This window comes from Vigna unguiculata, chromosome 9, assembly GCF_037176805.1.
Source record: "Vigna unguiculata cultivar grain cowpea cultivar isolate G323 ecotype 2 chromosome 9, ASM3717680v1, whole genome shotgun sequence".
NCBI lineage: Eukaryota > Viridiplantae > Streptophyta > Magnoliopsida > Fabales > Fabaceae > Vigna > Vigna unguiculata.
In genome coordinates this window covers 25,966,528-26,038,616 of record NC_140800.1, presented here as the reverse complement: position 1 = coordinate 26,038,616, position 72,089 = coordinate 25,966,528, and the positions used below count along the sequence as shown (strand labels likewise).

General features: G+C 33.9%; 5 protein-coding genes and 1 long non-coding RNA gene across 17 annotated transcripts in view; 3 read left to right on the top strand and 3 right to left on the bottom strand.

The window, feature by feature from the left end:
- Positions 1-373, bottom strand: part of LOC146883817 (uncharacterized) — a 10,091-nt gene extending 9,718 nt beyond the window's left edge. Inside the window, exon 1 of one of the 2 annotated variants that reach the window (XR_014984380.1) lies at positions 1-373. This exon is cut by the window's left edge and continues 518 nt beyond it. The gene's annotated coding sequence lies outside the window, so the exon portion shown is untranslated. The other variant, XM_085666165.1, reaches the window with a different exon arrangement.
- A 968-nt stretch (positions 374-1,341) lies between these two features.
- Positions 1,342-1,902, top strand: LOC114172959 (uncharacterized). Its single transcript, XM_028057131.1, has one exon. It carries the CDS (start codon positions 1,342-1,344, stop codon positions 1,900-1,902), a length of 561 nt encoding a protein of 186 aa, XP_027912932.1.
- Positions 1,903-5,171: 3,269 nt separating this feature from the next.
- LOC114164587 (Histone superfamily protein) lies at positions 5,172-6,310 on the bottom strand. The gene is made up of 4 exons (XM_028057132.2): positions 6,174-6,310; positions 6,003-6,074; positions 5,668-5,748; positions 5,172-5,582 (listed from the first exon to the last, which is right to left on the bottom strand). The coding sequence occupies exons 1-4, from the start codon at positions 6,274-6,276 to the stop codon at positions 5,467-5,469; spliced, it is 372 nt and encodes a 123-aa protein (XP_027912933.1). The 5' UTR covers positions 6,277-6,310; the 3' UTR covers positions 5,172-5,466.
- Positions 6,311-9,626: 3,316 nt separating this feature from the next.
- On the bottom strand, positions 9,627-14,460 carry LOC114162536 (uncharacterized). Of its 11 annotated transcripts, none has more exons than XR_003599234.2 (13): positions 14,345-14,460; positions 13,852-14,237; positions 13,276-13,394; positions 13,132-13,191; positions 12,714-12,782; positions 12,188-12,344; positions 11,641-11,695; positions 11,461-11,553; positions 11,311-11,384; positions 11,174-11,224; positions 10,497-10,621; positions 10,253-10,330; positions 9,627-10,155 (listed from the first exon to the last, which is right to left on the bottom strand). It is a non-coding gene; the product is annotated as an uncharacterized LOC114162536 (long non-coding RNA). The 11 variants fall into 11 exon arrangements; XR_003599235.2 differs by having other exon boundaries at positions 12,714-12,776; XR_014984446.1 differs by lacking the exon at positions 12,714-12,782 and having other exon boundaries at positions 9,627-10,042; positions 10,129-10,155.
- Positions 14,461-44,337: 29,877 nt separating this feature from the next.
- LOC114195933 (putative alpha-mannosidase At5g13980) lies at positions 44,338-52,466 on the top strand. The gene is made up of 29 exons (XM_085667024.1): positions 44,338-44,701; positions 44,794-44,877; positions 44,978-45,066; positions 45,290-45,464; positions 45,581-45,700; positions 45,853-45,936; positions 46,025-46,096; positions 46,295-46,408; positions 46,581-46,681; positions 46,803-46,896; positions 47,072-47,239; positions 47,324-47,413; positions 47,706-47,771; positions 47,858-47,914; positions 48,125-48,344; positions 48,474-48,610; positions 48,701-48,775; positions 48,864-48,929; positions 49,025-49,096; positions 50,453-50,500; positions 50,598-50,717; positions 50,816-50,881; positions 50,991-51,103; positions 51,200-51,284; positions 51,352-51,459; positions 51,563-51,658; positions 51,759-51,806; positions 51,922-51,990; positions 52,091-52,466. The coding sequence occupies exons 1-29, from the start codon at positions 44,492-44,494 to the stop codon at positions 52,286-52,288; spliced, it is 3,045 nt and encodes a 1,014-aa protein (XP_085523150.1). The 5' UTR covers positions 44,338-44,491; the 3' UTR covers positions 52,289-52,466.
- Positions 52,467-62,065: 9,599 nt separating this feature from the next.
- On the top strand, positions 62,066-68,143 carry LOC114195924 (ADP-ribosylation factor GTPase-activating protein AGD1-like). Its single transcript, XM_085667146.1, has 20 exons — positions 62,066-62,231; positions 62,503-62,579; positions 62,979-63,079; positions 63,335-63,405; positions 63,708-63,770; positions 64,115-64,159; positions 64,387-64,452; positions 64,560-64,607; positions 64,695-64,790; positions 64,858-64,899; positions 64,991-65,212; positions 65,322-65,453; positions 65,532-65,753; positions 65,828-65,908; positions 66,074-66,370; positions 66,466-66,611; positions 66,685-66,772; positions 66,918-67,068; positions 67,149-67,401; positions 67,743-68,143. The coding sequence occupies exons 1-20, from the start codon at positions 62,187-62,189 to the stop codon at positions 67,876-67,878; spliced, it is 2,382 nt and encodes a 793-aa protein (XP_085523272.1). The 5' UTR covers positions 62,066-62,186; the 3' UTR covers positions 67,879-68,143.
- Positions 68,144-72,089: the final 3,946 nt, after the last annotated feature.

Sequence of the window (72,089 nt, the reverse complement as noted above, 5' to 3'; positions counted from 1 at the left end):
ATTTTTTTTAATCCATTTTTTTCTTTTTTTTTCTTTCTTTTTTTTTTAAAAAAAAAGGTAATAAAATAAAATAAAATATAAATATGAAGAAAATTGAAAACAAAGAAAAAGAAAAAGAAGAAGAAGAAAAGAAAAGAAAAGATAAAATAAAAGAAATAAATAAAAATAAAATAAGATAAAAGCACATAATAAAGTCAAAGTAAAATAAGATAATAATAATAATAAATAAATGAATAAAAGAAAATACAATCCGGACGAAATTGGGTGTTGACAATGCTAAGTCGATTCAAGTCCTAAACCTTTGATTGAGTTAGGTGAAACCTAACTCTAGTCGAGAAGGACCGACACAACTACGGTTGAGTTTAACTAGGCATCCCAACTCGGGTTAGGCTTTGCCAAGTCAAGCAAGGCCCAACTCATGCTAAGTCAAGTCAAGTCCACCTCGGACCGAGTCGAGTCATTTCAAATTCTTTGACCTTGACAATAAGTCCAACTATGGTCAAGTTGAACTGAACCCAATTATAGCCAAGATAGATCAGATCCAGTTTTGGTCAAGTAGAATCATCCTCACCTAGGATCGAATCAAGTTAAGACAATGTTAGGTTTGGCTGAACTTAATTTGGTTTCGTTTAGCCTAATCTGACATGTTAGGTTGGGAATCTATGTAAAACATTTAGAAATCAATGTGTAATTTAAAATATTTTAAAGATTCATACTATTATGAAAATATTTAAAATTTAATTAAAATTCTATAGTAGGATCAAATCCATTCTAACCCTAATCATAATCCACTTTAAGGGGAGTTTTGGTACTTTGACTTTTTCAACCACAGACTTAAAGACAAATTGACATCTCTAATAAAAGGGTAATGTAATCAACTTGTCAAAATATATTAAATGTGTAAAATATTAAAATTGATTTATTAAAATAAAAGTAAAAGAGACTAAAATTTAAGACTAAAATTATATTAATTTAAAGATACAATAATCTGATTATAATTTATATATTTACAAATTAAACTTTTTTAACTGAGTAATTTAATACTATAAATAATAATTTTCTCGATTCATCCAATAAGAGACATTAATAATCTCTTTAAGGCCTAAAATAATTTTGAATTATGTAGGAAGGTGTGATGGTTTTTTATGAGGAACACTTCTTTCAATACAAAATCTTAAAAAATGAGTTTATAAGTATTTTTACTTATATCTTAATCATTTTACTCATGTCTATCTAAGGTGAGACTTCCAACTCACCTCGAACTTTTAACAAAAGTCAAAAATAGTTTTCATATTATATTTTTGTCCTTAAAAAACACATTTGGATTTAAAAAGTTAAAAGATGGGGGAAGTAGTGCTAGTTGGACCAGAGTTATTGGAACAAACTACAAAGAAGGTGAAAATGGTGAGAGATAGGATGCAGGCCTCTCAAAGTAGGCAGAAGGCCTATGCAGACCGAAGGAGGAGACTTTTGGAATTCACGGCTGAAGATCACGTGTTCTTGAGGGTGACCCGAACCACGGGTGTGGGAAGGTCTCTTCGCTCAAGGAAGCTTTCTCCTAAGTTTCTTGGTCCGTACCAAATCTCGAGGAGGATTGGGCATGTGGCTAATGAGATTGCTCTACCTCCTCAGTTAGCCAATCTTTATCCAGTATTCCATGTGTCACAATTGAGGAAGTATGTGTTTGACCCTTCTCATGTGTTAGAAGCCGAGGACGTACAGATCAGAGAGGATCTTACGGTGGAAGTACCATTCGTTGCTTTGGAGGATAATCGAGTTGAGGAACGTCGAGAAAAACCAGTCAGTCTTTTCAAAGTCATTTGGGACCGAAGGACATGTGACTCTACTTGGGAGCTAGAGGAGGATATGCGAGAGTCACATCCACATCTATTTTCTTGGTAAGTCTTAATTTTCAAGAACAAAAATTTTTGTTGTTGAGGAGATTGTAAGGCCCCTTTTTCTTTCTGCCTTATAAGTTTAGGGCTTGGTCTTTTAGTAGGCCTAAGGCCAGCCCACTTGGTGTCTTCAAGACCCTAACTGCCCTTTCAGTTTCCATTCTACATCCTAACCCCAAAAACAGTTCACTCATTCTCTCATTTCTCCTCCAACAGAGCTCTGTTAGGGTTTGGCTCTGACCCTTTTCAAGCTAGCTCAACCCCATTTCTACTCCACGTAAGTTGGTCTTCAACCCATATCCTCTCCTCTTTAGTCTTATTTTTGTGATTTTGACGGAGGTTCATCTTGGTAACCTCGTTTCCTATCTGTGCTAGTATTTTCCAACTCACGAATCTGCTCCTAGAGCTACTGTGCTCAACTGTTTGGGTGTCTGAGTCTTTTGCTAACTTTTTCCAGGTAAGGGAAGGTAGGGATTTTCACATTTTGTAATTTACTAATGTTTAGCTGCTGTTTATTGATTTAAAAAGCTTGATTGATGTTTATGCTTGCATGAGATTGAACTGGTTGTGGCCTAGTGTTGTTTTCTTGGTATTTTCTTGGCTGGTATATGCGAACAGTGGAGGAACCTGAGATTCTCGCCCAAGCGAGCAAGTCTTGCCTAAGCGAGAGTACCAAGAACCTTCGTTGGTTTTGGTTCACGTTGTCGCTCAGGCGAAGAGTTCACGTTTTGAGCGAGAAGCCATCTCGCTCAGGCGATGAGGTCTCGACTAAGCGAGAACACGCGAAAACCTCATTGTTCCACTGCTCGAGTTCTCGCCTAGGCGAAGGCAGCTCGCCTGAGTGAGAGGACCTCTCTCACTTGAGCGAGGGCTTATAGCCTGAGCGAGAACTGGGCAGAGACGTGTTTAGGTACTGGTTTCTCCTATGTTTTTGGTTGAGGGTCACATGTTTGTTTGAGATACTCTGTTAAAACACGAATTGGGTGAATATGAATGTGTTAAATGGTTTATGGGCTAGAATTAATGAGTTTGGTATGAAATATGATTGAATGGTCAATTATATATATATATATTGGCATGAGAGTGGTATGCATGAGAACTCTATGGTTGGTTGGTGAAACATGGATAAGGTATGGGTAGGACGTAATTTCATTACCCTCTTGGTGGGAGCTCATGATGGTGTCTCATCTAATGGATGTAATTCCATGAACCTCGTGGTGAAAGTTCATGGTGGTGCATTATCTAATGGACGTAATTTCATGAACCTCGTGGTGAGAGTTCATGGTGGTGCCTAATCTAATGGACGTAATTCCATGAACCTTGTGGTGAGAGTTCATGGTGGTGCCTAATCTAATGGACGTAATTCCATGAACCTCTTGGTGAGAGTTCATGGTGGTACCTCATGTAAGGACGTAATTCCATGACCTTCTTAGTGAGCACTCATGGTGATGCCTCATGTAATATAAGTAATTCCACGAACCTCTTAGTAAGGTTTCATGATGGTGCCTCAGTATATCATTAAGTAAGGATTCAAGTAAGGATTGCATCCTGAAGCTCTAAAGAGTTAGTTAGTCTCACGTAGAACGTACTGACTCAAGTGGTGAGAGTAGTAGGAGGCCTTAGTCTTTGGCAGGATAATGGCCTTAGATGTTTGAAGGCTAACCTTGTGCGTGGTAGGGTGAAACCCATTGGCAATGGCTCTACAGAGTAGTAGAGGCTACCACAAGTGCAAGCATCCAATGAATCTGATTGATTATATGTATCCGGATAATTGAGTCTTAGAGTATTGCATCGTCTGTTATCACATGTTTGTTTGATTTATGTATCTTTGTCTTTTAAATTGTATGCAATTGTATGATAAAACTTTTTTCACTCTAGCTTACCCATTTTGTTTGTTTGCGTGTCTTGTGTGTGGTTTTCCCATTTTGCGATGATCATCAATTTATTGATGTGAGCAGATGTGAGAACTCCTTGTAGTCCTCAGGGTGATGGAAACTTCGTTGGGTAGCTTATCTTGGATCCCCTTGCTCCAAGTTTTCTTTTAACGCACTGTGGCCTATGTACCATCTTGCTCCTTGAGCATGTATTTTGAATACTGTTAAACTTTTATCTCTTTTTGTTAATGGCATCGTGGCACGCCTTAGTTTTCTTCTAAGTATTATGGACAATTGTAGGAAGTGATATTTCTATTCCATGATAATGCCTTTTTCATTAGTTTGTGTGATGTTTCATTTAAATAAGTTTCTTTATTAAATGGGACGATACACTTTCAAATTATATTAAATTATATTAAGTCAAAGATTATACAATCTCATTTATTAACTTCCGAATTACATAATCTAAAAAGAATAATAGTGGACATTTTTTTTATATGGGAGTGCAGGGAGAGTTTGTGGAGGTGGAAAAAGAAGCTTCCTTGTTTTAACATGTTCAAAAATTTCACATTAGTAAAGATTCCAAACGAAGCATAATTTATCAAATGCACTCCTCTTTTAACCTAAAAAGTCATCAAACTCTAAAGCATATGTAGAATATGATAATTGACTCTAGTTTGAAACAACCATTTATTAATTTTTTATTTAACTCTTTTTTCTAGGATAAAATTATGCAACCTAATTTGAGGGTAAAATAGTGGAATTTGAGATTCATAAAAACTCATGTTTTGCTCATTGATCATTTTCACTAAATTGTCTCCAATTAATATCAATTTAAAGTGCCATATGGTGCTATTAAATAGTAATGATTGGATAATGGAAAATCTATACGAAAACATATGAAATTTAAAATTGCTCATATTTGGATAAACTTTTGGGATGTAGAAAATGAGAAGTTGAGAATTTGGATTTGAGAGGTTGAAAATTGACATAAATTAAAATAAAGATTCATATTGAATTTATTGTGATTTGGTTCTATTCTAACTAAAGTCTATAAAATGATTTTCAAAAACCTAAGAAAGAATATTCAGTTTTTCAATGGTTTGTTCTTGACATATTGCCTACTTAAAAGTGTAGAATTTATTATGAACAACCACTCCTCTAAGATGAGATATTTACACGGTGCCCTAGCTTTTTAAGTTTCAGCCATGACACCCTGTTTACCCGGAACTACCCCTAGTTACCCTTATTATTAAAAAATCAGTTCTAAATTCTCTGGCCACATGTTTGCATGTACCTTCAGTAAATACCACTTTTACAAAATAACCAACCATTAGATAGTATCATCATTATGCCGAACCATTAGATAGTATCATCACTAATCAGGCGAAATCTGCTGCAGTAAACGGAAATCTCTCAACAAATTCTTTTGCATATTTCGTAAAATAATATTATAGGAGAAACTGTATATAAAATTTGCCCTAAAATTAATTAATTCAATTATACACTTCATAGTGTCTGGTATTAAGTTTCAGGGCACGCATAAATGGTAAAGGTGGACCAACAGTTTCCAGCTCTAGTTAACTAAGTCCAGAAACATAGATAGGAAAGAAAACATGCATAAATTTTTCCAACCGTACCAAGTTATGTTTACAGGACGGACCATATATGTGCATCAGGCATTAGCGCTAAGCGGTTCATTTGTCGTTCTTTTTTATCTCTTTCTTTCGCTTCCTTTCAGATTGAGGATCTTTGGCTTTTAAATCATTGGAGAACGTCCTCAACAAGCCAGATAGATGTTCATTCCTATGTGCTTAAACCAAAATACACAAAATAAAACACATAAACAAAACTCATTTTCGTTCTCTTGAAAAACATTCAAAGCTTATGAAACTAACCACAGAGTATCACGTCTTCCATATTTACAGATTTACGATTCGCATGCTGGGCAAACAGATGAAGATCCTTAGCCACACGCTCTGTTCACATAACAGTTTCTTCAATTTCATTATTTAAACTCAACACTCGCACATAATAAAACCTAAAATAATCTGTGGCGACCGATAAATATAAACAAAAGATATGTGCACTGCTATATTGATACACTCGTAAGGGACATTATGTCATACACGTTGCAATCACACCATTATAATATACGATGCCATTTAAGTTCACTCTAACAAGGTGCCGGCAGAAAGGGAATGTGCAATGAAACGACAATGATATTTGTTACCTGTATACTTGAAGGCTAAGTCCGCGATGCAAGTGACTACGACTTTTGAAACTGTCATGCCGTTTTGTTTTGCTGCATAATTGAATTGTCGTGCACGATAATTAGGAACTCGAATCTCAAACGAATAAAAAGTTGAAATACAAAGTAGAAGAAGAAGAAGAAGCATTGAACCTTGAGATTCAGTGATGGCAATTGCAGAGAGCCTGAATTTGTCTCTCAAGAGCTTCATTTCTGCGTCATTTTCCCCTTCGCTGTTCGTGTCCGCGTTCTCCATCGTCGATTTTGTTTTCGATGGAGGGAAACCGAATGGAGGGAATATGTTAATATTAATGGGCTCCTCTGAGACATGGGCCTCACTCCAAACGAGTTGGGCCTTACCAAAGTGACCCGATCCAACTAAGCTTTTAATTTTTTCTTGAGCGTTGAGTTGAAGCTTGAGTGACACTAACGTGAAGATCAATTATCGGTTCCAACTTCACATTGAACAAGTTGATCTCTTTCTAAGTTTTGATAGGCTTTGGTTTAAATATAATAATTTAGTAGCATGTACTTTGTTCAATTCAAGTAACAAGTTCTTCGCTAAGTGAATATTTTTCATTTGAGTGAACTCATGACCAAGAGAAAATGAAGTTTTATTGGAAAATATCACTTAAACAAGTAGACGTCACTCAAGTTATATACTCTTATCTTTATATACGTTTTAATTTTTTTAAATTGATTCATGCTTTAAACATTATTTAATCATAACATAAGGTTGCACTTTATATTTCAAATGTTGTACTTCATGAAGTATGATTATGTTTGAATAAATGTTATTGGATGAGATAAAATCAATGACATGATGATATGAGATGGTAATTAAAGAAGTAATATTATCCTGAGTATGTTGATAAATAAAATATTGTATGACTATAAATAAATAAATAAATATATATATATATATATATATATATATATATATATATATATATATTACAATAACATGCAAAAGCCCTGTGGGTTAGGGTAAATCCATGGGCTTTCATCTTCAACATGCAAAATATATTATTATCTATGGGACAAGCCCAACAATCCCAATGGGTCCGACGACCAATAGGTCTGACAACCTGGACAAGCTTGAAGACCCGAACAAGCCCGAAGACCTGGATAGGCCTAACGACTCGAACGAGGAAGACTATTCGGACGAGCCCAATGATCCGGACGGGCCCGACGATCTAGACATGTCCGACGACCCAAACGATCCCGACGATCTAGACGGGCCCGATGACCCGGACGAGCCCGACGACCCGGACGAGCCCGACGACCCGGACGGGCCCTTCCAAACCGTCGGACCCGACGATCCAGACGTCCCCGACGATCATGATGACTTGGACGATCTCGACGACTCGGACAGGTCTGATGACCCGAACGTGCAAGACAACGCGGACGGGCCCGATGACCTAGACGACCCCGACGATCCGAACTAGCCCGATGAACCAGACGGGTTGACGACCCGAACAGACCCAACGACACGAACGGGCCCGATGACACAGATGGACCCGACAGTTTCAAAGGGCCCGTCCGGGTTGTCGGGCCTGTCCTTGTCGTCCAGCTCGTCTAGGTCGTTGGGCTTGTCCGGGTCATCCAACGTGTCCAAGTTGTGAGGCATGTCCGGGTCCTCGGGGCTTCTAGGTCCTCTGGCTCGTCTGGTCATCGGGCCCATCCGAGTCGTCGGACCCGTCCGGGTCGTCGGGCCCGTCTGGGTCATCGGACCCGTCCCAGTATTTAGACCCGTTCAAGTATTCGGCCCTGTCCGGGTATTCGACCCAGCCTGTCTGGGTTTCCCAGTCGGTGCAGCTCGGGTGGGTCGTCAGGTCTAACCAATCTGGTTGGTAGTTGGGTTAGTCCGACCCATCTGGATTGTCGAGCATGTTTCCAAATTTATCATGAATCCAAAACATAATTAAACCTAAAATAAATATCGTTAAAATTAAATTTTACCTCACAATAAATTAATTTTTTTTCAAACAAGAAATTGAAATGTAAGGTATTTTAATTTCCTTATCCAAACAAGTTATTTAAAAATGAATGAAATTTAATTACAAGCAATTCAAATACAAAGCATTTCAATTTCTAAGCATTGTTGAAATGCTCCATCCAAACACAAGGTTAAGGTAATTGAATTACCTTAAGATAACAAATTTTAGAAATATATATGATAGATCTTAAATCTCATTCATCATCATCGTGAGCGTGGGATGGTGGAACGAAGATAGTGATATGCGAGAAAGAATGAATTGCGAGAAGTAAGAAAACATGAAAAAGTGTTTAGGATAAAGGAATATTAAGAACTGAAATAGACTTTTTATTTAATTTCATAATAGAATAAAAGGGTACAAAGATATTTATAGGAAAAGGAATAAAACAAAAGCGAATGGTAAAAGTAGAGAAAAACAAACACGTGGTGCTAGGCAAGAGAAAGAACCAGTGGATGAGATTCTAGATAGATTGAGGGTCTTTTAGGTTCTGAGACCCCCCCTCAAGCCGAATATAGATGTATGGCTGTCGAGCTTGGCATTAAGTTTAGAGAAAAGGCCCGGTGGTAGAGCGTTCGTCAAATGTCCGCAAGTTTGTGATTCGTAGGGACATGATGTAATTTAACTAATCCTTGCTATATATTCTCACGTACAGTGTGACAATCTATATCCACATGCTTTGTTCATTCATGGAAAACGGGATTTGTAGCAATTTTGATGGCAGACGCATTATCACAATAGATGACAGCGGGTGAATTGCTTTTGATTTGAATGGCTTGTAAGAGGTGACTTAACCATTGAATTTCATAGACATTATGAGCAAGGACCTTATATTCTGCCTCTAAGGAGCTTCTTGAAATGGTGGCTTGCTTTTTAGACTTCCATCTTATAGGAGATTCTCTAAGATATATGATGTACCATGTAACAGATCTCCGTGAATCCACACAGCTTGCCCAAACCGAGTCGTTGTATCCACGTAGTTGAATGTCGCTATCAGCAGAAAGAAAAATCCATTGCCCAATTGATATGAATCGTGATTCACATCACTAATGGTTTGTTTTAAATACCTCAACACACGAAAAGTTGCTTGAAGGTGGTCTTTAGTGGGAGCTGCAACGTACTGACCAAGATGACTAACAACATATGTGATATTAGGTGTTGTATTGGTTAAATACACAAGCTTCCCTATTAGTCTTCAATAGGATGTTGGATCATCAAGGAGATCCCATTCTGCCTGCATCTTGATAGAAAAGTTAATAGGTGTACCAATACACTACAAAAAAATGGATGATTAATGGAGGTTTTTTTTTTTCAATTTGCGGAGGTTTTTACCCTCTACAAATTAATTTGCGGGGGTTTTCTAAACCTCCACAGTTAGAATTGCCACAACTTATTTATAGAGGTTTTTGTTAACCCCTGGTATCATAGTTATACTGCGGAAGTTTTTTAATAGGGGGTTTTAACCTCTTCTATTAGTGATATTATTTTGTGGAGGTTTGAAACCTCCTTTATTTAATCACCCACTGCATTTATAATTTCTTAATTTAATGGAATCTGTTTTTCTAATAAGAAATAAATAAAATATATAAATTTATAAAATACACAAAAATTTAACCAAAATTAATTTTATTGATGATTTAAGATAAAGTTTATTCATTGTCAATTACAATATAAATATAAAAAATATATATAATGTTGAAAAATGAATTCCCTAGCTGGACTCTTGAATCTTCTTGCAGACAAAAGGGATTTTTTTCAACATGCAACCCCAACTTTATGAGCAACCCTTCCCAGTAAAATATCCTTGATGCATTGAGTAACTAAGATGGCTTAGCAAGTGAGGTTATCACCAGGAGCAACACCAAGCTTTGAACAGTATTGTGTGTAGTAATCAACACGAGCTTGAACAATATCAGGGTTTCCTCCATCACATTCAACTTGCCCTTTCATATCAAAACTAATGCTTTCCTCTGCTGCTCCAAAGTTGTAGTTCCATCTCAGTTAAATCGGTTCACGCCCATAGTACTCCAATGATTTAATAGAGAAAATTAAAAGATAAATCTTCTTCAGATTTTCACATAAAGATATGCATAAGTTGCAAGATCTCTAACCTCTTTATCATTATGTACTCTTCATAACTGCAAAAATAAGACATGCATAAAGATTAAAATAAGAAATGATCATTAAAATAAGAAACTGCAAAAAGATTTAATATTTGTTAAGGAGCTGCCTTACTTCGTCATTGGTAACATTCTCGTCAAAAACAACATCAAAACAGAACTTATGCTTCTCCACATAAGCTGTCAAATCCACCTTTTACATGACAAGAACAAACAATTAGATCTTTAAACAGTTAGTAAGAACAAGAATAGCAAACTAAAGTAAAGTTAATAATTAGTAATAAATAATTTGACCTTTGAACTGATATAATAATAAATGGTAAAATAATAACTAGTGTTTCAATTCGACATAAACAAACCTTTTAGTTTCGGTTCATGGACTGTCAAATATGCATTGTCATATGCAGTTACAATGTCATCCTCTTAGCAAGCTCCTTACTTAAAAGTCTTTTGCATACCTAGGACATGCATTGGAAGGAAATTCCTAAAATAAAAAACAATGAAAATTACAAATTTCCCTTAAATGTTATTGAATCCATAATTAAAATCACGTTAACTTAAGGATGAAAAGTTCAAAATGCTTTTGGGAGCTAATATGAAGCAATTAATAATGAAACATGCATTTTACTCATAAGTTTCTTTTCCAAATGATGGTTTTTAGTGTGTTGTTCAAATAGTTTGGAAAAAATGGTGATAACAGAGAGAAGTGGTAGTCATGTTATTAGGTGTGATACTAAAATATCAAAAGAACAAAAAATCTAATTCAAAAGTCATTGCTCACTTATTACAATGGCAACATAAGAAAACGATAACTTTACATGTTTTAAAGTGCAGAGAAGAAGCTACTGATAAATGTATTAGTGATCCCATGATGGCTAATATCTCAAAAGCTACAATGCATCACCCCTCTAAGTCCATCATGTTGGTGGTGCTTGTGCAATAATGAAAAGTGGATTTAACCTATTTAGCCTACTTAACCACCATGTTTAATCTTTGTAATGCATAAAAAAAAAGTGGTAGAGAAACAACATTGCACCTTGTCACTCCTCTGTACATTGATGCACCCCTTGAAAACCCAGTACTCTTTCTGCAAAGCAATCACCAACATCATCATTAAACAATAAAAATTATTGATAACTTTTATCATAATAATATTGATACTAATGTGTTCACCTTCTCAAGTGGGCCACATACTCATGCCTGCTCATATTCTTCATTTCCTCAAGTTTAGTTTGGTAATTTTCTAGCTGCCAAATATAAAAGAAAATGAGACTCCTAGGAGTACAAGATTATGAGCCAGAAATGCCATCTTTTGTAACATACTGGGAAGTTTGTGTGTGTTGAAGGTCCCCAATAAATACTTAAGAGCTACAAGATCATATGCTCTTGCAGCTTTCTCTTCTATATCATAACCACCTTCAGTTCACAAAGAAAATTCACCACTCATCAAATTAGCATTTAGAAAAAAAAACAAGAACATTAAAAAAATAGAAGTAAACCAACCTTGTGACACCTCTATACTAAGAAGTTCTCTGGCCTAATGTGTCAATCACTAAACCTGCGCCAACATTATTATAGAAATTAATGTTACAATTCACAATATAGAAACATTGGAGCTCTGTAGTGGAAACTATATTACTAGAATGACTATCTGTTGAACAAAGACTATAATGTTTATTGACTGTGTGCCGACTACATTATTCATAGTTGCTGTTGTACTGAAAATTACAGTTATATTACTGGAATGGATAGTTGTTATTTGAGAAAGACTAGAAAGTTTGGACTAAAGTTCTATCCCCCATCCTACCATTCATAAATACTTCAGTATCCCAATCATAACACAAAACTAGTGCTTTTATATTTTGCATACTACATATGAACTCTTGTCCTGGTTTTAAATCAGAAATTCAGCAACACAATAAGTATGACAAAATATAACAGGAAAACGGGCCCCTTTAAAATTTGATCCATTATGACAAGGATCATCTTTCAAATAAAAGAATAATTTAAAAACAAGTAGATAATTAAAAAGACAGAAAAAAGAGATTACTTTATCCAACAAACGTGCAGTTGTCTCAGGAGGTGGACATTTGATCTCATACTTCACGCATGCATCCTTCAAATATTGATTAGCTTCCTCACTCGACAAGTCTTTGGGAATACTGAGGCTTGCCATCTTCTCTAATTCTTCAATCATTTCAATTCTTCTGTAACAATTAAAAACAAAACCTATCATCCAAAAGTAGATCTGGTCCTAATGTAAGAAATGATTTTAGATTTGGTCTTAAAGATTTCTTGGACCTCTGGATTAAGCATCAAATCCAATTTTAATTGCAATTTACTGAGTAAATTGTACAATCATGGACGAGGCTCTTCTAACTTGAGAAGCAATTTTAATTATTGAATAGATTAATTGTTTAGATTAATACACATTATTGTTATTTTTTATTCAAAGTTCAAGAATGAAGGAGGAACAATTGCTCTCCCTCAAGTATGTAAAAGGAGTCTCGTCATAGACAAGGATCCTCTTTGGTAAAAAATTATTTTCATCTTTGCAAATATAGTTAGAAAACTACCTGCAAATCAATTTCCCACAAAAATCAAGAAAATCAATCCATTTGTGACCAAGGGCCTTTAAGCTGCAACTACGTTAGTTCATAAGGAGGATCATAAAAATGAGAAATGGAATAAATAAATAGATAAAGACATACATAGAATGTACTTAACAAAAACTATACATTTCAAAATGAAAAGATAAAAACACACTGAATAATAATGACAATCCTCTAACTCATTTCTATTCCTAAGCTTAACCCTAATCACCAAAGGGTAAGGTAAATCATGTTTCAATATTTTTTTCACTTTGACAAGTGCATCCACGCTCTTACTGTTGTCACAAATTGGTTCCAACATGAGAGTAGACGCTACAAATGTTTTAAGAGACTAAAAACATTGAAAATATTTATAAAAGTAAACATTTCATGCCAATGATACCTGATCCTTCAAAATATATATCTCAAGATTCCTGGTACTTCCTGGTACCCATGGATTTCTCTGTAGATCATTAAAGATGTAACAATGTCATTGCATATGGTCATCAAACGACATTAAAAATAATATAAAAGAAAGGTTCCTGACCTTCAAATTTGCATTATCAGCAGCAGCAGCAGACTTTTACCTGGGCATCATATGCAAACAATGAGACAGCACCACAAAAGTCTTTGGAAAAATACTAAGTTCACCCTTCTTACTTTTTCCTGGATAATTAAAAAATGGAAAACTAAGAAAGTTGCTGATTATAGAGTTGAAAAATATACAATTCACAATATAATAGTAATGTAGAATGCATCCTAATTATGGAGAATCAGAATAGAAACATTTATGCTTTTGATCAGTAAGAGTGAGCCCTTTATAATGAATAAAGAGTGCAAGTGTGCAACATTCTAAATTTTGCCAATTATCTAATATTTACAGAGTTACTCTTGGGCTTAAAATTATCTAATACAATCAAATAAGGATCAAGCAAACCCTAGGAATGCCCCATAGAAATTAAAATTTGACTTTCATTATTCTCGTAGGATTATCGATTACTCAAACCATTAATATGTTCGAGAAAACAATAATCATTTCACAAATGATTTCTCAAATCCATTAGAAAAACCATATACAAGAGCTGACAACCAAAGAACAGAAAAAAAGTTCAAAAAAACTAACAATTAAGCAACCCTTCTTCCTTCAAGAAGCATCACTCGTCGCCTCTGCCGCAGCAGCAAGTCTACCAACCCTTATGCCTTCTGTCGGAACCCCTCCCATCACAATACAGCTACCTCGACATCACTGGTCGCATCAAAATCCTCTCCAACCGCCTCGACCCTTAGTACCAATACGTGCCCCTCATAACCAGTGATTTTTTACCGTTAGATAACACTCAGAATACGAAGTAAATTCATAACCAAGAAAACTGTAAAAGCGAAAACCTAGAATTGAAAACCATTCGAAAACCCGCTATCACATTCCATTCGAAAACCTAGAATAAAAATGGATCGTACCTACTTCGTCTTCTCCAATCGCCAGTGAGCAACACGCGGTGGTTTTGCGAGCTACACCCAATCATCATAGAAAGTCATCCGATTCAAAAAGAAAACAAATGTGAGAGAATATCCTATAAGGAGCTAGAGAGATGAAGAACAGGCGCGAGAGAACTCACCACAAACGAAACTCCATAAGAAATTGAAAAAAAAAATGGTAAGAAGGAATAACATACAAGGAAAAACGAAGAGGTAACGAAGAAGGACCAAGAAAAAATGAGAGGGAAGAAAATACGAAAAGTTGAAAAATGTATTTTAATTGTGGAGGTTATTAACCTCTTTAAAAAATAATTAAAACTCCCGTCATTATTTTCATTTTAGACCATTTTCAAAATCATCCTAAATCATTTTAATTTGTAGAGATTTATACAACCTCCTCAAAATAACCTCTACTAAAAAGTAATTTTTTTGTACTGATAGAGGAACAATTCATCATGCCAGTATCTTTTAACAAATCAAGAGTATATTTTTTTTTAGGATAAATTTATACATTGTTTTCTTCTGGCAATTTCAAATCCAAGAAAATACATAAGAGGGCCTAAGTTTTTGATTTTAAAACATGCATCCAATTATGAAGTGATATTATCTATAGAATTTTGGTCATTACTAGTAAGGATGATATCATCCACACAGACGAGCAAAATAGTAATATAACCATATACAAGTTTTATAAAGAGAGAATGGTCAACAAGGGTTTGAGAAAAATCACGTTCTAAAAGGAATGTGGATAATTTGGCATAGCATTGTCTGCTGGTCTATCGAAGACCATATAATGATTTGCAGAAGACAAACATGTCCTTTTGGAGTGGATAGTCCCGGAAGTGCTTCCATGTAGATAGTTTCCTCCAAATCCCCGTGAAGGAATGCATTGTTCACATCTAATTGTGTGAGTTTCCAACCTTTTGAGGCTGCAATGGCAATGATAAGACGTATGGTAGAAAGTTTATCCATTATAGCCTATGTGTCATGGAAATCCATGCCTTCAAGTTGTGTGAAGCCTTTTGCGACTAGGCACTTTGTGTCGCTCAATGGTTCCATCTACTTTATATTTAACTTTGTAAACCTATTTACAACCCACGGTGTTGCAGTTTGGTGGGAGATTTGTAAGTGTCCATGTTTTGTTATGTTCCAAGGTTGTGAGTTTTGTATCCATTGCTTTTTGCCAAGCGGGATATTTGACAACTTCATTATAGCTTTTTGGTTCCATATTATTATCGATATTCATGATAATACCCTGAAAAGAATGAGACAAACGAGGTATAAAAAGACAAGATTGTATAGGATACTTAGTTTTCTTATGAACATCAGTGTTATTCACATAGTAATCCTGAAGATATGAAGGCAACTTGGTGACCCTCAAGGATTTTCTTACATTATCAGCATTGACATTCTGATCTTGTGTTATATTATCAGTGTTGATATTATGATCTTGTGTATCATTATTGCATGAACTATCAATAACACTATTGGAATTGTCATCATGTGTGAGAGAATTTTCACAAGTCATAGTTTAAGTCATGTTGATGACTGTGATGAATAGGTAGACATATTTGTTCAACAACATTATCGTTCAAATTATGGCAGCTAGGAAAAACATCTTCATGAAAAGTAACATTACGAGAAATTCTCACCTCATGCGTTTTTAAATAAAAAATAACATACCTTTTCTCGTGGTGTGGTTAAAACTAAGAAATATAACAACACGAGCACGAGGATCAAATTTTGTTCTCTTAGCATATAAGGTTTAAGCAAAACACAGATAACCAAAAACCTTGATGGACCTAAGGTCATATATTTTATTATATAATTTCCCATAAGGAGTAGAATTCTTGAGAAGAGGTGTGGAAATATGGTTTATCAAAAAAGCTGCATGTAATAAAGCTTAAGACCAAAATTGGTTTGATAATTTAGTTTGAAAAAGCAAAGACTTGGTGATGTTTAACAGATATTGATGCTTCCTTTCGGCAATTTTGTTCTGTTCAGGTGTTTCAACACAAGTCGTTTCATGTGTAATGCCCTTAGAATAAAAGAAGCTAGACATGTTTAATTCAACACCATTATCACTTCGAATAACCTTAACTTTAGTTTCAAATTGCAGCGTTGCCATGCATTGTACAAAGAGCTATTCTTCTCGGGTTTCTTGGCAGAACCATAAACAAACTGTGACTTGTTCTTTGTACTCAATGCAGTGAGCACTGATTTGCTCCAAGAGTGCTAATTTGTAAAGTCAAGGACAGGAGAAACTAACGCCATGGCTGGGCTCTCCCTAGGAAGAAGGTAAAGATAATTCTCACTGGTTAGCGTTGCAACTTCTTCTTCTTTGGCCATGTTTGAAAAACAAAAGAAGATATTAAAGAACTAGAGAACAAGAAAAGGAAAAGATCAAGAATCAAATTAAAACCTCAATAGAGCTCTTCTATTGAAGAGCTTTGATACCATCTTAAATCCCATTCATCATCATCATGAGCGTTAGATGGTGGAACAGAGATAGTGATATGCGAGAAAGAATGAATTGCATGAAGTAAGAAAACATGAAAGAGTGTTTAGGATAAAGTAATATGAAGAACTGAAATAGACTTCTTCTTCAATTTCATAATAGAACAAAGGGGTACAAAGATATTTATAGGAAAAGGAATAAAGCAAAAGCTCATGGTAAAAGTCGAGAAAAGCAAACATGTGGTGCCAGGCAAGAGAGAGAACCGCCGAGTGAGATTCTAGATAGATTGAGGGTCTTTTAGGTTCTGAGGATATAGGTGATTATTTAAATTTTGAATGATTTTTTTGTTATCTACTAGGTGTTTAATTGAATTATGAAATAAATTATATATTTTTGTAATATTATTGAGATATTATTATTTATTTATTTATATTAATATTTTTTTGTACATTTATCCGCTCAAATTTCAGGGTCTATTGTATATCTATGGAGTCCAAAATCAACCTATATGGATTAACCAACTTCTCCAAAAATAAACCTTGAGGTTTATGAAGATTTCTCCAAGATATTATACACATGACATTATCTTTATTTGTTGATATTCATAAACGATATCTTTGGATCTAATACTCCTATATATACCATGTGGTATGCACTCACTCAATACCCAATATACACTTTTCACTCATTCATTAATCCATACTCTCTCACTAACTTAAGCATTAGATAGTCATTTACATGTAGATCTTTCCTCTGACCGATCTAAGAGCTCAATCTAGACTACTAAACAACAACAACTGGTTATCTTGAGAGCTTTGACTCCACCTCGAAAACTCTTCAACAAATTCTGATAAGAATAGCTTATATTATAAAGTTACAATAATTGTTTGTATTTGACATATAGTCTTACCAAGATAAGTGCACATGTTTGAAGATATTTTCCTTCTTTGTTCTTTTTTTGAGTATAATATATTTAGACATTTACTTAAATTTGTATGGATTAAAATTATAAATTTAAGTATTACCAAGATAAGTGTACATGTTTGAAGATATTTTCCTTCTTTGTTCTTTTTAGGAGTATAAAATATTTAGGCATTGACTTAAATTTGTATGGATTAAAATTATAAATTTATATAAAGATGAATGTAAATATTTTTACATATCACTCATAAAAATAAGGCTTAATTAAATTTTGAGTATATGAAAATTTTGGATATTTTTAAGTGAATTGATCTTATTAAGTTTTTATGATATATTGAGTACTAAAAGAATAATACTTTTTTATTGAGTTTTTGATATTTTTGTTGTTGTTTATTTTATTTTTATTTTTTGTTAATTGGATGATAGAAAGGTGAAGTAACTATTATCATATCTACCTTGTTTAGTTGTCACTACATAATATTTTATAATTTTTTGATTTTGTAATTTCATAACTTTGTAATTTAATATTTTTATAATTTTATAAAATTATATGAAAATTGTGATATAAGTAATGATTATAATATTATAAAATTAGAGAATAACATTGAATTTTTTTACGGATTTTGAGATGTCAATATAGTTGAAATGTCAAAATTCATAGTGATGTCTAATATGATTTTATTTGAAAATAAAGTAACCAGACAAGATAATAATCGCTCAACTCAGTTAACAAACAAATTAAATTGTGGATATTGATTTTTTTTTCTACTACTCACTAAACCATAAAAGTTTAATAAAGATTTAATTAAAAATTCCAAAATTTATCATGAAATTAAAACTTTAAATCTAAAAGTTATGATGTATGTATATGTTTTATATTTATTACTTTATGGTTAAAATAATCCCTTGGTCCTCGTTTTGGTGGCAAAATCTCAAATAGGTCCCATAAATTTTTATTAGTTTAAATTAGGTCCATATTTTTTAAAAGGTATAGCAATTAGGTCATTTTCGTTAGTATGGTATTACCGTTAAGTATGTGTCACGTGTCACCTTGTCGTTTTTTTAATTTATTTATTTTTGATTTATTTTTTAAATTGTCATGTGTCACGTGTTACATTAGTATTGTGCCACATGTCAAGTTAGTATGGTGACACATGTCAAGTCATTGTCTAAATCTCAATTTGGTTCTTGTATTTGTTATTTTGATTTGATTTCGGTCCTAATTTTTTCTAAAATTTCACAATTTTATCCCCTTTAAATGAGACCAAATTTAACTTTTATATTATGATGATATTTTTATTAAAAGTGATATTTCTATTACATATTTTGAACAATATTAAGTTTATTTAAATTTAGATTTTACATTAAACTTTATTTAAATTTTATTTTAAAATTGTAAATATATAGATTGATAAATTTATATTTCAAATATTAGAGTTGGTTTAAAAATAATAATTTTATAAATTCAAATGTAAAATTTGAAAACAATTTAGTTAAAATAAATATATTTGAAATTTTTAAAAAATATAAATAAACTTTAATGTAAATATAAATTTAAATAAACTTAATATTGTTAAAATATTTAATAAAAATATCAATTTTAATAAAGATATCATTATAAAATTTATATAAAAGTTAAATTTAGTTTCAATTTGGAGGGAATGAAATTGAAAAAAACAATTGGACCAAAATGGAATCAAAATAACAAATGTGGTGACCAAATTGAGATTCAGAAAATGACTTGACATTCGTCACCAAATTGACTTGACACGTGGCATAATACTGATGTGACATGTGACAAAAATAATATTTTAAAAAAATTAAAATTAAAAATTAAAAAAAAAAAGCTCACATGTGACACATACTTAAAGTTGTTAGTATCATACTAAGGGAAAGAACTTAATTGTTGCACATTTTAAAAAATATAGACCAAAGAGACTAAACAATCTGAAGACATATTTGAAATTTTTGTATAAAAACAAGGACCAAAGAAGTATTTTAACCTTACTTCATCATACGAAGTTCATTTGTTAGGCTAGGGGGAATTGTTAAAGTAGACCAACTGTATTTCTATGAAAAACTTACAAAGTTAGTTTTTCATTTTAAAATAAAGAAAAGACTAAAAAAATCAAGTTTCAGTATAAATCTTAAATAAGCTAATTTCTTTATTTTTAGTTTAAATAATTCGATTGGTGTCCATTTTCGTTGGAAAATATCAAGTAAGTCTCCTTCTTCTTTTTTGTCTCGATTAGGTCCTTATTTTGAAAGATTCATTCCAATTTTCGTTAGTAGTACACTAACAAAGTTAATTATGTGTCACGTGTCAGCACATGTTTTTATTTTTTTAATTATATATATATATATATATATATATATATATATATATATATTAAAATAATAATTATGACATGTCAAGCTAACGGTATGTCACGTGATAGAGGTAGTGTGATGTGGTAATGACAATGTCATGTGTCACTTAGAGTTGTCAAAATGGGTTGGAATTCGCGAGCCAACCCGACTCACCACGGGTTCGGGTTGGGTTGGATTGAAATATTTTTATAAATTTCAATACGGGTTGATTTTTGATCCGGCTCATTTAGAATTTGGCTCATCCTGGTTGAACCTGTGGTGAGCCGGGTTGGCTCACCAACTCGTAGATAAAAGGGTCACACAAGTGTTTTTATTTATTTTTTATTAAGTTGGGCTTTACATTTGGGTCATGTTAGGTTTTTTTTATCCAACACATAAATAATTTGTATTTTTTTTTTATTTTGGTTTGTATTTTGATTATATTAAATTTTATTTATATTTTAATTAGAATTACAATTTAGTTTTGACTGAAAAAAAATTAAAAAAAATATTTTTTTTAGTTAAGTGAACCCGTGAGCCAACCCGTTTAACCCGCCAACCCGTGGTGGGCCAGGCCGGGTTTGGATTTTTTTAGCTCGCTAAAAAGTGAGCCGGATTGGATTGGCTCACTAAATCATTAACCCGTGGTGAGTCGAGCCGGGTCGGGCCGGATTACTCGTTTTGACAGTTCTAGTGTCACTATTGAATGTGAAAATTTTCAATTTAGTCCTTGTATTTGTTATTTTGTTTCAATATGGTCTCAATGGGACCAATGGAATGATTTAACCTTATTTTTGAGGTGAAGAAGAACCGGTACTATATGAACTCATTGTTATTTAAATAAGATTTTTTTAAAGCTTTTCATATATTGGAGTAAAATTAAGGTTATTTCAAAAATATCTTTGGACTTAAGAAGTTAACTTATTTAAGACAAAATAATATAGTATAATTTTATACTATTATATTTCGAAAATTGCTAGTCTATTTAAAAATTAGTCTTTTAAGACAAAGGTGGATTTGTTGAGCTATTTAAAATGTTTTTATACAACATAAACTCCTTAAATGGTTTTCATAGACAGACCATTTTTTTTTATATGTCAAATAGATATATTAGACTCAACTGTCAGTTTTAGAAAATAAGTCCAGACTTGTCTTAAAAGAAAATTAGATTTTTGTGACTTATTTTCATGTTAATTAAATTAAAGAACTTATAAAATAAAGTGTACAGTGCTAATCAATTAGTTGATTTTGGTTTAGTACCTGAAATATGAAGTTTTATTTTTAAATTTTTAAATTAATTTTTTAAAAATACAATTTAATTTATTTTTCAATATTATGCTTTTTGATATAATAGTTATAATTTATGTTTTATTTTCAAAATATCATACTTTGGTCCATCGCTTGGAGTTACATTATTTTAATCACTTTTGTCAATCATCGTTTGTTGCTAATTTCTATACGAATTAATATATTTAAATTCTTCATCAATTTAATTTTTTGAAATGAATTTATGATAAAATATTGGTTAAAATACACATCTAATACCTATTTTTTTAGTTGTGTCAATTCAGTAATAATATTTTCATTCCAACCACGTTCCAAATTTTTTCAATTTTATTCAATTTGGTCTTTTTTTGTTAATATTATTTAAATAATTAACAATAATGAACATTGACGACCACGTGTCACTTCGTTATTTTGTTGGTTTTCTAATTTTCTTTTTAAGTTTTTAAATTTAAATTTATTTTTTATTTTTTTTGTTAATTTTTGAAGAAATGTTCACGTGTCAACCCAGCAACCAGTGGCAGAACTTGGACAAAAAATATAGGGGTGCCAAATTAGATTTGTTATATATAATTTTTGTTAGTTAGAAAAAAAGTTTTTCATCTTTTATCTTTATTTCCTCGTTTAAAACAAGCATACATAATAGTAGAATTCAAAACATTAGTACGATCATTCGCTATTATATCATGTTATTATATCATGATACCAAACTATGAATACCATTTTAGATAAGCCCTTCGTACCTCATCAGTTTAATTTGGTGGTATTGTCAAATTTGAAGTCGTTTTTCTCAAATCGCATTCTAATGAATTTTTAAATTCATTATATTATATGTAATTCTAAGAACTTTAGATATTTGTTTTTGATTGTCTTGAATTCTTGGTTCTCGTGAAATTTCTAAGTTTAGTTAAAGTAAATGCATTTTTTTCATCTTTATCACAAATCTTCCTCTTTAAAAGAAAGGAATCATTTTTTTTTTACTTTTTATCATAATCTTTCTAATATAAATTTATCACCTCTCGTCTATTTAGAAAAAATAAAATTTATATTCACAAATCACAATTATCACAATGCAAAACATAACAAAACTCATACCACTTTAATTAAATAAGCAACCCTATATAAATTCAAAACTTTAAAAAAAATTACCACAGGCAGCGAAAAACACAAAATCCCTAGATTTCATAATTAAGAGTTAGAATAATTTGGGGAAAATTATAATTAGGGTTCATACCAATTTCATAAAAGAATCTCCAAAATCATAATTAAGGTTAATATTAATTTGGGAGAAATATCCTAAAGAGAATCATAAATCTAACATACATAAATCATAATAAGATACTAACCTTGATATGTGAGAGATCATGCAAGAATGTATACTTCAATCTCAATCTATATGTTTCTCAACCTCTATTTCCTAATCTATCTCTTTGTATTTATTTCTCTTCACACACTTTCATGATAATTTACATGGTGGAAAGATCTTATAGCTAGAAAAAAAACCCTAATCTCTTTTATAAATCAATGTCTCCATTAAATTTTTTTTATTTTATCTTTTATTATTAATTTTCATAATATAAACTTAATATAAATAATATATAAATATAATTTTAAAAAATATATAAATATATATAAAAAAATTCCAAAAAAAATTGGGGGAGTCGTGGCTCCCCCTTGTCACCACATAGTTCCGTCGTTGCCAGCAACAAGTCACATGAGAGTCAATGTTTTTATATTCAATTTGGTCCCTATACTCATTATTTTTGTTCAATTTAGTCTTATTTCTTTAAAAAAATAAGCAATTTTATCCTTCTCAAAATTGAGACCAAATTTAATTTTTATATAAATGTTATAATGATGTTTTTATTAATAGTTTAAGGTTAATGAGGGAAAGGAGATTTCATCATTCCAACAAGACTATGAAGAATCATTGAGCCAATCTTGGGATCGATTCAAAGGATTGCTAAGGAAGACGCCAATGCATGGATTTGATGATCCTACCCAAATCAACATCTTTCTGAGGGGACTTAGAGCATAAACTAAGTTGACGTTGGATGCCTTAACTGAAGGTATGATCAAATCCAAGACACCTACTGAAGCCAAAGAATTCATAGAAAACATGGCATCAAACGATTACGAAGTGTAGAATTAGCGAACTCAACTACAACAAAAGGGAGTGCTAGAACTTCAAACTCATGATGCATTGTTAGCTCCCAAATAAGCTATTGACACAACAAATGGAGGCACTCATGAAGAAGTTGTCATCATTGCCACAAGAGATCCATAATGCATCCCAAGTGCAACACCAACAACAAGTGTAATGTTGTGTATTGTGCAGAGGAAATCATGCTAATGAGTAATGAGCCATGTAGAGTCAGCCACAAGAGGAATTCAATAATATAAGAAATCAGGGTCGCCAAGGCAACTATAGGAATTTCAATCAAGGATGGAAGTCTCATCCAATCATGGGACAAGCTGAACCATCCAATAGGCAACAACAACAACAACCCTTCTTGCACGAGAGGCAAACAAAATTGGAAGAGACACTTCAACAATTTATGCAAGTGTCTATTTCAACTCACAAGAGCACAAAAGCCTCTATTCATAACTTGGAAACCTAATTAGGAGAATTGGCAAAGAAGGAGGAGGAGAAATTTGAGAAGAATTGCACAACCAATACTGAAGTAAACCCAAGAGAGCATTGCAATGCTATCAAAACGCAGAATAGGAAGGAGTATGAAGAAAGAGAGAAAAAGAGAGAGGAAGAGAAGGAGAATGGAGAAAATGAGGATGGAAACAAAAAAAAAATAGAAAATAAAAAAAAGATGAGAAAATCCAGAGAAAAAAAAAGAAAATGTGGAGAAAATTCTTCCATATCCTCTAGTACCATCTAAGAAAGATAAGGAAAAGTAGTTTGCTCGATTCATGGAGATTTTCAAACAATTTGAAATGAAAATTCCTTTCTCTGAAGCATTACAACAAATGCATGTGTATGCTACATTCTTAAAAGATTTGTTGACAAAGAAAAGAAAGTACATAGAGGAAGACACCATTGAGGTCTAAGAAAACTGTAGTGCGATCATTCAAAAGATGCTCCCTCCAAAATTCAAATATCCTAGTGGCTTTACTATTCCTTGCAAAATTGGTATTGGGAAAGCGTTGATTGACTTGGGAGATAGCATCAATTTGATGCCCTTATCTATGCTAAAGAGAATTAAAGGCATTAAAGTCAAACGAACAAGGATGACTTTACAACTAGTAGATCGATTTATCAAATGCCCATATGGAGTTGTTGAGAACGTACTTGTGTAGGTGGACAAGATCACTTTTCCAGTGGATTTCGTAATACTTGATATGGAGGAAGATATTGAGGTTCCTTTCATCCTTGGATGACTATTCATGAAAACCGCCAAAGTTATCATAGATGTTGATGGCGGAAAGCTTAAAATCAGAGATCAATAAAAGGAGGTAAACTTCAATATATCCAAAGTAATACACAATCCAGAATCAAAGGATAATAGCACTGTTAAAGAAATTTTATTTGTGATAAGTAAGCCAGGACAAGTTTCCAGGTTGTTGAGAAATTGTTCCAATTGTTTTACTCCAGAACAGGAAAAAAAGGATCTTCCTCTGAATAAGAAGAAAAATTTCCAGTGAACCACCACACTTTGGAAGAGAATGAACTTAGACCCGACCAACCTATTATGTTGAGGAAGTTTAAGTGGAAATTTTTTTCTACAAAAATGAAGAAAAAGTAGCCAAGTCTATGGATTATCAAAGAGATCAAAGCTAATGGGAAAATAGAGATTGAAAAGCCATATTCTGGAACCACAAAATTAGGGGTCAATAAAAGGTTGAAACCATACAGGTGTGAAGAGAAGAATCACACCATAAGAACTGATCATTAATCGTGATTAGCAAGGGTCAAGCTATCAGATGTTAAACTAGTGCTTACTAGGAGGCAACCTAGAATTTAAATTTTGTTTTTGAAAAACAAAAGCAGCAACATCACTCACTAGGTGAGTATAGTCGCCCAATAACCACTTAGTCTCTGTTTTTCACTTGCCCAACGACTCAAGTCACCCAGCGACCACTTGCTCTCGAAAATTCTACTCGCTAGGCAAATTAGCTTGTCCAACGAGAACTTGGCCTCTATTATTTTTCTTGTGCAACGAATCAACTTGCCCAAACGAGCATGACAACACTCATCTAGGGTAGGAAATCAACAACACTTGGGTGAGAGAATTTGAAAAACTTGCCCGACGAACAACGTGAGCTCACCTAACGAAGGTGACATGGTAGAGATATTTTTCAAAAATTGAAAGATTCGAGGCAGCTCGCCTAGTGAACCATGACAATTTGTCCAACAAGTGACAAGTGTCAGAAATCAATTCAAATTTTAAGAGATTAGAGTTCATTCGCCCAGCGAGTCGTGTCCATTTGCCTAGCGAGTGCTCATAAATGGTTTTAAAAGATCAATTTCACTTGCACAATGGATGCCACAAAGTTTTCTGACTATATTTTGAGCCTTCTTGTTCTTTCTCTCGCGAGTCCTCTTCGCTGCAACAATATAGTTGTTGCCTTTTCGCTTGCAACCCTCTAGCGAGGCACTATTCATCAGTCGTCTTCATCTTTCTTTTTTTGTAGAAAGATGGCCCCTCCACACAATGCATATGGACTTACAAGGAAGAAGAGAACTATTGAAGGTTCTTCCTCTCAAACACTAAAAGATGCATTGCCAAACTACATTGTCACATTTGATCAACATCAATTTGCTTCTACAGATGCTGAAGAAAAGTACGATATGAACAAATAGAGATAGACATTGGTGCTTACATATCTCTGAAGATTGCCAACATAGCCTCCAAAATAAGGGGCAGTTTGGGGTTTCCTGCCCTACTGACTACTTTGTGTAGAGCATGGGGGATTGACTTTAACACCATCATGTTGCCTCATCTACAAGCTGACATCACCAAGACCTTCATCAAGACACACTACTTCCGAGAGAAGGGCAACAACCAAAGGTTACACCTAACCCTCCAATACCTGATGAAGGAACTTCACGGTGTCCCAGGAGATCATCTCAAAAGGCACCACCACTAACTTCATCATCAATTTCACCCTATCTCACTAAGGAGACATTCAATTTTGTTATGGCATTGAGGACTACTAGAGAAGAAGCCTCAAGACATGCAATCATCTTACAAAACCAACTTAAGAAAAGACAGAATACAAACTTACTGTAATTCGTATTTTGATCAGATAGGTTTATTGTCCTCTACACTAGGACTCCTTGATGCACTACAATCTTCAAATGGAAGGACAAAGTGGTGAGAATTTTAGAAAAACACAAAGAATAAGAAGAAAAATATTTTTGGAGAGATAATAAATTTTATAAATCAAGCTTCTAATAATAAAATAATCAAATTTCTCTTACAATTGTCTACTTTTATACTTAAGCATTTTTTGGTTCTTACAAGTATGGATGACAACGGGGCGGGGACGAGTTTGGTTATCCTGTACCCATCCCCGTAGAAAAAATTCATCCCTATTCTCATACCCAAATCTAACAGGTATCAAACTTTTTTCCCATAATATTATCAAATATTCAATATTCAAATATTATCAAATATTCAATATTAGGAGGAGAATTGTTTCTTCGATATCAAATACTTTTGAATAAGTTATAATTGTTTACATTTTAGATTAGAATACCAAATAATATTTGATGAGAATAAAAACATTTATTAAATTTGCAAACATTAATTAAACCTAGATGATAAAATTAAAAAATAATTTTAAAGAAAATATAAAAGGAAAACAAATATTCAAATTAAAATATATTTTAAATATTTGTGTACTTCAATTTTTTAAATTCTAATGAATATCTTTTTTATAAACTAATAGAACTTATAATACATCACTTGATCAAAATGGCAAAGAATAAATAATAAACATACTAATAAATTTTTTGACATAGATCTTGTATCTTTTGAACTCCAATATATGTTGGATGGTGATAAAAAAAATATTCATGACAATTACATTCAATTTTTATATTGTAGAAAATAAAAGTTATTTATACAATTATAGTGAAAAAATTACAATATGATTGATAATAAGTTAGAAAATAAAAAATAATTAGATAAAATATATTGAAATAGTATTCTACATGATGAAAATAAACAACAAATAAAAATATTAAAAAATTAACAAATGCATGTCTTGGAAACAATTTGAGAGACTAGTGAAAGAAATCACACAAAAGAAAAATAAATGTATAATTAAGGGTATGATAAGATGAAAAATACTTTAGAGATCTAAGCAAACTTTTCAAATATTAACATATATACTCAATGATTGAGAAATAACGAAAATTGTTTTAACGAAACAAAAGAGTTCTTCAAGTGAAACAAAAAATGAATAATAGTAAGTGCTGAGTTCAAATTTTTGCCCTCATTTAATATTTAAATTTGGGGATTTAATTGAATTTTCTGTGCTTAAAGATTGATTTAATTAGGATTTGTGATTATTGGATTTATTGAGTAAGTTTGGTAAAAGTGGCGTAAAAATTGATTTTAGTTGCATAAAATATTATTGGATATTCTAACGTTTGTTAATGCAGCTGGAATTTATTTTTGGTCAATTAATAGTGCGATTTTGAAATATTCAAAGTTACAAAATAAGTCCAAAATCAAGAAATTCTGGAAAAAGAATAAATCAGGAGCTAAATGCACCCCCAAAATTTATTTGCACACTCCTCCCTCAAGTGGACCACAAAAACCTGTTCTGCACCCCCAGTTTTCACTAAGTTGCACCCCTCCTACCACTTAAACTCCACTCAACCAGATTATGCCATGTGGCAATCCCCACCTCTTAAAATTAGCCAACCAAAGCAAGCCACGTGGCAACAATCCTTGCACTAACAAGCTGTCCAATGGAAGGCTGCCACGTCATCATCTTCATCTCCCAAAACCCTAACCCTAATTTTCTTCTCTCCTTCCACCACCATGGCAGCTGCCGCCGCACCTCCTCACCTCGCCGGCCACCACTGCACCACCAATCTGCTGTAACGCGCATCCAACCTGCACACCACGGCGCAACTACCTCCCTGCCGCACTCTTCGCCGGAATCTGCACCATTTTCGCAGCGCACACGAACCACCACCGCGCCTCCGTCTTCTCGCACAACCGCGCAACAGCAACAGAGGAAACTTCCACCATCTCCTGCAGAAGCACCGCAACACCACCACAGATCGCGCGCTTCTCGCCGCAGTTCCGTCACCACTGCACCAGCCTCGAAGCCACCTTCAGATTCACGACCACCGTGCATCTTCTTCCTTCACGCATTGCAGCGCCGTCCACGCCACCATGAACGAGAACGAACCATGGCAGCCACCATTTTCGCACCAGCAGCGAACACTGTCCACGCGCACCAGCAGCGTCCACAAACCTCCACCACAACGCCTTCGTCGCCGGAGAAGGAGGAGCAGCCGCGCCGTCATCCACAAGCCTCCATGAAACCCTAAACGCAACAAACCTAGTCTGGAGAGAGAAAGTGCACTCTGCGCCACGTGTCAGCATCTGATAGGACAGTCAAACTGGTCAACTGGTCAACTCTGGTCAACTGGTCAAAGTCAGCAGTCAACTCTGGTCAAAACTGCAAATATGGTTAAATGAGAGGGGCAGAATTGGAAATTGGACAGAAATTAAGTTGCTAATTAATTAAATAAAAATAAAAGATTTTAGCAACTGAAAGATAAAGCCCAAAGTCCAGTGGAAGCCTATATAAAGAGACTTAAGGGAGCAGAAGGACTTACATTTTACAACTTACAGCTTAGACACTTAGAACTCTCTGGTTTTGGCAGATACCGTCTCCACCACATCTCTCATTCTCTTCTTTTATTTTCTTTCCTTCATATCATCATGTATTCCATCAAAGCCATGGAGGGCTAAGCTTTAAGGGTTGATTCCACTGTAATTTCTTAAATGGATTCTGAGGTTAGATGAATTTATATGTTTTGTTATTTTGATTATTGTTGTGGTTTTTGTTTATCTATGTCCTTTGCTTCTTAATTGAATAGAAAATAATGATCTTAAATCTACATGCATGCTAATCATATGAATTAAGAGGTTTTTAAATAAAATTGAGACTTTACTTTGATTTTGTTTAGGAACTTTCATTTGATTAAATAAGTTTTTGCCAATAATTGAGACTTTAATTTGATTAGAGGTAATTACTTTAACTAAAATTAGTCAAGACTTTACTTTGATTAATTAAGTTTTCTATTTGGTAAAGAAACAAAGGAATAGACATGATTAGGCATAGTAAAATTAATTGAGACTGTACTTTGATTGAATTTACTATGGACAATCTAACAATTCTCACTTTTAATTGAGACTGTACTTTGATTAAAAGTGAGGATGCCAGCAAATGAATTGAGTCTTTACATTGATTTATTTGTAAATCAACAACAATAATTAATTTAACAATAATCTCTAGATAACCAATGAAGAATCTTATTTAGAAAAAGCAGTGGAATTGACCTATTTACTATTACTGTGTTTACAATCTTCTGTGTCATTTTCTTTGCATATCAAAACCTCCCTATTCTTATAGTTGCTAGTTTTAAATTGCATTTTTGAGAATCAAATATTTGAGATCAATTCCGTATTCGTTGTGAGACGACTCAGGGTTATCTTAACCCTAACTATTTTGTTCACTACTAACTGGCAATAATGAAGTTGCTAAAGTAGTGGTAATTTGATCGCCTAACGACAGCGATATCAAATTTGGCGCCGTTGCCAGGGAATACGGTTAGTATTTCTTTTATTTTGATTCTGTTTTTATTTATTTATTTTATTTTATTTTATTTTATTTATTTTATTATTATTTTTTATTTATTTTACGCATATACGTTTGATATAGTTTGTTATTTTGTAGTATCTAGTTTTCTGTTAATATATTCCAAGCAAAGTTCTATTTTTGTTTTGATTAAGAATTTCTTTTAAGAAATTTTTGAGACTAGTTTGGAAAACTCTGTCTAGGAAAGACTTGGTATTTAAGTTGTCCACTGTGACGCACCTCTCTTTCCTGGGAGTAGACCCAACGACATCTTAACTCATTTCTTTCTTGAAATCTTTCTCCAAAACAAGAATAGGAAGAGAAAAAAAAAACAACACACAGGGAAACACTTTCAGGTGGACTGCATAGTGCATGACTCGGGCCAATCCGGGTCAATTTTATCAACTTGATTCAGAACTTGAAAGGAACTTGCGTAAATCACGTAGGAGACTTGATCTCAGGTGTTCTACTGAAGGAGCACCATCATCATCTGAACCTACCACTGAAAGTGTACCACTAGAATCACCTCCGGTGATTAACATATCTTCTGATCCATCACCTGAACCAGAAATTCAAGAAGATAGAATGGAAGAAAGAACAATAAGAGAGTTGGCTTCACTGGATGCAGCAATTACACAAAACATGTGCATCCAATATCCAGATGGAGAATGTGAGCTTAAGTCTGGGTTAATCCATCTTTTACCCAAATTCCATGGATTAGCAGGAGAAGACCCGTACCATCATTTGAAGGAATTTCGTGTTGTTTGTTCATCCATGAGACCTACAACAGTGACAAAGGAACATATCAAGCTTAAGGCTTTTCCATTCTCATTGCAAGATGCCGCTAAGAATTGGTTATACTGCCTTCCGCCAGGATCCATCAATACTTGGGAGACTCTGAAAAGATTATTTCTGGAAAAGTTTTTTCCAGCATCTAGAGTTGCTGCTATTCGCAAAGATATTTATGGGATAAGGCAACAAGAAAGAGAAAGTCTTCACGAGTATTGGGAAAGATTCAAGAAGTTGTGTGCTTCCTGTCCTCATCACCAAATAAACGAGCATCTCCTCATTCAATACTTTTATGAGGGATTGAGTATCATGGATAGACAAATGATAGATGCTGCAAGTGGAGGGTCATTGGTGGACAAAACGCCAACAAATGCAAGACAATTGATTGAAACTATGGCGTCGAACCATCAACAATTTTCCACAAGGAGTAATTCTATAACTCTATTGAAGGGAACCCATGGAGTAGAAGCTTCATATGTTGCAGATCACAAGAAATTAGAAGGAAAGTTGGATGACTTAGCAGCCATGGTAAGGACCTTGACAGACTTATAGAAAAAGCCTATCCCTTCTACTTTATGTGGAATTTGTGCTTATACTAATCATCCTACAGAGGCTTGTTCTATGTTAAAAGAGACAGGGACGTTAGACAATGAACAACCTCAGGCATATGCTGCAAACATCTATGGCAATAATAGACCACCTCGGCAGCAATACAACCATGATTTGTCCTCCAACAAGTACAACCCAGATTGGAAGGAATATCCCAGCCAAAAATGGGGAAATCAACAGCCTCAACACCAACAAGTCTATGTTCCACCTCAACAGAGGCAACAACCACAACCAGCGGCAACCTCTGGTGATTCAAACATGGAGGCAATGATGAAAATGATGGCTGACATGATGAAGGGACAAATCAATGAGTTGAAACAGACGATGGAAGCAACCAATCAAAACTTGCAGAACCAGATTGGACAAATGGCAAATGAGTTAAATCAGATGAAGTCTCAACAAGGCTCAAGCAATTTGCCTGCACAAACTGTAATCAACCCGCGAAATGTAAGTGCTATTACTTTAAGATCGGGTAAGCAAATACAAGGCCTTGGGGATGCCCAAAAAGATGAAGATAAGGACAATGAAGTTGTACCTAATGATGAAAGAGGAAGATCAGATGAAGCAACACAAGCAACATCTGAAATACCTGCACCCAGTGATAACTCCAGGTTGGTATCCCCTAATACTTCCTCTGAAAATTCTTCTCCTTATTCTCCTCCTCCTCCCTATCCAAACCGTTTGAAACCAAAAACTAAAAAGATGGAGGAGTTAGACAAAGAAATCCTGAATACTTTCAAGAAAGTGGAGATAAACATCCCTTTGTTGGATGCTGTAAGACAAATTCCTAAATACGCCAAGTTTCTCAAAGAATTATGTACACATAAAAGGCGTATTATGGACAAAGAGGTAGTGAACATGGGAAGAAATGTCTCTAGCTTAATTAAGAAGCCTGCAGTCAGAATGACGCAAAAGTGTATGGATCCAGGTATGTTTTCTGTTCCCTGCATTATAGGAAGTACTAAGTTTGACAATGCTATGTTAGATTTAGGAGCTTCCATTAATGTAATGCCTTTATCTGTTTTTACTTCACTTCATCTTGGACCTCTTAAGTCTACTGGTGTGGTCATTCAATTGGCCAACCGTAGCACAGTTAACCCTGCAGGTGTGCTAGAAGATGTTCTTGTCCGTGTGGACAAGTTAATTTTTCCTGCAGATTTCTACATCTTGGATATGAAGGATGATGAAGGAATGAGTTCAACCACAATCATCTTGGGAAGACCATTCATGATGACAGCACGTACCAAGATAGACGTGCATGCAGGATCCTTGACTATGGAGATAGGAGATGAGAAGGTGCAGTTCAACGTGCTAGAAGCCATGAAGCACCCAATTGAAGACCATTCTTTGTTTTGTATTGATTTATTGAGTAATGTAGTGAACAATTATGCTTTTGGACTTTTGGACGTTTTATCTGGTTTTTCTTCTTCTTTGGATTTTTCTTTTTCGAATGTTTCGGGCTCAATTTTAGACGAAAGAGAAAATTGTAAAACAGGTGATGTTGAGGATGCGGTGTCACTATTTGATACCTCTGTGGCGTCCAAGTGTGATGCTGAGGTGGTTGAAATTACCTTAGGCAATAAAATGTTGCCATCTGTGGAACAGCCACCCACTTTGGAGTTGAAACCTTTACCATCTCATTTGAAATATGTTTATCTTGAGAGGGATGGGAAACTCCCTGTTATTATATCTGCCTTGCTTACTGAGAAGCAGGAACAAAAGCTATTGCAGGTTATCAAAGATCACAAGCGAGCAATAGGTTGGACTTTGGCAGATATTCCTGGTATTAGTCCTTCTTTCTGCATGCACAGAATACTCTTGGAGGAGGATGCTAAGCCAGTGAGGCAACCTCAGAGGAGACTGAATCCTCAACTGATGGAGGTTGTGAAGAAGGAAGTCACCAAGTTACTACAAGCAGGTATTATATATCCCATTTCTGACAGCACTTGGGTGAGTCCTGTACATGTGGTCCCCAAGAAATCTGGGATCACCGTGGTCAAGAATGAGAAGAACGAGTTGATTCCTACTCGTATTCAGAATAGCTGGAGGGTTTGTATTGATTATAGAAGACTAAACCAGGCCACCAGGAAGGACCACTTTCCTTTACCATTCATGGACCAGATGTTAGATCGATTGGCAGGTAAGTTTCATTATTGTTTTCTTGATGGATTCTCTGGGTATTTTCAGATTTGTATTGCGCCAGAGGATCAACGTAAAACTACTTTTACTTGTCCATTCGGTACATATGCTTATAGGAAAATGCCATTTGGCCTTTGCAATGCTCCTGGAACATTTCAACGATGTATGATGAGTATTTTTACAGATTTGTTGGAGCATTGTATTGAGGTTTTTATGGATGATTTTAGTGTATATGGTTCATCTTTTGATCACTGCTTGTCTAATCTTGCTAGAGTCTTGGAGAGATGTGAAGAAACTAACCTTGTTCTAAATTTTGAAAAATGTCATTTTATGGTGGAACAAGGTATAGTTTTAGGTCACGTTGTTTCCAAGAATGGTATATCTGTAGATCCTGCTAAAGTTGATATTATTTCACAATTGCCTTACCCCTCTTCTGTGAAAGAGGTTCGATCTTTTCTTGGACATGCAGGATTTTACAGGAGATTTATCAAGGACTTCAGCAAGATAGCCAACCCTCTCTCCAATTTGTTGCAAAAGGATATAGTATTTGACTTTGGAGAGAGGTGCAAAGATGCGTTTGATACATTGAAAAAGGTGCTTACCACCACTCCTATCATCCAGCCACCTGACTGGACATTACCGTTCGAGTTGATGTGTGATGCATCAAACTTTGCAGTAGGAGCGGTGCTTGCACAAAAAGATGGGAAGCTATCACATGTGATATATTATGCTTCCAGAACATTGGACACAGCGCAGGCTAACTACACCACGACTGAGAAGGAATTATTGGCTGTTGTGTTTGCCTTGGACAAATTCAGACCGTATATACTTGGTTCCAAGGTAATTGTTTATACTGATCATGCAGCATTAAAATTCCTTCTGAAGAAAGCAGATTCAAAACCAAGGTTGATCAGATGGATGCTACTGCTCCAAGAGTTTGACATTGAGATTCTAGACAAAAGTGGAGCACATAACTTAGTAGCCGATCATCTTAGCAGGATTGAAAATGGAGAAGATAACATTCCTATTAAGGATGACTTTCCTGATGAAGTCCTCCTAGCATTGACTGCTATGAAAGGTATGTTTCCTGAACCTTGGTTTGCTGACATTGTTAATTATTTGGTTGTTTCTGCTATTCCTCCTTCCTTCTCCAAATATGAAAGAATCAAGCTAAAAAGTGAGGCAAAGTACTATATCTGGGAAGATCCAATCTTATGGCGCATTGGTAGTGACCAAGTCATAAGGAGGTGTGTTCCAGATATCGAGATACCTCATGTGCTTGAGTTCTGCCATTCGTCTCCTTTTGGTGGACATTATGGCACACAAAGAACAGGTAGGAAGGTGTTGGATTGTGGATTATATTGGCCTACCATTTTTAAAGATGCACAGAGGGTATATGAAAATTGTGAGCAGTGCCAAAGGGCAGCCAGATCCATTACAAGAAGGGATGAAATGCCTCAACAACCCATGCTATATTGTGAGGTATTTGATATTTGGGGTATTGATTTTATGGGTCCTTTTCCTCCTTCTTTTGGGTTTTCTTATATTTTGCTTGCTGTAGACTATGTCTCCAAATGGGTGGAAGCCATAGCTACAAGGACTAATGATTCTCGAGTTGTTATGAGTTTTGTCAGGTCTAACATTTTCTGCAGATTTGGGATACCACGAGCCATCATCAGTGACCAGGGGACTCATTTCTGTAATAGGCTACTTGAGAACATGTTGAAGAAGTATGGGGTGACACATCGCATTGCTACACCATATCACCCCCAAACCAATGGGCAAGCAGAGATCTCTAACAGAGAGATTAAAAAGATACTAGAGAAAGTAGTGAAGCCTAGTCGAAAGGATTGGGCCACAAGATTGGATGAAGCACTTTGGGCACACAGGACAGCCTACAAAACACCTATAGGTATGTCACCTTTCAGGGTGGTTTTTGGAAAGGCTTGTCATCTACCTGTGGAGATTGAACATCGGGCCTATTGGGCCGTGAAAGCATGCAACTTGGATTTGGAAGAAGCAGGAAATGAGCGAAAACTTCAGTTGCAAGAACTAGAGGAGATTAGGCTTGCAGCCTATGAAAATTCAAAGTTCTACAAAGAGAAAACCAAGAAGTTCCATGACCAAAAGCTTGTGGCTAGAAAGGATTTCAAGGTAGGCCAGAAGGTGTTACTATACAAATCCAAGCTTGGTCACATGAGTGGTAAGTTGCGTTCTACTTGGGAAGGACCATACATTGTTACAGAAGTCTTCCCTTATGGAGCAGTGGAGATCAAGGAAGAATCTTCAGCAAGAACTTTTAAAGTTAATGGGCATCGTCTTCGGATATTCAATGAAAATCAAGATATGCTGAATAAGACGATGGATGGGATGAACTTGACTTCTCCCTCATACCTTCCACCTTGAGGAGGTAAGTACACTTCATACTTTTTCTTTGCATTTTATACATATTGAATACATTGAGGACAATGCATGGATAAAGTATGGGGGTGTGGGGAGATTTTCCCCTTTTTTCTGTTTTTGTTTTCTATTTGTTTTGTTTTTTCTTTTCTAATTTTGTTTTCTGTTTGTTTTTATAAAAAAAAAAAAAGGTTTTTGCTTTCAATAAAACATGTTGACATTGGATTTTTGGATTTGATTCACTAATTGGAACGATCATAATTCTGGAAAAATAAGAGTCATGTGCTATGAATGGATTGTTTCTGTGATTTACTAATTGAGTTGATTTGAGAGTTTCTGGAATAAATCTTTTGTGAAAGAGTTTTTGACCTTGTGAGTTTTGAGCTTTATTGTAAGGATGAACTACTGTGTGTCATTCCTATTTTTCTTGTGTGATTTGCTTATGTCTTGTTGATACTCAAATGTTTAGCTTGATTCTGTTGTTTTGCATCTTAGGTGAACATGCATGATTTGATATGACTGAGGCATTTCTTGTTTTAGCTACTTGGCCAAATAAGCTAACCATAACATTGATCCATTGGTAGCCCCTTGAGCTTAAACCTCTTTTTCTTGTTTTGAGCATATTACTAAACCTTAAAAAGAAAAAGACCATGTTTTTCCTTACCTTAGGGAGAAAGAAGGAGCTAGTGGATTATGTTGAGATTGGTTGAGGAATAAAGTGTGGGGGTGAGTATTTCCCCCACAAAGTTGTAAAAATGGCAAAAGGAAAATAATAGTTGATGACAGAGTGTTGAAATGAAAAATGATTGTTGTCTGAAAAAAAAAACAAAGAAAAAAAGGATTGTTTTTGAAACTATGCTCCATAACTCTTTCTTCCCTACTATTTCAAAAACACACAAATCCTAAAGTTTTTTTCCTACCTTTGCCTTGGCCTCATTATAACCTGTGAAAAGTCCTCATGATTTTTGAATGCATGTTTTCTGAAAGTTGTGAATATTAGAGTCCTAAGCATTGAGAGTATTTACTTGCATGGGTATTTTGAGTGAAAACACAAGCCAAAACACTTGAGCGAATCTTGGTGAGAAAATATACATTTGACTTGAGTGTTTCTCTTTCATATTTGATTATCTTGTAAACTCAAAAGATTAACTCATGTGTGAAAAACAGAATATTATCCATTTGTTTGTGCATGACAACATGATTTCTAGAAGATTGATCTGTTTCCATTTGTATTCATTTCTTTAATCCACTGAAAATATGGAATAAAAGACCTCAGAATAAAGTTTTGAAATTCTTCAATTTTGCCCAGGAGTGCAAAAGGATAAGTGTGGGTGTGTGATGAGTTCAAATTTTTGCCCTCATTTAATATTTAAATTTGGGGATTTAATTGAATTTTCTGTGCTTAAAGATTGATTTAATTAGGATTTGTGATTATTGGATTTATTGAGTAAGTTTGGTAAAAGTGGCGTAAAAATTGATTTTAGTTGCATAAAATATTATTGGATATTCTAAAGTTTGTTAATGCAACTGGAATTTATTTTTGGTCAATTAATAGTGCGATTTTGAAATATTCAAAGTTACAAAATAAGTCCAAAATCAAGAAATTCTGGAAAAAGAATAAATCAGGAGCTAAATGCACCCCCAAAATTTATTTGCACACTCCTCCCTCAAGTGGACCACAAAAACCTGTTCTGCACCCCCAGTTTTCACTAAGTTGCACCCCTCCTACTACTTAAACTCCACTCAACCAGATTATGCCATGTGGCAATCCCTACCTCTTAAAATTAGCCAACCAAAGCAAGCCACGTGGCAACAATCCTTGCACTAACAAGCTGTCTAATGGACGGCTGCCACGTCATCATCTTCATCTCCCAAAACCCTAACCCTAATTTTCTTCTCTCCTTCCACCACCATGGCAGCCGCCGCCGCACCTCCTCACCTCGCCGGCCACCACTGCACCACCAATCTGCTGTAACGCGCATCCAACCTGCACACCACGGCGCAACTACCTCCCTGCCGCACTCTTCGCCGGAATCTGCACCATTTTCGCAGCGCACACGAACCACCACCGCGCCTCCGTCTTCTCCGCACCTCCATTTCACGTCAAAATCCGACCACCACGATTCTGCAACACCATCTTCTCGCGCAACAGCAGCAGAGGAAACTTCCACCATCTCCTGCAGAAGCACCGCAACACCACCACAGATCGCGCGCTTCTCGCCGCAGTTCCGTCACCACTGCACCAGCCTCGAAGCCACCTTCAGATTCACGACCACCGTGCATCTTCTTCCTTCACGCATTGCAGCGCCGTCCACGCCACCATGAACGAGAACGAACCATGGCAGCCACCATTTTTGCACCAGCAGCGAACACCGTCCACGCGCACCAGCAGCGTCCACAAACCTCCACCACAACGCCTTCGTCGTCGGAGAAGGAGGAGCAGCCGCGCCGTCATCCACAAGCCTCCATGAAACCCTAAACGCAGCAAACCCTAGTCTGGAGAGAGAAAGTGCACTCTGCGCCACGTGTCAGCATCTGATAGGACAGTCAAACTGGTCAACTGGTCAACTCTGGTCAACTGGTCAAAGTCAGCAGTCAACTCTGGTCAAAACTGCAAATATGGTTAAATGAGAGGGGCAGAATTGGAAATTGGACAGAAATTAAGTTGCTAATTAATTAAATAAAAATAAAAGATTTTAGCAACTGATAGATAAAGCCCAAAGTCCAGTAGAAGCCTATATAAAGAGACTTAAGGGAGCAGAAGGACTTACATTTTACAACTTACAGCTTAGACACTTAGAACTCTCTGGTTTTGGCAGATACCGTCTCCACCACATCTCTCATTCTCTTCTTTTATTTTCTTTCTTTCATATCATCATGTATTCCATCAAAGCCATGGAGGACTAAGCTTTAAGGGTTGATTCCACTGTAATTTCTTAAATGGATTCTGAGGTTAGATGAATTTATATGTTTTGTTATTTTGATTATTGTTGTGGTTTTTGTTTATCTATGTCCTTTGCTTCTTAATTGAATAGAAAATAATGATCTTAAATCTACATGCATGCTAATCATATGAATTAAGAGGTTTTTAAATAAAATTGAGACTTTACTTTGATTTTGTTTAGGAACTTTCATTTGATTAAATAAGTTTTTGCCAATAATTGAGACTTTAATTTGATTAGAGGTAATTACTTTAACTAAAATTAGTCAAGACTTTACTTTGATTAATTAAGTTTTCTATTTGGTAAAGAAACAAAGGAATAGACATGATTAGGCATAGTAAAATTAATTGAGACTGTACTTTGATTGAATTTACTATGGACAATCTAACAATTCTCACTTTTAATTGAGACTGTACTTTGATTAAAAGTGAGGATGCCAACAAATGAATTGAGTCTTTACATTGATTTATTTGTAAATCAACAACAATAATTAATTTAACAATAATCTCTAGATAACCAATGAAGAATCTTATTTAGAAAAAGCAGTGGAATTGACCTATTTACTATTACTGTATTTACAATCTTCCGTGTCATTTTCTTTGCATATCAAAACCTCCCTATTTTTATAGTTGCTAGTTTTAAATTGCATTTTTGAGAATCAAATATTTGAGATCAATTCCGTATTCGTTGTGAGACGACTCAGGGTTATCTTAACCCTAACTATTTTGTTCACTACTAACTGACAATAATGAAGTTGCTAAAGTAGTGGTAATTTGATCGCCTAACGACAGCGATATCAGTAAGTAAATAATATTTTTTTTTGTATTACCTAGTAAATGAAAGGTTTATGCTATTAAACACTTAAATTGAGAGTATTAAACATTCTCATGTGAAAGAAAAATATATAATAAATAAAAATATAAAAAATAATAGAAATATTCAAATGTGAAACATACAATTTTTTTAATTGCCATACATCATTTTAACATAATTACATAAAGGTTATGATAAGATGAAAAATATATTGGAGATGCAAATGAATTTCATGTCAAACAAAATAATTAGAAGAAATAAAAAATAGAAAAAAAAAATATATATATATATATATATATATATATATATATATATATATAGGGTTACTTAGTTAATTGTGAATATTTAATTAATTTAAATGGAGCCAGAGATATGGTGGGGACGAGTATTATGGCGGGGATATGTACATCCTCATACCTAATTGACCAATTGAAAAAGTCAGGAATTTCCCATACCTATGCCAAGTCAATGCGGGGATTCCTTCTCAAAACGAGGACGAATTCAGACAGTACTCACGGGACATATTTATTTGCCATATCTAGCTATAAGTAATTTTTTTTCAAAGAAGTACTATACAAGAGAAGTTTACTTTTTAAATTACTAATTTAATAACATTACTTTGTAACTCTGATTAAATCACTTTGAATTTCTTTAATATTTATTAGGAAGTATTTTAAAAATAGTAAATGTTCCGATCCCGACAGCCATTGGTAGGAACTGGAAAAAAGTGAAAAATTCAAATTGTTTCTTTCTTTAGTTCTTTCAAAATGGGGTTGAAAAAGAAAAGTGGATTTTTCGTGGAACTAAAAAGATACTGTGTTCCTGAGGTAGGTATTGTCCACTTTGGAGCAGTACGAAGCTCCGTCACGGTTTTTGTCCTTAAAAAAGGTCTCAGAGGGTGAAGGGAGGTAGGAATATTTAAAGTGCGTTAAGACTCTTAAGCAATGTGAGACTTTTAAAGTGCGTTAAGACTCTTAAGCAATGTGAGACTTATTGGGTGTACCGGAACCGTAATTTATAAATTAATGTATAATATTTTATTGAAAATCAGGATATAATATTAAAATCTTCAAATTTGAAAAGAAAATATACTATTAAATCCTTAATCAATTAAAACATTTGAAAAAGAAAAAAAATGACAAGAAACATTAAATCTTCCTGTGTTGTGTTATAATTTGTCAAAAATATTGAATATGAAAAGATTACACTGGGGGACGAAGATATTAATTGAAACAATTTCACGTTATATGTTCACGGCGTATTTGTTTTGGTGTGACTTTGTAACGTACTTCTAATGTATCTCTTACATTAATTGAAAATCAATACATATTCATAGTATTATATTTTATTTTTTGTAATAAAACTATCGACTCTTATTTATTTGATCGATTATATCATTTATAAAAAAAATGATATTTTAACACATTTGATCTCACTATTTTTTGATAACTTTATTATAATAATATACTAATATGATGTTTAAAGTTGTTTTGTTCATTAAAATATTTATGTTATTAAATTATTATAATAAGTTGTCAACAAGTTATATTTAAGATAGAAGGTATGAAAATATCATAATTTTGTTTTTTGGTAAAACAAAACTAATCACGATCAATATTAAAACTTAATTAGCAAAAAATATTAAAATTCATGTGTCAACATTAGTTAGAACCTTTAACCAAAAAACAAAAAGACATTACCGGTTCTTTCAGTTACTACAAGCCAGTGGTAAAATTTAATTTCGGTCATTAATCATACTGTTGTACTGTACACATTCCACATTTAATTTTAATTTTTTAAAAGTTTTATGAGAATTAAATGATAAATTTAGAATACTATTAGTATCTATTTTTTATACACTAATAAAAGTTATAATACATCACTTGATCAAAATGACGCAAAGAACAAATAATAAACATAATAATAAAATTTTAACATAGATCTTGTATCTGTTGGACCACAATATATGTTGGATGGTGGTAAAAAAATATTCATGGCAATTACATTAAATTTTTATATTGTAGTAAATAAAAATTATTTATACAATTATAGTGAAAAAATTAAAGTATGATTGTAATGAGTTAGAAAATAAAAAATAATTAGATAAAATTTATCGAAATAGTATTCTACATGATGAAAATAAACAAAAATAAAAATATTAAAAAATTAACAAATGTGTGTCTTATAAACAATTTGAAGACTATTGGAAGGAATTGCACAAAGAAAAATAAATGTATAATTAAGGGTATGATAAGACGAAAAATATCTTAGAGATCTAAGAAAACTTTTCAAATATCAACGATTGAGAAATAACAAAAATTGTTTTAGCGAAATAAAATAGTTCTTCAAATGAAACAAAAATTAATAATAATAAGTAAAGATTTTTTTTATATTACCTAGTAAATGAAATGTTTATGCTATTAAACACTTAAATTAAGAGTATTAAATATTCTCATGTGAAAGAAAAATATAGAATAAATAAAAATATTAAAAAATAATAGAAATATTCAAATCTTAGACATAAATTTTTTTTAATTGACATACATCATTTTAACATAATTACATAAAAGTTATGATAAGATAAAAAATATATTGGAGATGCGAATGAGTTTCATGACAAACCAAATATTTAGAAGAAATAAAAAATAGAAAGAATATATATATATATATATATATATATATATATATATATATATATATATATATAGGGTTACTTAATTAATTATGAATATTTTAATGATTTAAATGAGGATGGAGATATGGCGGGGACGGGTATTATGGCGGGTATATATTCATCCCCATCCCCATACCCATACCCAATTGAAAAAATCGGGGATTCCCCATACCCACACCCATACCCAGTCAATGCGGGGATTCCCCGTCAAAACGGGGACGGGTTCGGACAATACCCACGGGAACGAGTTTATTTGCCATCTCTACACCAGATGTAAGGATACCAAAAATATTCATGTTCACGGATAGTGAATATTTTAATACCCATCTATAAACAGATCGGGTGTGAGTACCATACTATTTCTACCGGTGGGTATCAGTTACCCACAAAAACTTAAAATTAAAATTTAATTTTTATTTTATGAGGTTAAATTAATTTTTTTTAATTTAATGTATATTATCTTTTATATATTTTAGTAATTTAATTTAGATTTTATTTACAAGTTTATAAAATATATATTTTTTAAATATTCAAGGGTAAAAAATCGCAAATTTTCTGTATGCGGATATCCAACGGATAAACGAGTCCGGTTGCATATAAGATTGCGGATAGACATTATCTTTATTTGACCGGACTCGGTACCATTTCTATCTAGCTACCTAAGAGGGAAGATTGAAAAAAAAATGCATTGGAAAGAAAAAATTAATAAAACAAACCGACACATGGTTAAAATTAGCTAAAAAATGTGCATCTTTATGTTTTATTTCTTTTTATGAGTAAAGAAACTAAAAGTTAGTTAAAAATGTTAAGAAAATGTATTAAAATTGTAACAATGTTGTAAAAAGGACAGTCATAATCATATAATAAAAATACCAAAAGCAGTAAAAATATTGGTGTATAATAGAGAATAGTTACAAAATACAGTCTCATTATTAATTACTTGGAGAAATAGGCATTCATGCATGTGAATGTGCGTCACATTTCTATTAAAATAACATAATTTTATATAGTATAAAAAACGGTTTAGACAAAAGTGAAAATTAAGAGATTATTTTTTAGTTGAGGAGTTATCTAATTATTTTTAGATAAATATTATGTCATTATCTATTTTTCACATAATAAAATTATCATAATTTAATAAAGAACGAAATTTCGTATTGAAAAATTGATACATTGTTTTAAATGTAAAAGGTGTAGATGATAGAATAATTATATGATTAAAAGCATTTTAATCTTTATAAGTACCGTAGCGTATTACATAATGGAAACTACCAACATAGTTGATAGCAGCATAAAATATTAAAAATAAAAGTAAACATATTTTTTCTTTTTTATTAACAAACGTTAGTCGTTAGTTTTTAATTAGAAAGATACTTGAATCTATAATTGTTTTCTATTTTTTATAAATCTATTAAATCAATTTTATTTCTCTAAATTGATAGCTAAGAGATCAATTCCATAAATCCAAAATATAAAAAGGTTGTATGTAATAAAAAATTGTCAGTTAAATATTTTTTTTATGCTTTCATATTTGAAAAATTAAAATTTATATATGTTCCAAACTTTAATATTAAATAGATACATTTTTTTTAATTCTTTTATGTGTAAAAAATTATTTTAGGATAATGTTTGAACTGATAAAATATTTTACCAAAACATGTTAAAGTTGGGAACATTATATGAATTTAGCTTGAAACATATTTAACTAAAAATTAATTACAGTAAGAATCTCGTTATTAATTGTTATTAATGGGTAGTGATGATATATTTGTAAGAAGCCACATGCTAAATGCAGAGAGTACCGAGGAGTGGAATAACTTGCTCACATTCAGGGACAGCGGGGATCACCAACCTTATCAATAGTCTTTTTAGCTTCGAAATCCTAAACTGACAGTGACTTCTTCGTACTTTAGTTATCTAACGTCCATCTATAGGAATCAGTGGGATCAGAACAAACGACAATAACAGCGACAAAGATTGCGGAGATCCTCATCGCCATTATTATAAATAAACAACATTCCCTTAGACTTACATCAGTTCATTAAGAGTGTTCTTGATTTAGTCCATGGAGAACAGTACTGGATTGTGTGTGTTATGGGTTATACTATTGTTGGGATCTGCCATTTCCTCAGAATCTAAGTATATAAGGTATAACACAACGACAACCATTGACCCTGGCAAGATCAACGTTCACTTGGTCCCTCACACTCACGACGATGTTGGCTGGTTGAAGACCATAGACCAGTATTATGTTGGTTCCAACAACTCAATTCAGGTCATTCTCGATCTCACTCCCACACATACATGCTGTCTCTCAGTTACATTCAATGTTTTCATGTGTGGTTTGTTTTCACTTTTTGGGGGCAGGGAGCATGCGTTCAGAACGTGCTCGATTCCCTGGTACCCGCATTGTTGGCTGACAAGAATCGCAAGTTCATTTATGTTGAACAGGTAAGTGTTAGAATATCTCACATTGAGTGAAGATAAGTGGTGTTTTGTATTTGAGTTAGTCCTTTATAAGTCGTTGTTCTCTGCTCGTGTTGTATTGCAGGCATTTTTTCAGCGATGGTGGAGAGAACAAAATGATGATATTCGGAACATAGTCAAGGGGCTGGTCAAATCTGGTCAATTGGAGTTCATGTATTCACTTATCTTCTATCTTAGTTTGTAGAAAGTGTGGATTTGAAAGATTCACAAGCAGTCTACTTATCCACCTTCACGCCCACTAATAACTGAATGAAGCACCTTTTTCTTTTTTTTTTATTATTGGAAGTCAATGAAAATTGATCATGATGAATGTTCTTCGGCTTTAATGTATTAATTTCGATGGCATTACGTTAAGTGCTAAGGTTATGGGTTGCAGAAATGGAGGTTATTGTATGCATGATGAGGCTGCTACTCATTACATTGACATGATTGATCAGACAACTCTTGGACATCAATTTCTCAAAGAAGAATTTGGAGTGACTCCGAGAATAGGGTGGCAGATTGATCCATTTGGACATTCTGCTGTTCAGGCCTACTTGTTGGGGGCAGAGGTAACATTAATTTTGCTGGGGAAAATGAGATCGAAGTATTTTTACAAACACATTTTTTTTTTCTGTACATTGCTAGTTGTTTCTTAAGCTGTTAAGCATAACTCTTGTTGGCATAGGTTGGGTTTGACTCCCTATTCTTTGCACGGATTGACTATCAAGACAGAGCAAAGAGAAAAGATGAAAAAACTCTTGAAGTTGTGTGGCGGGGCTCTAAGAGCTTTGGTTCATCATCACAGGTGAGTAACCCAAACCGGTTTATGTTTATAACTTATATCGATTTTGCATAGGGCAATAACAACAAAACCATATTTTTCTTCTGTTGGATTCACTACATTCTCCCCAAGTAGGCTTTTACTAACGGATCCTTAAAATTGTTCATGGGATACAGATATTTTCTGGTGCGTTCCCTGAGAATTATGAACCTCCCAGTAATTTCTACTACGAAGTAAATGACGATTCTCCCATTGTTCAGGTGAAAATCAAAGTCAAATACTTCTGTAGGGCCATTTCTTTTTTCTGTTTCTGGAAGTGTGCTAAGTAAACTTCTTTTTCCCTTGAAGGATGATGTCAATTTATTCGACTACAATGTCCCAGAAAGAGTAAACGAGTTTGTTGCAGCAGCAATGTCACAGGTATGAAATGTATCTTAAGAACGGATGACTGGTTCTTCTCTCTGCAATTTGCTTTTAAAATGTTTACCGTACACGATTTAAGTGTCCGAAATTCTGAGAAATGAAAATATAGATTCTCCAAATGGAAAATGATTAGAAGTTTGTCAGTTGCACTTAAAAGTGATTTGAGTGAACATTGCTTATAATGTCCTGTTTCAGGCCAATATTACGCGCACAAATCATATAATGTGGACAATGGGGACAGATTTCAAGTACCAATATGCGCAGAGCTGGTTTCGGCAATTGGATAAGTTTATTCACTACGTTAATCAAGTTACTTATCTTCAACTCCTTTGTTAATCGACAATTTTCTTTTATGTTTACTTGATTATTGTCTTTATATGATTCATTAGGCTGCCTAGTTTTCCATCTGCTCATGAATTTAAATGAAACTAAGCTTAGTGGTTTGACATACTAATGGGAGAACTGACTCATGCTTGTTTAGGATGGTCGGGTGCATGCCTTATACTCAACCCCATCCATATACACTGATGCCAAACATGCTACAAATGAGGCATGGCCAATCAAGACTGATGACTACTTTCCGTGAGTTCTCAATGATGTTCAGGAAGAAGCTGCAATTGTAACTTATTCCTGCAATTGCGTATTAGGGTTCCTCTTCGTTCTTCTAACTTGTTATTTCATTTCTGGATCATCAATTTATTAGGTACGCAGATCGTGTGAACGCATATTGGACGGGGTATTTTACAAGCAGGCCTGCTCTCAAAGGTTATGTCAGACTGATAAGTGGATACTACTTGGTAAGGCTTCTCATTATTGTCAATTGAAGCAATCAAGTATTTGATTAAATGCTTTTTTTTTTTTTTTTTCTGAAAGTGGTGTGATCAGGAGCATTATAATTCAACCGGCATATTTTGAAAAGTTATCAAAATTCTAAATTGGCCTCTTCTTGATTGGTATTAAATCTTGAAACAGGCAGCAAGGCAGTTGGAGTATTTCAAAGGGAAGAGTGCCTTAGGTCCAAACACTGATTCATTGGCTGAAGCTTTGGCTATTGCTCAGCATCATGATGCAGTATCTGGCACAGAAAAGCAGCATGTTGCTAATGATTATGCTAAACGGCTTTCAATAGGTTATACAGAGGTGATAAAATTGTCTATATCTGTTCTCTTAGAACTTTATTATTTACAATCTCAAAATGATTTTTCTTTTCAATGTTTTGTTCAGGCTGAGAAAGTTGTGGCAGAATCACTTGCTTGTTTGACAGAGGGAGCAACCAAAACGGGATGTAAGAACCCAGAGACTAAATTTCAACAGGCAAGTAGTGATGTTCTTTGTTCAACAACTGTGAGATGTTGATTACTAGTCTTCACAATCTTAAGGCACATGGATAATCTTTCTTCTTGATGTTCATTTCTTTGTGCACAACGAGAAACTACTAAGTCAGAAGTTTACAATTCATAACCATCACAAAGGCTGTAGTTGGAGCGAAAAGTTGTGTTATGTTTGAAACAGCTGAAAAAATATTAACATGTTTTAATTTTCAAGAAGCAAAGTTTCGAATACTTGATAATGAGGCTGAGTTGTCTCTTCTGTCTTGTTATTACAGTGTCCACTTCTGAACATAAGTTACTGTCCTTCATCAGAAATCGACTTCTCCAATGGGAAAAACCTGGTTTGGACTGATGACATCTAATCTGTTGCTTATTAGAACACAGAATTTTATCAATTACGACTTTTCTAATACATTGCTTCATGTAGGAGGTTGTTATTTACAATCCTCTGGGATGGAAAAGAGAAGATATCATAAGGATTCCCGTGAGTTTACTATCTATGAGCCTATCTGCTCCATGCATAAGCATTTGTCTATGTGCCAATTGATGCCTTCTAGTTGAAGCGTTGTAATTTGTAATACATTTTTTCTTGTCTAGCGTTATTATATACCTTGCTTATCCACACGAATGAAGAAATGTTTTGAACATAGGAAAAATCATGTTTCACATTATTTGCCTATCAAATCTGTCTTAGGTTGTCAATGAAAACGTTGGTGTTCGGGATTCCAGCGGGAAAAAAGTCCAATCCCAGTTGGTGCCAATACCTGATTTTTTTCTTGGTTTAAGAAACTATCACATTGTGGCATACTTGGGAGTGTCTCCAACTGTGAAACCCAAATACTGGCTTGCTTTTCCAGCAACTGTTCCCCCACTTGGTTTTAGCACTTACTATGTATCCTATGCCAAAAATGAAGGTTAGTCTTGAATTCTTTATTCCCCTCCTGAAAATTGTGCTATCATTATTGCAAATACAAGAGCAAACTATAAATTCTGTGGGAGACTTTATTCTTTCCTGAAGCAGAAAATTTGCAATTGCATCGCAGCTACTATTTCAGATAGACATGCATCTCACAAGTCAAAGAATGGAAGTGATGTAATTACGGTGGGTCCAGAAAACTTGAAATTAACCTATTCTGAGAAGAAAGGGAAACTTACTGAATATATCAACAGCAGAAGCAAGGTTTGTGATTTGGATGTCACATCACTAAGGTTGTGTATTGTATAACGTTTACACGACATGCATTCTAAATTTCTGTTCACAATGAAAAAGGTGGAAGAATCCCTAGAGCAGACATATAAATTTTACGCCGGCAAAGGAGTTGATGAAAGTGAAACTGTTCCTCAGGTGATAACATTTTTTCCGTACACAGATTTGAATTGATTATGATTAGTTATGCCAAGCAATTGATTTAATTGTTGTGAATTGTTGAAAGGCATCTGGAGCATATATTTTTAGACCTGATGGTTCACCATCTCCCATCAATTCCAAGAGGAAGAAGGTGAAGTTATCTACTTAAAAATTTACAATCAATTAGCGACGTTTAGTGGTAATTGCAAGAACTTACTTAGTTGGTTTTCATTTGAAAACTTTCAGTCTCCTCTCTTAGTTTTTCGGGGACCAATTGTGCATGAAGTGCATCAGCAGATTCATTCATGGATTTACCAGGTACCATATGACATTATTTTTTTGACATATATGATGTATATAAAAGAAAGAAAGAAAGAAAAAGACATAAAATAAGCAGAGTCAGATGTCACCAACTTTTCTCATATATGTCCTTGGGCAATGACATCAGAAGTAAGTGACGCATTCTTTTTCTTTAACAAAGAAAGGATCATGCTTCACAACTTTTTTGATTCTTTTAAATATCAATGTGTGGTCTAGATCAGTGCAGTGATCGAGTAGTTTAGGTATATCTTACTTTTTTTCTTTATTTAAAATGTGACTTTTATCCATAATTTATTTATTTATTTTTAATAAATTTTCTTAATTTTATCAAAATATATATATATATATATATATATATATATATAGTATTTAATAATTATTTTAATCCCATATGTTAATCTGCAAACAGAATATGTACTCATGTGTAGAGTTCTGAATTTTAGATGAATAAAATTAAAAATTTTAGACTATTATACTTTTATAATTAGGCAAATAATTTAAAAAAAAATACTTTTATCGGTTTCAATTAAGTGTTACATATTTTGACCATTAAAATGTTAAGTTTATATATATATATATATATATATATATATATATATATATATATATATATTCTGAATAGAAATTAGTCATTATAAAAGTAAGTCATACTTTTGTATCAATAGTTTATTAAAAAAATTATATACAAAATTATAAACACGTTAAATCCAATCACCACCATTGTCAATTTATTGGCAGAGTAGTCTCTTTAAAAAACAACTTTTATAACCTTTGTTAAAAGCACTTTAAAGTGGCACACTTTGTCTCTTTATATATATAAAGCTAATTTTTTGAGTTTATAAAATTTATATTTGATTAATTGATTTCAATCTTAAATTTAAGTTTATTTATTTAATCAGACAAAGTAACTTAATAAAATATATAAGGAGGTAAATCTAATTAATTTAAAATTACTTCAAATCATTTACCATTTAATTCTATTATTAGTATGTGATAGTACATGAAAAATAAGATGATTGTCTAGAAATGGAACAAAAGGTGAAAAGTTTGTAAAGTGAGAAAATTAAGTGTAAAAGGAAATAAGGAGCATGTGGGATAAGTTATCCACACATCAACCATTTATCGTATGTATCATTGGCAAACGTAAAGGAATCACAAGAACATAAAAGGTTGAGTTTTCAATCTCTTTTTTAGAAAGAAAAATTAGAGTTTACCACTATCTTGCTTCTTTCAAACATCAATGGTGGTAAGAAAAATGACACTAACATGATTTTTAACACATTCAAGTTATTAAAATAGTGTAATCATAAAGATTCATAGAGTTCAATATTTGACCATGGCTTAATTGAACAGACCACTAGACTGTACAAGGGCAAAGAACATGCTGAGGTTGAGTTTATTGTAAGTAATTTTTTTTGCCTCCAAATTTCTTGAGTAGGGTTTCCAAAACCTTATTCTCTTGGAGCCATTAATCATAACAAAGCTATTTTTACATCAGGTTGGACCTATACCCATTGATGATGGAGTTGGCAAGGAAATAGCAACCGAGATTAAAACAAATTTGGCAAGCAACAAAACCTTCTATACTGATTCCAATGGACGTGATTTCATTGAACGTGTAAGTCAAACAGATTGAACGTTTTTTAGTTGTAGCAATGGTTTTCCATATCAAAGCCCTAATAAATTGTTACAAATTTATAATGACTTACATTACAGGTTCGAGACTACAGAAAAGATTGGCACTTGGAAGTGAATCAACCTGTTGCTGGAAATTATTACCCAGTATGTTCTGTTGAACCATGTGTGTTAGAAGATGCTACATTTATTATACACATCATGAAGACACAATCTATGAAGTTGTTGATTAATGGAATCTAGTTTCATGTTTCAGATCAACCTTGGGATTTACCTGAAAGATAAAAGAAAAGAGTTTTCTATTTTGGTAGATAGAGCAGTGGGGGGCTCCAGCATCATGGATGGACAACTGGAACTAATGGTTCATAGGTTTGTGATGTTTGTTTAATCTCAAACCTCCTATGTTTCATTCCATATTCTCTACCAATCAAACTCCACCATTCCCATTTTCTCCCCTTTGTATAGGAGGTTACTTCAGGATGATTCCAGAGGAGTTGCAGAGGCACTGAATGAAACAGTTTGCATCCATAATACATGCACAGGGTTAAGTGTAAGTTAATCATATATAAGTTGGTTTTACCCTGTGGCTCATTCATCACATACAATAAATTTTGCAGGTGCTAGGGAAATACTATTTCAGAATTGATCCTGTAGGAGAGGGTGCTAGATGGCGTCGATCATTTGGTCAGGAGATATACTCACCCTTACTTTTAGCCTTCACAGAGGTGATCAAAAAATGGTTGTCAGAAAGTGTTTGATAATTTTGTCAGCTGAACTTGTAACTCCCTACTCATGAATATCTCCTTCATTTTTTCACATATTTTCTAGAGTGACGCTCACCGGGGAGAATCTCATGTCACAACCTTCTCGGGCATAGATTCTTCGTACAACTTACCGGATAACGTTGCAATAATAACCCTCCAGGTGCATGTCTTTCATTTCATCAAATATTTGTTCAAAAAAGGTTTGTTTCTTTTTTTTTTTGTTCACTTCTAATGCTAAGCCATCTTCTGGAACTCTGCAGGATGTGGGTGATGGAAAAGTTCTCCTTCGGTTGGCACACTTATACGAGGTATATTCTCTTCAGCTTCTGTCTACTTGGCACACTTATATCATATTACATCTGAGATGAATCTATTTCTCTTATGTTTTTCAACACACTGAATTCTTACTCTGTCATATGCAAGATTGAGGAGGACAAGTATCTTTCCGTTAAGGCAATTGTAGAACTGAAGAAGGTGTTTTTCCCCAAACAGGTAGGGAAAGATGACAACTAAATATTCTTTTGATGGGTAGTTGTTTTTAGCATGTGATCGTCTAAGGTGGTTCATGTGCCACAATTTCTTTGTGTTTCAGATAAGGAAAATAACTGAAGTGAGCTTATCAGCTAATCAAGAAAGAGCAGAAATGGAGAGGAAGAGATTGGTTTGGCAAGTAAAAGGGTCACCTGGAGAATCTAAGGTTTGGAGGGGAGGACCAGTAAATCCAGAAAATCAAATTGTAGAACTTGCTCCCATGGAAATTCGGACTTTTCTTATCAGTTTTAGGCCTTAAGAGTCCACCAGTACAATTACTGAAGAATAACTAAGTAAGAAATTGTATCAGATTTTAGATGTTTCTAAACATCATGTAAGCCAGAAAATAAGAAATATGTTTACCGTTTGTTTCGCTAAAGGTGTATGGACGCATGCTCATTGCCAATAGTGGATTTGCTCCTATCCTTTTCCTTTCACATCTAACCTATTTTTTTATAATACTTTTTTCTTTTCATATATTTATAATTAATTTAGGCAAATCAATTTCATGTCACGTTTTACTTATATTTCCACTATAGTAACACCCAAATTTTCGTGTAAGTGTGAAACAACATTACTAATACGCATGAAAATAATACATAAGTTAATAAAATATTAAAAAATGTGTTCTCATGAACGTTGTGTTCTAATTTAATAAATTGTTAAAAATAATAAACAAACATTTTAGTGATTATACCTATAGGGCCATACGACTATAGGGCATACGACTAAGGACATGTAAATTCTCTTTGCAAAAAAGCACAAACCACAAAACCAACATCCGAGAACCTATAAGCTGCTTAGCAATCTTTAATGTGCAAATACATCAAGATTAGAGGTTGACAGAGTACTCGTCCTCGTTCCCTAAGAGCCCCCTAAGAGCCAGCATCTGAGAAATTGTATGGTCGCTTGACAGTCTTTAAAGTGCAAGCACATCAAGATTGGGAAATGATGTACTATCTGTCCTCGTCCCTTAAGGTAAACAGTCCTCAGAAGGAACCCTCAAGAAAGGTAAGAGACTGCTAGTCCTCATTCCAGACAAAGGACTAGTTGACCTCAACTTGCACAAGGGACTACTCGTCCTCTCCTCCTAGGACACAAGGAACTTAGGGATTGCCACTAAGCTCATCTGCCCATCTTATCTATCTAGAGAGATCCTCCAGGTACACGGTCTAGCCAGGTACATGTCGGTCCAATAAGACGACATGTACTCAAATTGGCTAAATAACCAAGTCAATCTAATCACGTTAAAGGAACATAACCTCGGATTACACAAACAAGATTAGTAGGTAATTAAGATTACCAAATCCAAGCCCAACCAGGTAAGGCCCATAAACCCTACTATAAAAGACACATTTTACGAAGTATATGCTTATGTTATTTCTTCTAACAATTGATCCAAGCATCTTGAACTGACTTTAGCATCAAAGTGTCTTTTGCAGGCACCCCATCATCCTGCGCTCAAGAGCTGAGGACGAGATACCTTTGAAGTGAAGACTTTGGAGCCTGAGAAGATCACCTAGGAGACTTCGCAGGATATATATTGTCCTTGTAAGAATAGTGATTTTTATAGAAAATTGTGTATCAATATGGTGTCGTTTAATATTTTATCTAAAAATTCAATTGAGACGAGAGGAAGATTAAAATACAAATAAAAATTAACTAGTGTAACATCTATACTTAACAATTACATCATATTAATCATTTAAAGAAACATGTATATATAATAATAATAATAATAATAATAATAATAATAACAATAATAATAACAACAACAATAATAATAATAATAGAACCATTTTTTCTCAACTCAACACTGCACAATTCTGTCAACACACACAAATTAGCCCAATTGACTATCAATTATATTTTATTTTATTTTTTAAATTAAAAATAAAATCGGGCTAGCAGGTTGACACAGGCTGATTAAAATTTCAACCGGTCTACCTTTTTCTTGACAGGGTGGCTCGCCAGCTCGTTGGGCATGACCCCATGTTGACACCTTTACCTCTCTCACATACTGACACACATGCTAGGAAACTAATTCCTCCTTTGATGAAATGATAAATTATTGTGACTAATCAAACAATTCTTTTTCCACATTATAAGCTACGTCAAAGGATCCTTTGTTAACTCTCATCACCTAACATCTTCCTTTATGTGAGTCCAATATTTATAGAGTAATGATAGCCTCATTCTTAGAATCCCCATTTAATATACAACCTACAACTAGTCACTGTAGTATTTCTCCTTGACAGTAATTACATTCACATCATACATATAGCAAAGCAATAACACACAATAAATTATATCATATGTCATGACTTTATTTGACAACTTAGTGAGACAAAACCCATTTTCAAAGAAAATTAGTGAGGAATATCTTATCGATGCATTACACCAACTTCTTGACATCATATTTGAAGAGTCATTGGTGGTTGATAACTCAATTTCTATATTCTCATATTTATTACATTCAATTAGAATCTTTGTTTCTTGTATATTTTATCTTTAGATTAGTTTATCAACTTTTAGGAATTTTAGGAGCTGCAACACCGCCCAACGTCATTTTATTCGAGCTAGGCGCACTTTATAATTATGTTCTCTATGTTGGTTCTAACCAACATCGTTTGATTGGTGTCCGACGTAACCAAAAGGATTTGCTATTTTACCGTCCCGTGCACACAAAGTAGGGCTCAACGCAACCTAAAAACGCAGGATTTTCATCTTTGATCTTTGCTAACTGTTTTACTCATAATTCTCTCTACATGTGTCCAATTGAGTTGATTCTCTATTTCATTGCTTCCCACTTATTTGTGTGCAACTATTTTAACTTTCTCTAGTTTAGTTGCTTTAACTTTCGCACCTTTAAGCTTGGTAAATTGTTGAGTTTAACTTCTTTAACCCCCCCATTCCGATTTCTGGTGTGTTAATCTCATGTTTTCAATAAAAAAAGCTTCAACTGGTGTAGGTTATTTCTTTTTAAACAATGTTGTTTAACTTTTCGGTTTTCTAATGGTCATGGTTTTATTGATTTTCAAGCACTAGCTAAGCTGTTTTTTTGTTTTAACTTTCATTTGTTATATTGCATATTTCTTGTTAGCCTTGCATTATTTAGTTTTAAGGTTAGCATAATTTGTGTAGGTATTTAATTAGCGCTTTATCATACCAGTCTAGCTTAGTTTGTTCAATTAATTCATAGCCTTGAGTTGTGTCTATTTGTTTGAATTGAATGAGTAACTATCATGCATTTTCAATGAGTTAGTTCATTAGTTTATCATATTCCAATTGCTTGATTTCAGTTTCTTTGTCTATCTATTATGCTTTGAAAAATTCCCCAAAAATATGTTCTTTTGCATTCAATCCACTCATTGCATTGGCCCTATCCTTGGATTGACTTGAGTTTATCCTTATACTACATAGTAAAGGGGGGAACACTTAGTTTTTGTTTGATTGACATACGCAACAAAAGGCTATCACCAGTGGTTTCGTAGGATTCTGTTGTATTTGGGAGAAATAATGAGATCCTATAGTACTTGTACATGAAAGATGAGTTAGAACTTGTAGTGGAGAACCAAGAACTGCATATTACAACCATTCATGGATAATGTAAGTCTCTGAACCATTATTTATATTTAATTATTTTATCTACTTATATTAAATAAATGTTTTGTGTTGAGGTATATGTTTGGTGTCACTTAGAATGCGGGGTTGACTGATGTGTATGGAATCATGGACCCCCAACGCATTCATAGTGGCAATTAGATGATTGACATCCAAGCATACATAACTAATTGTTTGGGAAAAGGGAAGAAAATATATTTATAAATGAGTAAGTGTAGTTTGTTGTATTGTAATTATAATCCATCATTTTAAGGTTTAATAATGATTGTATGGTTTTACTCGTTGCACAAATCTCCCCCAAGAATCTCAAATAAGTATTATATTGGTAAAACCCTCAATCTTATAAACTTTTTTTCTTATATAAGTGTATCCTAAATAATTCTCTTTTTGATAATGCATTTGTTGGACACAACATGTTAGGAAAATTGTAAGACCCGTGAAATTTAATTAATTAAATAATTAATTCATTAATAAATGCGGGTAGTGGGAGCCTTTATGACATTAAATATTGTTTGATGTGACGTGGAAAAGTACTAACTCAAGTGGTTGAGAGTACTTTGATTGTGTGAGAGGACTTGGGTTTGAGTCCTATGTATGCCAATTATGTGTTGTTTGTTTTATTATTAATTTTAATAATATGTATGAGCATGGAAGTGGTAATGTAACCTTATACTTATGTGAATTATCATGAAAGATAAATTGGTTGAGTGGTTGTGCATTGACTTGATGATAAGCATGGTATGGGTTTGAACCTTAGTGAACCCAATTTTGACTCTCTTTTTGCCAATGATTAGTTGTGGCTTGAATGTGAAAAGGCAAAGAAAACCTAGCACGGGCAGCCAATAGGGGCTGAAAAACCACCCAAAGATGACCCTTGAATAGCAATTAAGCCATCATTAAGGTTATTTTCGTTTTGGCACTTAAACCCACTATTAAGACACCTATAAAAGGCCAAGTTTAGGTGAAAATAGGGTTTCTGCAGTCTTGATATTGTACCTTTTGAGAGGAGAGAGAATTGGAGAGTATTGAGAGACTACCTAAGGCTAATTGTGGGAGCACTAAGAGAATTTGTGTTGGGCAAGAAGAAGAGCTATAGCATTACAATTTTTGCAAGGGAAATTCCAGGTTAGGGGAGCTTCCGCGCTTGATTTCTATTGGTTTATGAACTGATTGTGTGTTGTATGCCTATAAGCCATGTAATTTCGTGCTATGCATATATGATATGACTTAAAGGTTGATTGATTGTTTTTGGGATGTTGTATGAGTAATTTCTGTGTACCGCTGTATGAATATGATAAGGGTTTGGGGGTATATGTTGTTTAGGCTTTAAACTCAAAATTGCAGGGATAATATTGGGTATCTATTATGGTTATATGTTGGTTGCACTATTTTCCACTGATTGGTATGAACTGGAGTGTGATTTGGGGCATGTTTCCTGGTGCTTGCGTGTATAAACAGGGTGGGAGTCTGCAATTCTCTCTCAAGTGAGTCAGGCTCACCTAGGCGAGATTAGCAGAGAATTGAGTCTGTTTCTGCTCGCGCGTCTTGCTCGAGCGAAGGGTTTTCGTCTTGGGCGACAGGCTATCTCACTTAGGCGAGTGTGCCTCGCCTAAGCGAGAACTCGTGAGTGATATGGGTTTTGATTGAGCATCTCGCTCAAGCGTGAAGTTTCATTTTTGGGCGAAAGCTCGTCTCGCTCAGGCGAGATACCCTCGCCTAAGCGAGAATTCGATGGTTGATGGGTTTTGTTTAAACTCGCTGCCTAGGCGAGACACCCCAATTCTGAGCGAAGGATGGTCTCGCCCAATCGTGAAGAAGTTCGCTCAAGCGAGACTTCGTGGACTACTGCTATGCAACTTGCTCGCTTAGGCGAGTGAGCTTAGCTTAAGCGAGATAGGCTTGGGGTGTTTGGACAATGGCTTTTAGCCTAAGCGACATATAGTGCTATTGTGTGTTCAAGGCAAGCATTACTGCTGTGTCAGATTGGATGTGTTGGCATTGTGATACGTGGTCTACAAGGCTCCTAGGATATCTCATAGGTGGGCTTGCTGGTGTTCCTTGAGTTGTGGCTCAGAACGTATCCCTTGAGTGGTGGCTCGGGATAAGGGTTTAATAATGCTGTCATTGACACGATCAAATTAATATTACTTATGTATAACAACTTCAGTATTGTTAAGAAAGTAGTCAACAAAATAGAAAGGGTAAAGTTAACCCTAAGTCGTCTCCCAACAAACACGAAATTAATTTTTAACAAGTTAGTTCTTATAAAACTATACAAAAGAGTTAGTCAAATAAAATAATAAAAATATAGGAGGATTAAGATAAACAAGAAAGAAATAGAAAAGATAAAAAGAGATAAAAACAATAGTAAAGAAAATAGATTGATTCCATTGCTTTTTCAAAATAGATTCATCATCGGTTATCTAAAGATTATTGCTCAATTAATTATTGTTGTAGATTTGCAAATTAATCTATGTAAAGTCTCAATTAATTTGTTGGCGTTCTCACTTTTAACCAAAGTACAATCTCAATCAAATTTTACTATGCCTAATCATGTCTATTCTTTTATCTCCTCATCAAATAAAAAGCTTAATTAATCAAAGTAAAGTCTCAATTAATTTTAGTTAGAGTAAATACCTTTAATCAAAGTAAAGTCTCAATTATTGAAAAAAACTCATTCAATCACATGAAAGTTTCTAAATAAAATCAAAGTAAAGTCTCAATTAAATTTAAACAACCTTGACTCATATGATCAACATGCATATAGATTTAAAATCATTACTTTTTATGTGATTCAAAGATAAAAGACATAGATGAATAAAAACCTCAACAATCATAAAAAGAACAAAGAAATTATTTCATTCTAACCTCAGAATCCATAATGAAATTACAATGGAATCAACCCAAGAAGTTTAACACTCCATGAAACACAAAATAAAATAAAAAATAGAAGAAGAATAGAGAGAGAAAGGAAACGAAATTAGTCCCCCCTTAAAGGGTTCCTGAACTCCGAAGTCCGGAGCTTGCCTTTTTTGCTTCTCCCTTGGTCTCTTTATATAGGACTTGGACTGGGCTTTTCGGTTGTTAAAACCTCTCAAATATATTTTAAAATAAAGATAAATATTATTTATCTTTATAGTTATTTTAAAAATATTGGGAGAGATATAGACTATTTGACAAATATAGTTGGTTGATAATATCAATATCTAATATAATTAAATTAATTAATTAATTAAAGATATATGATAAATTATCACCAATTAACATTTGTATTAATTTTCCAAATCAACCATGTGCAATCTCCTCAAATTATCTTCTAAATAATCCAATAACTTCAAGATATATTTGTTTGTTGTGGATATAAAAGGATTTAAGAAGATCTTGTCATATTTAAAAAGATTTTGTAGTTATTATCTTTTAATATTTTATGATATAATTAAATAAGATAATTATTTAAAAATATCAAATAAAATATCTATAAATATATTTTTTCCAAATTATCTTCTATCATAAAGATAAAGAAAACCGCAAGGTCCAATTTTTTTGCTCTTCTCTTCATGGTTTAGCCAAACTTCTTCACTTTTTTAAGCGTTTGTTGCCGTCTTCATGCAATGTTTGGCTTTAATTTTTGTGATTTTGATCATTTCTTATTCTTGGATTTATCTTTAAGGTGTCATGAAGCTTTAAGCAATTTATTTCCACAAACCTCCATGAGCTCAATATAGCTGCAGCAGCTGCACTAACACACCTCAAAATATCCAAAGAACATTTATGCAACTAAAAAGCTATTTTTAACATGTATCCCATGCTCAATAAACCCAATTATAGGAAATCCCAATTAAATCAATCTTTAAGCACACAAATTCAATTAAATACCCAGAATTAAAAATTAAATAAGGGCAAAAATACGCACTCATCAGGGTTAACCACATGGCATTCTATGGGTTGTGGCTCAGAATAACTTCCCTTGAGTTGTGGCTCAGGATAGCGGATGAACACGAGGAACTCTTGAGTTGTGGCTCGGGTTGGCGGTTGCGGCCAGTATGGATGGGTCCAGATGGATTGCCCTCCTCAGTGATTAGCTGACAAGTTTGGTAGTCCTGAGACGTTACAGACTATGTTCGTATTTGGGAACTCCACCTGGCGTTACGGTGTGTAATCCGTAACATGGTTTCCCGCACGTGCTCCATCGATTGTGGCTGATAGGTGTGGCAGCAAGACATCTCGAGGTATTCTCTAGAAGATGCAGAACACGGCTAACATGGTGGTGGCCATGTGGAAGGAAAGGAATGAGGTTCCTTTGATGCGAATTGATATCAAGCATGGTTGTGGCCATGTGGAATGAAAGAAGAGTTTTCTTTTGATGTGTTGTGTTATATGTCTATGATTGATATATATGTGTTTATTATATTTGCTCACCCTATCTGCTTGTGTTTGGCGATGATCGTGTATCGGTACACGTGAGCAGATGATATTGCATGTGGTTCTGGTGAGGCATAGGCTCAAAGCGTGGGCTATTATTGGGAGGAGATTTTTATCAGAATTTTTATAAAGTTTTTTATGCTTTCAAATAAATTGTAATTATGAATATTCTGGATTTTTTTGGATACTTACAATTTTATTTATACTTATGGATTTTGGTTTAATATTGGACATAATAAAAGATTTAAATTTTCCTGCGATTTTGGGAAATGATGTTTTTATTAAATAAGGTTGTTATTTATTTCTTTATTTTATTATTTAATTTCATAATATCCGGACGAGATGTTACAAAAATCAACTAATGCAACTAAAAAGCTACCATGGTTGTTCATTTATATTTGTTATTTTGATCCCAATTATCACTGTTTGATTCTTTTTCTTCCTTTAGATTAATATACTGTAGTGTAAACAAACTAGCTCATATGAGTGTGGTTAGTATGCTATGTAATGGATAACAACCATTATTTGTGCTTGTATTATAAGTGATTGAAAATCAGTAATAATTTAATTATTCAAATACTTTGCAAGTTTATTTTTTTATGTACTAATTGAAATTATTTTTTGTACAGAGATTCGACAATCCTACTCCAATACATGAGAATTCAATAGAGTATGTAACACAATCTTGTGCCAAATATAGTAAAAATATACAATAATGTGTATTCATTATGTGTAAAATATACTTTGTACATTATTTAAAGTACTTTGGTTCAAAATTGTTATCTATATTGTTGTATCTAGTTGTATCCGGCTATATATGGTGTGTTATGTTTCTCTCTAGGTTCATTATATGTAGACGGAAACCAAAGCAAAAAATAAAAATAAAAAAAATCAGTAATAGGCTTCAATTATAGCACAAACCGAAGCATAAGTGAAAAATATGCTTATAAAAAAACCAATGCTTATTCCCCTATTTCTTGTTTCTAAATATTTTTGGATAATGGCTAAATGTAGGTTTCAATTGTCTTAACTATCAAAGCATATAACTCAATTATAGACTTCGCCTGGATATATTGGATATATTTCGGTTATAGAAACGTTGAAAAAAATTGAAACCATGTGTCGCTGCACTAGTGGTAAGGAAGGAGAATTAGACAAGTCATGTGGACATACATAACATATACACAATACCTTTTGTTACATAAGTATGTTTAGTCACGAGGACTATATCCATTCATTAATAAAATTTAGATATAAAAATGATTAAAAATTTTGAATAAGAATGAATTCCAATTTTATATAAAAATTTAAGAACAAAAAACATATATATAACTCAATTTTAAATTAAATATAGGTTAATCCAATTTTAAATTAAATAAGGTTAATCTACGGTTCGTCTAACTAAAAGTATAATAAGCAAATAACTTTAAGCCCAAGTCATTGGAATATGTTATCTCAAAAGAGTAAGAAGAAAAAATACATTTTGTGTATTGAAATTTATCTTTATTATTAAAGTAAAAAATAATAAAAATTGTTTAATTATACTTTTATCTTTTACTTAAAGGGAAGAAGTAATTATCTTCACTGTTAACCATATAAATTTGAATGTGGAGAATTGAGTTTTAAAATTTAGTAAAGATAAAATCAGTTAAAAAGAACTAAAAGAAACAAAAGATAAAAAATAATGTAGTATATGTAGCAAAATGTTATTTAGCCTAATTTGTAGATATTTTCTGAAAGGAAAGACTAAAAGGAGGGTGGAATGGCCCCTATATTGAAGGAAAATATATAGACGGTTAAAGTTGGAAACCAGTTGTTTGTGAGTGTGACAATGTATGACTAGATGGAGACAAAAACATAAGAGCCAGATGAGATTTGGAGCCACATGTGCAAATCCCTAACCACAACTTCAAACCTTCAAATGCGCTCTCAAAATAACATTAATCTTGACAAAAACTAAACAAACAATACATGTTCCTTCTTTTGTTGTCTTCTTTCGTCTCTCCAACTATTACAATAGGACTTCTCCTGAAAACAAAATAACAAGACAAAAGAACAACAAAATAAAGAAGACAAGAATATCCATATTCCTTATTAATTATTTTCCGGAAATGGATTTCTCAAAACTCAATGACTCGCCCATGTTCCGGCAACAGGTTATGTTCTGTTTGTTCTTTCACCCTTACAATATCTATCACAAGATTATTGAAAAAAATATATATATGTATTAAAGAACAATGTTGGTGTTATGTTGATATGTTCCTGTTACGCAAAGGGTAGTGGCTATTTATATAAAAAATGGTATTTTGTAGTTGTCAGTATATATTTTTCATTTTATATATATGTTTGTGGTTAGTTTGATGGTGCATGTGCTTGAAATGAATGAGTTTCTTAATCGTAATCATGAATGGGTGTGGATATATGCAGCTTCAGTGCATGGAAGAGAGTGCAGAATCGTTACGCGCGAGATGTTTCAAGTTCTACAAAGGAACTCGAAAGTACACGTGGGTTTTCCATGCCATTGTTTTTGTTAATGTTTTGTGTATTTCGTGTTTCTAATTGAATACGTAGTAAGCGTAGGATATTTGTACATAAAATTAGACCTTCATTTCATTTCTCTCCTAAGAAAGCCCATACTTGATGATACTTCAGTATAAATACAAGAAATGCCAAAACCTTTATACCTGAACTTGTTCATCTTTAAGGCATGTTGGAACTTTAAATCTGGAAGGATTTTGGTCAAACCTCAACTCTCAAACAGAAAAATAGTTCTCAATACATATAATAACTCCAGAAACTTTTGTATATGCCTTGTGCACTTGTATAAATTAGTTTAATTATTGGTATTTCGTAAGTATATGAATTTTTGTGTCAAGTAATTACTTTATATGTATGATAAATAGGGAAGGGCTTGGAGATGCATATGATGGAGATATTGCATTTGCAAGTGCTCTTGAAAATTTTGGAGGAGGGCATAATGATCCTCTGTTTGTGACTTTGGGAGGTAAGTTTTGTTGATCTCTTTCCTCCTATTACATTTTCTTCATAAAATAAGCTTTTAAGTAAACATATATATATGTATATATATATATATAGAGGTTGAGAATAACAAGTCATTTATTGTTATTGGATGTATATACACTCCCGTTCTGAGCATGATATGCTTTAAATTATGCTTTTTTTGAATATTCAATGACAAAATATTTTATTTCATACTATTAATTTTGATAAACTAATTTGTGCTGGTATTACATATCAGGACCAGTTATGACCAAATTTGCTATTGCATTCAGAGAAATGGGTACACATAAGGAAGTTCTTCGGTCACAGGTAATGATTTGTGCATTGTTGCCAGTGTCTTTATTTTTCAGCAATTTTTTTCTTTTATTTAGGCCATACCAGTGATGAAACTTGTGGTTTTCCCGCTCATATTTATAGAATTTTGGCTTCTATTATGTGTTTAATGAGTTAGTTTCTTCTGGTTCATATTTTCAATCTATGCATCTTTTTAAATTTGAATATTTGACTAGATAATATAGTTGAAAATTTCCTTTTTCTTAAGATTTTATAGTACAGAAAGAGTTGTTATAACTGTGATTGCTAAATTGACTCTACTTAATGTGGCTTCTTAGGCGGAGCACATGCTAAATGACCGATTACTGAACATGCTAAACGTGGATATCCTAGATGTCAAGGTACATAGTGTAGAAGAAACTTTGAGATGTTTTAAATATAATTATTACTGTGGATAATGTTAATATTTTATTGGTTCACTAATCAAAATTAATAAGTTGAAAGTAATGAAATCGTGACTGATGGAATAACTTCATTACAAGACTATATATAAGTAAAGACTTAAAACAATAAACATTGAATTAAAAGCTACCTCTGATGATGAAACTCAGTTTTAAAATTTGACAACCTTCAAAAGGGATAATGCTTCTGAGAATTGATTCTCTTATGTTCAACAAGACAATTTTTTCCTTCAAATGACTTGTAATCTGTTTTTCATCCTTGATGTTTTATCTGTTGCTTGCAGGAAGCTCGAAGGCGATTTGAGAAAGCTTCCATTGTACATGATCAGGTGCTTCTAATTAGGTTTAAGAAAATTGTAGAGTAATGGTTTTTGCTTCCATGTTTTCCCTACCCCTATTGAATGTACAAGTCATGTCATGATCAACACAAGTTTTTTAATGGGGAGAAGAAATTCAGGGCATTTTTAAAACAAATTAGATAACACAATCTGTTAAAAGTTCATTGACCTCTGACTCTTGATTATAACACAAATACAACGTTGATTTTATGCAACAGGCACGTGAGAAGTTTATGTCACTAAGAAAAAGCACTAAGATTGATGTTGCCACTGTCGTAGAAGAGGTGGGTCATGTAGCTATTTTTTGGCATTTTCATTCATGAATATAGTCTTATCTTATCATGGGTTACCATTATTTTTTTCAATCTAATTTGGTAGAGAGACATTCCAGGAATTGCACAATGCAAGAACCTCCTTTGAGGAATCTCGTTTCAATTTGGTAATCTTAGTTGAACAAGATATGCTGCTTTTGGATATTATGGAATGAATAAACTTAGTACTAAACACATTTCATCTTGTATTCTAGGTTAGTGCTCTTCATAATGTTGAGGCCAAGAAGAGGTTTGAGTTTTTGGAGGCTGTCACTGGTGTTATGGATGCTCATCTTCGGTATTATCGACAGGTATATGACATTTTCAATATGAAATATTGCACATGTAAAGTTTCTAAAACTCATTTCCCTTTTGCAGGGATATCAGCTATTACATGAGTTGGAGCCTTTCATCGTCGAGGTTTTTTCCATTTACTCTTAACTTATTTTACTTGTAACTTTAGGAAACTCACTTCCTAAAAATGAATGGAATATTTCTCTGATATTTGCAGGTTTTGGCTTACACCCAAAAGGCAAGAGAAAGTTACAATGAAGAGCAGATTCGTCTTTGTGAAAGAATGCTGGAGTACAAAAAACACGTTCATCAAGAAAGCATGATGTCCTTGACTGGCCCTTATATTTCTCCCAGTAGAGATGGGAATCCAGTGCAGCCTTTTTCAAGGATATCAAATAAAGTGGCAGATGCTATAACAGAGTCTGCCGAAAATGGAAAGGTATCTATCTAAACCCATGACAATGTCTCACTGTGTGAAATAATTCCAAATGACATGAATGGATTTTGAAACACCCATTTACTGATCCCTCCATGTGCACTACTTTTAGATTCAAATCATTCGACAAGGGTATCTCTCAAAGAGATCCTCAAGTTTGAGGGGTGATTGGAAGAGACGGTTCTTTGTTCTTGATAGTCGTGGAATGCTTTACTACTTTCGTAAACCATGGAATGGATTACATGTAAGTATCATCAGCATACACCCTCTAAACTAGCTAGCTAGGTGATAATGCTGATTTTAATTTCATGATCTTAATCAGGGTAGCAGTCAATCACTACATAGAAATTGTGCCACCGATAACAGTGCTGGAATTTTGAGTCGCCTTCTTTCTTCACATTACCATGGAGCTATGCCTGATGACAAATGTGTAGCACGTCACACAGTGAACCTTCTCACATCAACAATCAAGTCTGATGCTGAACAATCTGATTTAAGGTTCTGCTTCAGGATTATTTCACCCTCAAAGAGTTACACCTTGCAGGTATGTATTTCCCAACATTTACTCACCTCTCTACTTTTGCATTTTATCTTCTCACCACACTCAACATCATGCAGGCAGAAAATGCTGTGGATCAGATGGATTGGATGGAAAAGATAACTGGTGTAATTACTTCCTTATTGAGTGTACAGACACTGGTACATCATTTAATCACAAATATTAACTTTTAAAATACTATGATTTTTTTGAAGAATCTAGCATTTCTCATCAAATGTCTTGCATGAGTATTCCTCAACCATTTTTTAACAAAAGTCTTGTAAATGCACCCACTGATGCCTGTATTAACCGTGATTGTGTGACAGTCTGATGTGTCAGAAAATGGTAACGGTCCCTCTGCCAACAAGCTTCTTTTGTTACAAGGTTCTCCAGATGATGATCTAGCATTGCATGGGGATTCTATGTCATCCGAAGACTCGCAAAAGAATAAGCAAAGTTCAAAAAGTGAAAAGCCAATTGATATTCTTAGAAAAGTTAGTGGCAATGACAAATGTGCTGATTGCGGCAAACCTGATCCAGATTGGGCATCCTTAAACCTTGGCATCCTTATATGCATTGAATGTTCCGGTGTCCACCGGAATCTTGGTGTACATTTATCAAAAGTAAGTAATTGAAGATCATGTTATTGTGTAAGTTTTTCATGATTTTATTTTTTCTTATTGGTTATGAAGGCAAAATCAACTTTTTTTTTTGACAGGTAAGATCACTGACCCTTGATGTAAAAGTATGGGATTCAGCTGTCTTGAGCATGCTTCAGTCACTGGGGAATCTCTTTGCCAACTCAGTTTGGGAGGAACTGTTGCAATCGTCAGGTTCTTCACAAATAGATGAGAATCCTGATGGGTGAGTTTTGCTAAGATTGATGGGATTAACTGTTTAAACTTTCACACTAACATACATCGACCTTACAATGTAGATCCAAGCCGCAAAAGAAGTTATTTCATGCAAGAAAACCATCACATGATGACCCTATTTCACTCAAGGAGAGGTTCATTCATGCAAAGGTAATAAATATTATATGCTAAATGAACCTTTTATATATACACCTAAGAGAATGAATATTCATGGCGTTTCATGTTTTACACAAAAGATAACTTTGATTAAAAACTTGTGTTGAAGTAGTGGAATATCTGGTTTGTGTTGTTGCAGTATGATGCAAAAGTGTTTGTTTGCCGGGTAAAGAACAACGTTCTCCTTTCACAACAGGTGGCAGAAAGCATCAATGCCAATGACAAGAGAGCAGTGTATCGACACATTGTAAAATCAGACGTAAATGTCAATGCTATTAGTCGTGAAGCAGGTACATTTAATCCTAGAAAAAAAATGCTCCAATTGAAAAAGCAGAAAGCCCTATTAGAATAATAATGCATTGTTGTGCAGGCTTTTCTTGCAACATGCCTTTTTCAACTCATGATCCAAACACGTCATGTGAAAACTCAACTCAACCGGTGGAAGACGTACAAGATGGTTCTAGTGTGCTTCACCTGGCATGCCGAAATTGTGATGTTGCAATGGTAGAGCTACTCCTACAGTATGGTGCAGACGTAAATGCTAGTGATTCTAAAGGAAAGACACCACTACATTACTGCACCATGATGGGGAAGCATGCAACTGCAAAAGTGCTTATTACAAGGTAATTAATTGTTTTGAAACATATCTCAAGGGAATTGGATATACATATTTAAAATTAGACTAAAATGTGTTTTTATTTCTGAATTTTTACACAAAATAAAATTTATTTTTATCGAAACTGTCGTATACTTTGATTCCAAACTTTGATAAATAATAAATATAATAATTTGAATGTCAGTTTGAAACATATTTAACATGTAAAAAAAAATTAAAATGATTAAGTTAAAAAGATTATATCTATTTATTTTTAAAGAAACAAATTCTTATTTGACATCAAAATTCTTTGATCTTAAAATTATTGGTGTTAAAAAATTTAGTGAAATAAGTTAGCAATTATTTCAGGGGGGCGAATCCACTTGCCGTAGACAAAGAAGGCAACACTCCTTTTAAGCTTGCACCTGAACCTGATCCTGTTGACAAAGATACTGTTCCTCTTAACTTGGAAACGACACCCCCTCAAAACTCACCAGAAAAATGATTCATGCACACCTTGTGTTAATCTGCACCGGAGAGATAAAAAGATAGAAGAGACAGATAGATGATTCGATGTAACAGGAAAGCTTCAAAAATGAGAAGTTTCAATTAGGTGTGTCTTGCATAGTTATTCATATATAATGTATTATAACATTGACACATCTTCATGAGTTTTGTTTATAGCAATGTATTTATTCAAGTTTGAACATTCATTAACTATGCAGACATGATACACAATGTCCAACTGTGGAAGTTATATATATGTATATATAGTCTAACTCATGGATGTTTTTAGTTCTCGATTGAAAAATTAACTTTCTTTCATGACTCAATGCTATATAAAATACTTTGAAGGTGATAACAAAATAAAGTCTATTAATAATAAAAAATTTATTTTAATCTTATAAAAATTAGTATCTAAAGATGTGAGTATAAACATCAAAAGATGATTCCAACAAAGAATCGCACTTAGTTCGTCCACGTATCACTAAATTATATCTAAATTGGACCGAGTTCAATACACATTTTCATCACAAACGAGATTTTCAAGCTTTGCTATAAAAGCTAAATCTCACAATTTTTGAAACCTTAATGTTGTGTTTGGACGAGGTAATTTAGAAGAGTAATTCATTTATTTGAAGAATTTAAAAATTTTTACACTAAAATAACTTGTATGGATAAAGTAATAAGAAAGAAATTTAAATTTAAGAAATTTTGGAAGGTATTTCAGATAAATAAAGTAGAAGAACTTCAAATACTTCAAAAAAATAAAAAAAATTATAACTTAACTCCTTTTCACTCCACTCATGAAGGTCTAGACGGGTTACCGAGTTAAAGGTTGAGAAGACTCAGTAGGGGTAAAGGTTGAAACGAGGGTTGGACCGAAGGTCGAGATTAGTCGGTCAGGCCAAAAGTTAAGATAAGTAGGCTCAAGATCAAGGTCATACAATTTGGCCTGGGTCAAAGCCCTAGCTGAAGGTTGAGCTAATTCGATCCAAGTTGAAGATTGAGACAAGTCGATCTAGGCCGAAGGTCAAGATGAGTGAGTTTGGACCAAAGGTCGAGGCAAGTTGTTTCGAATCGAATGTTGAGCTAAGTATACTCGAGTTGAAAGATATAATCGAGTTATTTAACTATTTTTAAAATGGAATTGATACGATCCTATTTAGGAAAGAATACAATCGTTTTTTAATTAGAATTTCTTCCATAAAATAGATTAAACAAATAAGAGAATAACTGATATCGCTGTCGTTAGGCGATCAAATTACCACTACTTTAGCAACTTCAGTATTGCCAGTTTGTAGTGAAGAAAATAGTTAGGGTTAAGATAACCCTGAGTCGTCTCACAACGAATACGAAATTGATCTCAAATATTTGATTCTCAAAAATGCAATTTAAAACTAGCAACTATAAAAATAGGGGGGTTTTGATATGCAAAGAAAATGACACGGAAGATTGTAAACACAGTAATAGTAAATAGGTCAATTCCACTGCTTTTTCTAAATAAGATTCTTCATTGGTTATCTAGAGATTATTGTTAAATTAATTATTGTTGTTGATTTACAAATAAATCAATGTAAAGACTCAATTCATTTGTTGGCATCCTCACTTTTAATCAAAGTACAGTCTCAATTAAAAGTGAGAATTGTTTAGATTGTCCATAGTAAATTTAATCAAAATACAGTCTCAATTAATTTTACTATGCCTAATCATGTCTATTCCTTTGTTTCTTTACCAAATAGAAAACTTAATTAATCAAAGTAAAGTCTTAACTAATTTTAGTTAAAGTAATTACCTCTAATCAAATTAAAGTCTCAATTATTGGCAAAAACTTATTTAATCAAATGAAAGTTTCTAAACAAAATCAAAGTAAAGTCTCAATTTAATTTAAAAACCTTTTAACTCATATGATTAGCATGCATGTAGATTTAAAATCATTATTTTCTATTCGATTAAGAAGCAAAGGACATAGATAAACAAAAACCACAACAATAATCAAAATAACAAAACATATAAATTCATCTAACCTCAGAATCCATTTAAGAAATTACAGTGGAATCAACCCTAAAAGCTTAGCCCTCCATGGCTTTGATGGAATACATGATAATATGATGAAGGAAAGAAAATAAAAGAAGAGAATGAGAGATGTGGTGGAGACGGTATTTGCCAAAACCAGAGAGTTCTAAGTGTCTAAGCTGTAAGTTGTAAATTGTCAGTCCCCCGCTTCTGCTCCCTTAAGTCTCTTTATATAGGCTTCCACTGGGCTTTGGGCTTTATATGTCAGTTGCTAAAATCTTTTATTTTTATTTAATTAATTAGCAACTTAATTGCTGTCCAATTTCCAATTCTGCCCCTCTCTTTTAACCATATTTGCAGTTTTGACCAGAGTTGACTGCTGACTTTGACCAGTTGACCAGAGTTGACCAGTTGACCAGTTGACCAGTTTGATTGTCCTATCAGATGCTGACACGTGGCGCAGAGTACTCTCTCTCCAGAATTAGGGTTTGCTGCTCCTTCCTCCCTTGGCTCTACGTGACGGCGCAGCTGACGGCAATGGCGGCTGCTCTGGCTTCTTCTCCGGCGAGGTGTAGTGCAGATCCTAGTGTTGTTCCGTCTTCTTCTCGTTTCACGGTGTTGCAGCAACGAAGTGATGCCAGTTCCGCAACTGCAATGGTTCGAAGAGGTGCGCGATGGAGAAGGTGGTGCGGTGGTTCTGCAGGAGATGGTGGCAGTTTCCACTGCTGCTGCTGCGCGGAACTGTGATGGAGGCGAGAACGTGCGCGGAACAGGCTTCGCGGAGGCGTGGTGGTGGCCGGAAGAGATGCTGCGATGGTGGAGTTGTTGCTGCAGCGGTGGCGTGCGAAGCTCGATGGAGATGGTGGTGGCGTGGTGCAGATTCCGGCGAAGTGGTGCAGGTTCGTGGCTGCTGGTGCGCGGTGGTTCAAGTGAAGGTGGCGGAGGTTTGTGTGTCTGGTTCGATCTGCGGCGGTGACTGCGGAAATGGAGCAGGTGCAATGGTGCGGTGCTCGCGGTGGCGTTCTGCGCGAGAAGATGGAGGTGTGCTGCGCGTTGGTTGCTGCTGTGGTGCGGAGAAGGTGCGATGCGGGGTTGCTGCTGTTTCCGGCGAGTTTCAGTGGTGGCCAGCGAGGAGATGGCGGCGGCGGTTGCCATGGTGACGGAAGGAGAGGAGAAAATTAGGGTTAGGGTTTTGGGAGATGAAGATGATGACGTGGCAGCCTTCCATTGGACAGTTTGTTAGTGCAAGGATTGTTGCCACGTGGCTTGCTTTGGTTGGTTAATTTTAAGAGGTGGGGATTGCCACATGGCATGATCTGGTTGAGTGGAGTTTAAGTGGTAGGAGGGGTGCAGAACAGGTTTTTGTGGTCCACTTGAGGGAGGAGTGTGCAAATAAAATCTGGGGGTGCATTTAGCTCCTGATTTATTCTTTTTCAGAATTTCTTGATTTTGGACTTATTTTGTAACTTTGAATATTTCAAAATCACATTATTAATTGACCAAAAATAAATTCCAGCTGCATTAACAAACGTTAAAATATCCAATAATATTTTATGCAACTAAAATCAATTTTTACGCCACTTTTACCAAACTTACTCAATAAATCCAATAATCACAAATCCTAATTAAATCAATCTTTAAGCACAGAAAATTCAATTAAATCCCCAAATTTAAATATTAAATGAGGGCAAAAATTTGAACTCATCACACACCCACACTTATCCTTTTGCACTCCTGGGCAAAATTGAACAATTTCAAAACTTTATTCTGAGGTCTTTTATTCCATATTTTCAGTGGATTAAAGAAATGAATACAAATGGAAACAGATCAATCTTCTAGAAATCATGTTGTCATGCACAAACAAATGGATAAAATTCTGTTTTTCACACATGAGTTAATCTTTTGAGTTTACAAGATAATCAAATATGAAAGAGAAACACTCAAGTTAAATATATATTTTCTCACCAAGATTCGCTCAAGTGTTTTGGCTTGTGTTTTCACTCAAAATACCCATGCAAGTAAACACTCTCAATGCTTAGCAAGACTCTAATATTCACAGCTTTCAGAAGACATGCATTCAAAAATCATGAGGACTTTTCACAGGTTATAATGAGGCCAAGGCAAAGGTAGGAAAAACTTTAGGATTTGTGTGTTTTTGAAATAGTAGGGAAGAAAGAGTTATGGAGCATAGTTTCAAAA

Coding starts and splice junctions, on each gene's coding strand:
- LOC114164587 (XM_028057132.2), bottom strand. CDS start 6,276: ATGGAGAACGCGGACACGAACAGCGAAGGGGAAAATGACGCAGAAATG. Junction 6,075..6,173: donor TGCCATCACTGAATCTCAAG/GTTCAATGCTTC, acceptor TCAATTATGCAG/CAAAACAAAACGGCATGACA. Junction 5,749..6,002: donor CTTAGCCTTCAAGTATACAG/GTAACAAATATC, acceptor TTATGTGAACAG/AGCGTGTGGCTAAGGATCTT.
- LOC114195924 (XM_085667146.1), top strand. CDS start 62,187: ATGGATTTCTCAAAACTCAATGACTCGCCCATGTTCCGGCAACAG. Junction 63,080..63,334: donor TCTGTTTGTGACTTTGGGAG/GTAAGTTTTGTT, acceptor ATTACATATCAG/GACCAGTTATGACCAAATTT. Junction 65,754..65,827: donor CAAAGAGTTACACCTTGCAG/GTATGTATTTCC, acceptor AACATCATGCAG/GCAGAAAATGCTGTGGATCA.
- LOC114195933 (XM_085667024.1), top strand. CDS start 44,492: ATGGAGAACAGTACTGGATTGTGTGTGTTATGGGTTATACTATTGTTG. Junction 50,501..50,597: donor ATGCTGAGGTTGAGTTTATT/GTAAGTAATTTT, acceptor TTTTTACATCAG/GTTGGACCTATACCCATTGA. Junction 51,807..51,921: donor GGTTGGCACACTTATACGAG/GTATATTCTCTT, acceptor GTCATATGCAAG/ATTGAGGAGGACAAGTATCT.
- LOC114172959 (XM_028057131.1), top strand. CDS start 1,342: ATGGGGGAAGTAGTGCTAGTTGGACCAGAGTTATTGGAACAAACTACA.